Source organism: Juglans microcarpa x Juglans regia, chromosome 7D (assembly GCF_004785595.1).
Source record: "Juglans microcarpa x Juglans regia isolate MS1-56 chromosome 7D, Jm3101_v1.0, whole genome shotgun sequence".
Lineage (NCBI taxonomy): Eukaryota > Viridiplantae > Streptophyta > Magnoliopsida > Fagales > Juglandaceae > Juglans > Juglans microcarpa x Juglans regia.
Window position 1 is genome coordinate 20,363,042 of NC_054606.1, and position 63,788 is coordinate 20,426,829.

The 63,788-nt window shown below is 35.8% G+C and overlaps 3 protein-coding genes across 12 annotated transcripts; 2 read left to right on the top strand and 1 right to left on the bottom strand.

Annotated features, from left to right (window-relative positions):
• The first annotated feature begins 17,833 nt into the window (after positions 1-17,833).
• On the top strand, positions 17,834-36,674 carry LOC121240090 (histidine-containing phosphotransfer protein 1-like). 10 transcript variants are annotated; one of them, XR_005935437.1, is made up of 11 exons: positions 17,834-17,962; positions 18,290-18,423; positions 18,550-18,618; positions 19,214-19,285; positions 22,040-22,112; positions 25,133-25,257; positions 31,607-31,678; positions 31,829-31,897; positions 32,851-32,922; positions 34,030-34,090; positions 35,052-36,423. XR_005935437.1 is itself a non-coding variant. In XM_041137562.1 (7 exons), exons 1-6 carry the CDS (start codon positions 31,159-31,161, stop codon positions 35,082-35,084), a joined length of 426 nt encoding a protein of 141 aa, XP_040993496.1. In that variant the 5' UTR covers positions 28,352-31,158; the 3' UTR covers positions 35,085-35,124; positions 36,445-36,508. The 10 variants fall into 10 exon arrangements, 5 of the variants coding, with proteins under 5 accessions (XP_040993492.1, XP_040993494.1, XP_040993496.1 ...); XR_005935439.1 differs by lacking the exon at positions 19,214-19,285; XR_005935438.1 differs by lacking the exons at positions 17,834-17,962; positions 18,290-18,423; positions 18,550-18,618; positions 19,214-19,285 and adding an exon at positions 20,103-20,398.
• Positions 36,675-37,810: 1,136 nt separating this feature from the next.
• On the top strand, positions 37,811-50,916 carry LOC121239909. The gene is made up of 7 exons (XM_041137284.1): positions 37,811-38,023; positions 38,544-38,626; positions 39,428-39,577; positions 48,290-48,363; positions 48,477-48,595; positions 49,564-49,647; positions 50,537-50,916. Exons 2-7 carry the CDS (start codon positions 38,620-38,622, stop codon positions 50,628-50,630), a joined length of 528 nt encoding a protein of 175 aa, XP_040993218.1. The 5' UTR covers positions 37,811-38,023; positions 38,544-38,619; the 3' UTR covers positions 50,631-50,916.
• A 5,357-nt stretch (positions 50,917-56,273) lies between these two features.
• Positions 56,274-56,801, bottom strand: LOC121238189. Its single transcript, XM_041135029.1, has one exon. It carries the CDS (start codon positions 56,799-56,801, stop codon positions 56,274-56,276), a length of 528 nt encoding a protein of 175 aa, XP_040990963.1.
• Between the last annotated feature and the right edge of the window lie 6,987 nt (positions 56,802-63,788).

Below are 63,788 nucleotides of genomic sequence, written 5' to 3' on the forward strand. Positions count from 1 at the left end.
GGATGGTGGTATAGTCCCGCCGGTCATTCCCGCCTACAGTGCTTTGATAAGTATTCATTGTGTGTGATAAATATTCATTGTGTGGAAAGGAACTGTAGGGATGGTGGTAGAGTCCCGCCTGTGATTCCTGCCTACGGTGCACGCGGTAGGGATGGTGGTTGTGTCCCGCTTGTGATTCCCGCCTACGGTGCACGCGGTAGGGATGATGGTAAGCAGAGACGGTGGTAGAGTCCCGCCTGCGATTCCCGCCTATAGTGTCCGATAAATGGTTTGTTTTGTGTGATTCATTTTCTGGGGAAATGACGGACTATATTTTTGGGCCAAAATGAGATTTTGGAGTGTGTTGGAAATAATCATTTTTCTGGAAAAAATGGTATTTTATAGCTAAGTGTATTTTGTCATATGAATGTATGTCGGTTGCATTAATATATTTTTATCTCGAGAGTTGTTTGGTTTATACTTACCTGTGGTACCATTTTATAGTATCGCAGATTTTGATGTAGATGAGGATGACGAGCCTTAGCTTGGCTCCGTTGGTGAAGTGATCTGGGATTGCTCCTGTTTATCGAGTTTCGTTTTTTATCAATTTATGTATTGGCTTTGTAATATATTTGGGATGACTGTATAACTCTTTAAAGGTAATTTGTTTTGAATATTTGTATTTAAACTTCTGGTACTTAGATAACTTATTTATATTATCCGCTGCGATTTTTATTGTGCACTTTGCATGTTGCACACACTTGAGCACATTTCATTGGGATGCGTGACCCGTATTGTCATCATCCTGACGTCACGATTCTCTTGTTTTTGTACATGGGAGTCTGGGCGTCACAGAGTATATGCAAAGTGGACCAAACCTTAAGTTCTAACTCAAGCTCTCCACAGCCAAACTCATGTTCACATTCAAACCCAAATTATCCAATGCGTGACCATGCATTATTATACAAACCAAAGTCCAAAAGTTAAACCGAAGAGACTGGAGTATTCTCCTTTGGCCAAAATGAGCATCTCGTTTTAAAAAAAATAAAAATAAAACTATCGTTACCAAACCAAAAGCTTGAGGAAGACAATATATCCAAAGGAGACCCAATTTCCAGATAGTGAGACCCATAGACATGAACTAACAAGTTCTAACTTTGAGGTGATTTTCATTTCCCAAAAAAAAAAGTCAAAGCTCCAATAGGAAGTTTAAAATGTTGCAGTACCATTCAAAGTTAAAGAAATCTAGATTCTTTAAACACCAAGCTAAAATTTACAAACCGAGGAACCTTCTCGGCCAACATGATTCCAACCAAAAGAAAGAAAATAGAGCAATAAGAAATTATGTCAAAGGACGAAACTCACTACATAATCTAACATCCAAAAGACTAAGAAAACAAAAGATCCAAAAGAGACCCAAATTTGTGATAGTGAACAAAAGTAATCCCTGTTATATACCAAAAGGGTAAGGGTACATACAAAATTAATCCGTAAAAGAAAACAAAAAGAGATTTGAAACAGGTTCAAGGGCTTCTAACCAAAACCTAGGTTCTAATCCCATATTGATCTATCATGGAAGTTCATAAAGACCCAAAAAAAAAAAAGACTAAAGGGAGAAAAATTTTACATGCGGTTATGAAGAAGAATCGGTTTTATGGCTTCTTGTTTCTGCTTAAAGAGAACTTGGGGCTAGGGTTTGATGAAGAACGACAATAACGAACAGAGGCAATGATGAACGACACTAACTCAGTTTAGATGGGCCCAACATAACTCCTTCCACTACTCAACTCACTACTATTCATAAAGAACTCAATTCAATTGAGCTCAACTCAACATCCAAACGTAGCCTAAAATGAGAGAAGCCAAGGGCAGGGGCTAGGTTTATACATAACCAAAGAGAATTGTGCTTTAACTTAAGAGTCAAGTTGCACTTGATGCCCAACATTCATCGGGTTGGATGATCTTCAGACTGAGATTTGAGGTTAAACCGACTTTATCTAGATAGGCCGAATTGGGTCGCTCGGACGGATCGAGCCTACAGTTTATTTGCATAGGCCTATTAACAACATGAAGGCATTGAACGATGCTAGCAATGCAGAGATTTGTGATCGAGTTAATATTAATGAGAATTTAAGAGAAATTGCTCTTGTTAGACAAACGTTTACCTTGCAAATATGGCACGTGCCTTAAATACATAGTTCAAGTAAACTAACTTCTACAAACTCCCAGCTATTTTGATCAATCTAGACAACGCGGTATTCAATCTATCATGAACATAGATAGTTTATTGTTAAGGATGTAATGTAGCACAATGAAATCAGATTGTCACAAATAAAAAATATTTTACCATAGTCGATGTTGGTATCATAGGTCTCCTTTGCTACTACTGTTATGTTCATCACTCATGTTGTGGAGACCACCATCCTTGCCAGAGCCTTCATCATCAATGAAGTTCCCTTTCAACTTTGCAATGAGACATTTGTTGTAAAATGTTGACATGTTGACTTGGAGGCATTCTTCTGCAGCTCGATGAAATAGATTGACATTATCATCATTTCTAATGGAAGCAATCATCTTTATGCATGCTCGTGAATTGAATCTTTATCTCCCTCCTCAACTATGTGTCTAAGCAAAATTTCATACACATTTATGTTGGCAATCTTCTATACCACTTTCCAATCAACCCCAAACTTGGCACCTTTTAAATAGAAGACTTGCTTGGGCCAGCATGTAAGGGCAGATGAATCTATTGGGAAATATTTTTAAACGCTTTGTAAACTAGAGAATATGTAAAATAACAAAAACAAATTAGAAAGAAAGAACCCGGTATTGAGGCACGTTGTGATGGACGCTTTCCTTAGAGTAGATTCCGCCGCCTCCAATTATAAACATGCACTAGGTTTCTTGACAGTCTACTCTCAAGATACAACAACTTCGGTTCCCAATAATCTACTCATCGGTGCACACTAAAGTAGATCCTCGAACCTGATATAAAATAGCCAAAGCCCAAAGAAAGAAAGACAAAAAGAAGGAGTAAGTGTTTATCTAATTTTTGTAGAGAATTTGGAGATGATGAATTTGTGGGTGGGGTTCCCTATTTATAAAGAATAAAAGGGCACTTGTGAAAAGTCACAACTAGAATGAAATGACACTTATGAAAAGTTACAACTTATTTAAATGAAATGGTACTTGTGAAAAGTCATATCATATAAATGAAACGGTACATATGAAAAATCATATCACATAAATGAAATGGTACTTGTGAAAAGTCACAACTTATATAAATGAAAGGGTGTTTGTGAAAAGCCACAACTAAAATGAAATAGCACTTTTGAGAAGTCACAACTTCTCAAATATTAAAAAATACATTGAAAATGTTTCTAATTCACCAAATGACACAACCCTTTGTTTGGTTAGGAAGCGGTTAAGGCTCATATCTCCAAGAGGCATACATTGGTTCAAGTACCAAGACACATTTTCATTTAAATCTAGACAACCGAACTGATACATTGAATAAAGGTAATGGTTCACATTATTTTTACTTTACATCAAATATTTTAATTATTTCTAAATTTAAATTTCTAAATTTAAAAACCAACAGAATCATCTATAGACATCTTTTTTAAATGTATTCCCATTAGTTAGGTGGTCGCCTAAGTTATACCCATTTTCCATCATCGATTTCCACCATTCACATTGAAAAACATGTGCCAATCTTCATCCAATGTATTGTAATTTCAAAATATCTAGCATTGCACCATAAAAGTCAGTAGTCCCTGACTGATATTCCCCATGTACAACCACACTACTGCTTTAGGTGTGACAATGTTGTTTGCGATTCTTTTTATGGAACCTAATTTTGTTCATTATATACCAAGAAAAGGTGCAACACATAGATATGAGATGCACACTAATGAGTAGTCATTCTCACTGACATCATTCAAGCTTGATCCCCATAGTTCTTAGACCTGTGCGTAGTAGTTAAGGTCATGCCAGATAACATCTTTTCATGTATTATGATATGGAAAAGCAAAAAATATAAATGAAAAAACTTACAAGTGCCTTGAACCATTTAGGAAATCCATTTTTGTTCCTATGCTTAATCTCAGCCAAACATTCTTCTTTTATCTTATTGTAATACTTTCTCTAGGATAAAATATTTTGATTATTAGATTGAGCATGACTTAGTGTCAGAATTCAAAAGTAATCATTGATGAGAAAAATGATATGCTTACTCTATATAATACTCAATCTTTGCACAACTATTAACAATATACTACCAATTCCTTACAAATAGGTCATGATCTAACCGATGGAATGTTTGCAAACATAGTGGACAAATGTTTTATGAGAAGAAAGATATATCTTCTTCTCCCCAATCTTGATTAAGGTTGGTGTTTGATTCTCATCAAGGATGTTTGGTATCAACATCATGTAGATAAACTGAAGAAAAGGAAAAATACTCAATACAAATAGATATCTCGATTATTAAACCCTCTGGCTAGGCTTCATTTTGGACGTAATAGTTAAACATGTCTAGAAATCTCAAAACGGATAAATCTACATGTAATGCATAGGTCCCACATGCATTTATAATGTGATAAATAAATTATAAGATGTACCATTAAATCAAAGAATGCATCTGGGAATATCATTTCAAGGTTATAAAGGATGATACAACTATCAAATCACTATCGATTCAAAACAACTATGGTCAATGTTCTTGCACACAATTCTTAGAAAAATTGACTCAACTCAATCAACTGTATGCATGTATCAGGTTGTAACTACACACCAAGTACTAGGAGTAACAATCTTCGCATGAAAATGTGACAATCATGATTCTTCCTTCTTGAGATTTTTCACTCACTAAAGTTAATGCGCCAGCAACATAGGCAAAGCCTTATGGGAAATCAAATTGTGACTACTCAAAAAGTTTGCCTCTAACTTAACCCATAACATGGAAGACTCAGAGAACGGTCAACATCATGTTGTAGATGTAAATATTTTCTTATGTTGAGGTTGGCCAAATCCATATATGCATTGACTATATCCTTGGTTGTTCCCTCAGTATTCATCAAGATCCCTAAAGTTCTATCACATGTGTTCTTCTCAATGTGCATTATGTCTTGGTTGAGACGATTTGACAAAAATACAGTTGGAAAATATACTTTTTTTTTTTATCTAGTTCAACTCTGTTAATGTGTGTTTCCTCTTTTTAATTCATTTTCAAAAGATTACATCTTTAACATGATCTAATTTTTTGATAATACCTTCTATTGAAAGGTCTAAGGTAGACAGTGATAATCTTCTCGACTACTGAACAAAACATTTTCCCTTCTCCGAGGATGTTTTGGTACCAACTAATGAAGATGATTAATATAACAACACTTTCACCTATACACAACTACATTGAGTTCCTTCGAAAATCTTCTCAACTATTGAACGAAGCCTTTTTCTCTTCTCCGATGATGTTTTGGTACCAGCCAATGAAGATGATTAATATAACAACGCTTTCACCTATACACAACTACATTGAGTTCCTTTGAAAATCTTCTCGACTATTGAACGAAGCCTTTTTCTCTTCTTCGAGGATGTTTTGGTACCAACCAATGAAGATGGTTAATATAACAATGCTTTCACCTATACACAACTACTTTGAGTTCCTTTGAAAATCACATGCAGGACAAGCTAGTTTTCAATTGGTCCTCCAATCAGATTTGGTGGCACATGTGATAAAGTCATTAATAATCCAAAGCAATGCAATATGCAGACAAAACATCTCATGTAGACGCGTATAATATATCCAAACTATTTTTCAAAAAATCTTTTAGTTCAACAATTTAAAGAAACAAATACAAATTGATATTGCTTTCCTGTGTATTGGGAACATAAATTTGCAAGTGTGTCGTGAAACATGAGTATTTAATGCACATCCAAGAGAGCAATTTGTACGTACAAATATAGTTCAAACTATACTGTAGGGTTTAAACATTATGAAATGGATTGAAACCATCCCAACTAGCCCAAATCTAACATTACAAGTATCATTATAAAACCAAGCGTGCCTCCAAACAAAGTCTCTCAATTCCAAAGAATCAACAAGAGACCTCATACAAAATAAATAATTGTGTTGTTCTCTATGTCATCGCTTGTGCTATCATCAATATTGAAATAAACAATCTTTGGTGCCTTTACATTAAATGAAAATAATGTAGCATCTTTTGAGATACACAAGAATGTTTGTACATATTTTATGAGTCTGATTAATCTCTTATAGCATTATAATTTGACATTGTGCAAAACTAAACATACACGTACATGTACTGATTAGACTCAATAGTAGTTATATCATGCAAGTAAAGGTTCACCGCCTATTAGATATTGTAGGTATTAAATGTATATCGTTATATGTCATGCTTGATGTTAAATGGTCTAGAGTGATTGAGTATGTAAATGTACAACAAATGTGGGATATATAACTGCACTCAGTTCAACCAGGTGACATAAATGGCAAATTGTTGTCACAATTACAATCCAGACAATCCTATTTAACAATAATAAGACATGCTAGTTTTATTCAGTGAAGGGAAATATAGAAGACATTGTCTTAATAAAGGTAAACGTGTAGATGCATGACAAATAGATATTGGATGACATAGCAGATTGGATGACATGGTAGAACACATCAAACAACACAACATCATACAATATCATAGCAATCACAAGTTCACAATTTCACAGTTTCACAAATCAACTACACGAGTAATCCCAACCTCCATTTTCGGCATATGGCCCAACTCCAACCACTACTATAGTATCAAGCACAACAATTTATCGGGCCCAACGCCCATCTCAACCCAACCATACTGCAAACAACATTAGTGATAAAAATGTTATTCTAAACTCAAGGGTTGCGTTGGAGGATTACTTACAACGCGAGACAGCAGACTTATGGATGATCAGGTGCATTGCCTAGGGTATCTCGTGCTCACATCGCTATGTGGGCAGACACCAAAACGTTAGCAAAATAATAAGATTGCAAATAGTATTTAAATTAATCAACGGCGGGGTAAAGACGGTATAGGGCGACAACAGCGAATCTGGTTGAACAAAAGGCTTTTGGTGGGTTTCTCTCGAGAGGGATGGTGGATCTAGGGTGATGGTGACTGGAGAAGAAGGTTGCTGCAATGGGCGGAGCAAAGCCGCACCGTGGGTTTCAATGGGTTAGGTCGTGGGCTACGAACTGGAAAAGGGAGAGGGAGGCTCGGCTAGGCTAGGTGGTGGCTAGGTGAGGCTCATGGTGGCCTTGTGGTGGTGGCCAGATGAAGGGCAGTGATGGTAGTGCTAAGTTGCGCGAGAGGGAGAAACCGTGTAGAAATGGGGAGGGAGAAGGGCTGTGTTATGGGTTGAGAAGGTGCTGGAATGGAAGGGTTGCAGTCTTGGAGTGGGAAGATGGTAGTGGGCTAGGTGTTGTGTTGATTAAGGTTGTTCTGTTGTGCTCGAAGACAGAAAGGGAAAGGTGGTTGATGATAGTTATATATGAAGAAGAAGCCTGGAATAATGTCATGTTGTATAGAATTAGTTGGTCATTTCTTTAATGGAACGTTGTCGTTTAATAGCTTTTCTTCTTACTAATTGTAACGAGGTCGTTTTACTTACTGAAGTGTAATAGATGATTGTTAAACACTGTCATTTTGATTAAAACATTCAGTATATATAAAGAAAGTTGGAGGGAAAAGTCCTCAATTGAAGTTCATTCAATTACAGACTTCTCTCTTCTCTCTCGACTTCTATTCTTTCTTCCTTCCATGCTTTCTGGATAGTGACTTTCTCTAACGAGTTTGTTTGGGTCCATTACAGTTGGTATTAGCCATGGCAAAAGGAACACGTTCGTATGCTCAAATAGTTGATTCAATGAATCACTTAAGGCAGCAACAAGATCGGCAACAAAAACAAATTGAAGATGCAATTGGTTTATTGTTGAAGTAGCAGGAGGCTGCGAAATTGGAAAGAGAAGCACAAGATAAGAAGTTCCAAGAGGTTTTACAACAAATCTCAAGAATTTCTTGTCATGATTCTGAGGATCCTGGTCTAATTCATCGAGGTCATCAAGATCAACAAGCGCTGCATAGAAATGAAGATATGGAGGAAGGCATGGGAGAAGTGCGTCATAGGGAACTTATGGACAGAGGTTTTGTCAGGAAAATTAAGCTAGAGTTTCCTAAATTTCGTGGCGGTAATCCATCACCATAGATTTATTGTGCGAATCAATATTTTTTGTATCAGTGCCTCCTAGTTAACATATTTTCATTGCTTCTTTTCATATGGATGATAAAGCCTTGGTCTAGTTCCAGGATGCCAGTGAGGAAGGCGCCTTTTGCTCTTGGGAGGATTTCATCAAAGCTGTTCAGATTCAATTTGGCTTTACTCCATACGATGATCCAATGGAGTTAATTACTCAACTCAAGCAAGTTAGTACAGTTAATGAGTATAAAGCTAAATTTGAGATTCTTTCCAATCGCATTAAGGACTTGTTTGAGAAGAATAAATTGAGTTATTTTTAAGTGACTTGCATGATGAAATTAGGCTGCCTGTGAGGATGATGAATCCTTCATCTTTGAATGATGCATTTGGCTCAGCCAAAATTCAAGAAAAATATGTTGTGAGCATTAGGAAGCCTTGGAGAAATTCACTTATTGATTCGAGTAAGTTTAGTCTAGAGTCAGTCCGTTAAAGTCTAGACAAACTCCTTCAATTTTAGGAACACCAAGAGTTCCACCTTTAGCTAAGCTTCCTGATCATAAGATTTTTTAGTCTCAAATGGTGGAAAGGCGTAAAAAATGCCTTTGTAATTTCTGTGATGACAAATGACAACCAGGTCATAAGTGTGCAAGGCCAAAACTATTTTCGTTGGAATGTATGGAATTTGGTGATTCCAGTTGTGAAGTGGATATTGATGTTACTGGTGAAGTGGATGTTGAGCCTATGGAAGTTGAAGCTGAGATAGCTTCTATCTCATTACAGTCTATGGTAGGTGGTGGAGGACCTAAGACAATGAAACTTAATGCTTATATTGGCAAGAAGAAGTTGGTGATTTTAATTGACACTAGCAGTACACATAATTTTGTGGATACTGCAGTGGATGCTCAATGTAAGTTGCATGTGCAATTTGGACAGGCTATTAGTGTTAAGGTGGCTAATGGTCAGCTCATTGATAGTATTGGAAAATGTATGGTTGTGCCTTTGTTGATTTAGGGTATACCATTCACAATTGATTTTTTTACTCTTCTTTTGGGGGATGTAATGTAGTTCGTGGCCTACAGTGGTTATCTACATTGAGTCCTATCCTCTGGGACTTTGTGAATATGAATATGCAGTTTCAGTGTGCTGGTCAGAAAGTTTCTTTAAAAGGTTTGACAGTATCTCAGTCAAATCTTATTGATGATGATGAGTCTTTTAAGACCTTTGGCTATGGCAGCAAGGGATTTTTCTACAGTTAGTTGCTTGTAGCTCCATTGAGCCTTCATCTTTGCAAGATGAACAAGTGCAATAGCTTTTACAACAGTACAAGGATGTTTTTGATTAACCTACTGGGTTGCCACCCAATAGGTCCCATGATCACAAGATTACTTTGAAGTAGGAAACTTCTCCTATCAGTGTTAAGCCCTATAGACATCCATTTTATTAGAAAACAAAAATTGAAAAAATTGTTAACAAGCTCTTAAGTTATAGGGTTATTAGACCTAGTCAATCACCCTTCTCCTCTCCTGTTTTGCTAGTCAGGAAGTCTGATGGCACATGAAGAATGTGCATTGATTATAGGGCCTTAAATAAAGCCACTATTCAAGACAAATACCCCATTCCTGTTGTGGTTGAGCTCTTGGATGAACTTTCAGGTTCTACAATTTTTCTAAATTGGATCTTAGGGCAGGATATCATCAAATACATATGAGGGATAAGGATGTTCATAAGACTACATTCAGAACTCAGAAGGGCATTATGAGTTTCTTGTAATGTCTTTTGGCCTCACTAATGCCCCTTCAACATTTCAAAGTCTTATGAATGAAGTTTTCAAGCCATTCCTTAGACAGCTTGTCATTTTCTTTTTTGATGACATACTAGTTTACAACAGGGACATGTCATCTCATTTAGCTCATCTCTCTACTGTGTTACAAACATTACAACATCATGAACTTTATGCTAAGCAATCGAAGTGTAAGTTTGCATGCCAAGAAATAGAGTATTTGGGACATTTGATTTCAAGAGAAGGAGTGAGTGCAAATCCTAAAAAGTTGGAGTCTATGGTTACTTAGCCAATACCTAAAAACCTAAAGTCATTAAGGGTTTTTTAGGTTTGACAGGTTACTATAGAAAATTCATTAGGGGCTATGGTCAAATTGCCGCCCCTTTGACATCTTTGTTAAAAAAAGATGCTTTTGTTTGGACAGATTCTACTACTAAGTCTTTTAATGACTCAAAGGTTGCTGTTACAAGCCCTTTTGTTCTTGCTTTACCTGATTTCACCAGCGCATTTGTCATTGAATGCGATACTTGTGCAACTGGTGTATGAGCAGTTTTGATGCAAGACCAAAGGCCCTTAGCCTTTCTAAGTCAGGCTTTGGAAAAGAGTTGCTAGCCTTAGTGCTAGCTGTTAAGAAATGGAGGCCATATCTTTTGGGAAGTGTATTTGTAATCAGAACTGATCACTATAGCCTTAAATATTTGCTTGAGTAGAAGATTGGCACTGTTGCACAACAGAGATGGCTTTCTAAACTCCTTGGATATGAGTTTACAATTGAGTATAAGAAGGGTGTGGAGAACGAGGTGACTGATGCCTTGTTTCACAAAGATCAGGTTGATGAATTTGGGGAATTGGTAGCTTTATCATTTCCTACACCAACATGGCTCTTAGAGTTGAAGATACCTTATGATGCAGATCAAGATGTGCAGAAACTGTTTACTGCATTGCAGCTTGACCCCACTTCTAACTCTTCATTTAAATTAAGGCATGGCATTTTGTTTAAGGACAAAATTTATGTGCCTGAGATTCTCTGCCCTTGAAGCAACAGATTTTGAATTACTTACTCTCTAGTCTTGCTACTGGTCATTCTGGTTTTCATAAGTGTTTGCATAGAGCTAGGGTGGATTTTTATTGGCCTGGTTTCAAGAATGATGTCAAGAAGTTTATTCATGAATATGAAACCTGCCAAAGGAAGAAGATCCAAAATGTCTTTCCAGCTAAGTTTTTACAGTCCTTACCTATTCCTGAGCAAATATGGACTGAACTCTCCATAGATTTTGTTGAGGGTTTGCCCATTTCAAGGGGTATTATGTTATTATGTTTGTAGTGGATAGATTTTCAAAGTATGCCCATTTTATGCCCTTAAAACATTCATTTACAGCTGCTCAGGTGGCTTCACTATTTTTCAATAATGTTTTTAAGTTGTCTGGTTTACCTAAAACCATTGTTTCTAATCGTGGCTCAACATTTACTAGTTCATTTTGGAAAGAACTTTTCAGATTGTAGGGAGTTAATCTTTCCTATTTTTCAGCCTATCACCCTTAAAGTGATGGCCAAACAGAAGCTGTCAATAAGTGTCTTGAACACTTTCTAAGATCTTTTCTGGTGACAAACCAAAGTTATGGGTGGATTGGCTTTCATTGGCTGAATGGTGTTATAACTCCACATTTCATACTTCCCTTAAGCTAACTCCATTTGAAGTTGTTTATAGGATTCCTCCAATTAGGCTTCAAGCTTACATTCTTGGTTTGACTTCAAATCAGTCAGTGGATCAACTATTATAGACTCGAGAACAGATTCTGGTTACACTCAAGTCCAATTTATCTCTTGCTTAAGATAGAATGAAGTATTACTATGACAAATACAAGACCGACAGAGAATTTTCAGTGGGGGATTGGGTTTATCTTAAACTCCAACCCTATAGGCAGCAATCTGTGGCAGTTAGAAGGAATCTTAAACTCTCACCTCAATATTTGGGCCATTTTAGATCACTCATAGAATTGGCAAAGTGTATATCGATTGTGTTTGCCCTCAGATTCACTCTTGCATCCTGTTTTTCATGTTTTTGTGTTGAAGAAAAAAACTGGGAATCAGCTTACACCACTTTCTACCTTACCCCCAGTTGATTTGCAAGGGAAGTTAAGGCCTTAATCTGAGAAAATTTTGGAGTGTAGGAGTGTCAAGAAGGACAATAGGGTTGTGGTGGAAATCTTGATACAGTGGGAAGGTGCTAGAGTGGAAGATTCTACATAGGAATCTTATTGGAAGCTTCGGTAGCAATTTCCTCACCTTGTGGGCAAGGTGCTTTAAAGGAGGGAGGGTGTATTATGGGTTGAGAAGGTGTTGGAGTGGAATGGTTGCAGTATTGAAGTGGGAAGATGGCAGTGGGCAAGGTGCTGTGTTGATTGAGGTTGTTCTATTGTGCTCAAAGACAAAAAGGGAAAGGTGGTTGATGACAGTTATATACGAAGAAGAAGCCTGAAACAATGTCATGTTGTATAGAATTAGTTGGTCATTTCTTTATTGGAACATTGTTGTTTAATACCTTTTCTTCTTACTAATTGTAATGAATAGATGATTGTTAAACACTGTCGTTTTTATTAAAACATTCTGTATAAATAAAGAAAGTTGTAGGGAAAAGTCCTCAATTGAAGTTCATTCAATTACAGACTTCTCTCTTCTCTCTCGACTTCTATTCTTTCTTCCTTCCATGCTTTTCTGGAGAATGACTCTCTCTCGAACGAGTCTATTTGGGTCCATTACAGGCTGCAAGGTTGGGTTCGGTGGGGTGCTCGCCGAAGGACAGGGGAGCTTGATGGTGGCCGGCAGTGAGGATGGGTGGCGGCGCTACAAGGGCTGGGCTAAAGGGAGAAGAAATCACATTGGAGGGGGGGGGGGGGGTTGTGTGGTGCAAAAGAAAGAGGAAGAGAAAGAGATGAAACCCTTAGGGTTTCTTCCCTTCATGGCCCAAAACGGTGTAGTTTTAGGATGGGGATGGGGATGGGGCTGGACCTGGACCTTAGTACACGGGCTGGGCTCTACACACTTACACACACGGCCCAAACTGAAAACACACTTACAAAACCACTACACAAAAGCCCAAACTCAAAATGAAAAAAATAAAAATGAAATAAAATAGAACATAATAACTTAAAATAAGATAAAACAACCATCAATAATACTAATATAAAATAAACACCAATAATAATAATAATAAATTAAAATAAAAGTGTCAATAATAATAGATAAATAACTAATTAAAAGCGCCCTAATTAGGGATCTCAAATTTCATATGAAATCAGATCAAAAATTAAAGAACTAACGATTTTGATAGACTCCCATGAGCAGCACGGTCGATCAAAACTTCCATAGAGACTTTATTAGCTTGTCATATGTTCAGTGAAGTAATGCTACATTTTATTGTTTGCTAGACATAAATAGGATATGCAGTCAAGCAAGTTACATAAGAATATTAGGTAGACTCGTGTGACACATTTCAATTGAGTGGGTTGGGCAAAGTTTGTTTTCAAGTTTAAGAAGTTTTTTTCAACTCTGATTTGAGCCATACCATGCAATATAAGAATTCCTATATATGATTTTCTTAGTATAGAGAGCATATTTTCAGAAGACCCTTATTTGCTTATATAAATCATTACACATTCATTTTTTGGTTATCTTGTTCTTCAAAAAGGTTTAGTGAGTTCGTTACTGTGCTAGGGTTTCAAGTGGTGTTGTATAATAAATTTAGAGTTTTAGATCAGTTGTGGTTAGAGATAAAGTGGCTCACTCACAATGACTCCACAAGAAAAAGCCATAAATTTGCCGCAAATACATTTTTCTGTCATTGCAATAGTTGAGCCAAGAAAATGAATTTCCAACTTTTATTTCGGCATTAACAATTTATTGAGTTTTTTCGGCGATTATGTGTTGGCAGAAAAGACCTTATTGTTCATCAAAAAAATCCTACCAAAAAAGGAGATTTATTGCCATAAATTTTACTATTTTCCTGCCGATTTTATTGCGCCGCGCAAAATAATTTACGACTACATTCCCCAACAAAAATAGATATTTCCAGAGATCTTTTTTTGCCAAAAAATAAATATTTTGCGGTGAGTAAGTCTCGCGAAATAACAATATATGGCAAAAAAAAAAAAAAAAAAATCAGTGAATTTTGCTCGCTTGAAAAGGACTTTTACAAAACCAAAAAAAAGAAAAGAAAAATTAGACTAATAAATTAAAAAATATAGCACACATCGACATTATACTAACTCAGAAAAGTCACAGCTAGAGTGAATATGTTTTCTTTGGAACAAGTCCATAGTTTAAAATGGGAGTACTTGAATTTCGATATAATCCTGCCAAGAAACAAATTTCTCAGACATTCTGAACTTAATAGTGCATATTCAACACGACAATAAAGAAGCCAATAAAATGCCCTCCCAGTGCATATTAAATTGGATTCTTGTTTGATGTTTACCCTACGCAGTGAATAGCTTGAGTGAATTTTCTTTCAAAGAGGTTTTAAAGTCTCATTTCTTGATCAAGGCTTTTGTATTCCTGATTTCTTACTCTTTTTTTAGATTTTAATTTTCAGATATGATATTATTTGAATACATCATTTTGATATTTAGCACAACTCATGCTGTATCTAGAATTACCCATTCTTTAAGAGAAATGATATTTGCAGTTATATACTGCGCAAACACCGCATACTCCTTTTGAAAAAGTAAGTAAATATGAGATTTACATGAAAAAAAATTAAATTTTTAATTGTAGACCTCACTCTTTTTCCAAAGGAGTGCGCAGCGCTTACACAATCTATGACTATATCTAGCATTACTCATTTTTTAATCTCATTTATTTGTCATAAAACACACATTCACCTCTCTAAGTTTTGTATTTGTTTTTTGAGATTGGATTTTGAGAAAATTTGAATAATTTTTCTCAAAAAGAAAAGATTTTGTATTAAAGTTTGTGAAAGTGGATAGAAAGAGTTGATGAAAAGCTTTTTTTAGTACAATTCTTTAAAAACATTTTTTTGGAATCTGTAAAAACTATATATATATATGTATATATTTTTTGAGTAATGATTGGATGAAAAAATGAAATTGATTTTTTTTATAAATTTAAAAATGACTATTTTGATTTTGAAAGAAAAAAACTTAAAACTCTTCTAGAAATTTTATTAAACCAAACATACTCGTACATATTCAAACTCTTATATTGAGTTTTCAATATTATTTTAGAAAAAGTTCTGGACTTTCTTCCTTATCTAATTGAGAATTGAATACCTTTTCTTGTTCCTTTACTTCTTGAAAAGGAGTAAAAGAAATGGAAGAATCTACTTTAGTAAACCTTTTAAATTAATTTGTCTGTATACCATAAATAGACCTGACTCACTACACAAAATGCATGTGTTTGAATCTCATAAAGAGAAGAAACGTTTTTGCGCCACAAATTAAGCATCTCCTTTAAGGGCGAGATAACTAGAAAAATCCTAATTTATTACTATGAACTGCCATTATTGAACAGGAAAAAAAATATGTCAATTATTTCATATATGGATTGAAGTCTTGTAGCTTAGCAATATTTCTTCTCCTATTGGAAAAAAAAAAAAAGAATACATAAATGAGACATTATATATAAATAAATATATATCATGGTGATCATGCTACAACTGAAAGTGGCTTTTGCGGCCAAATATTTTTTCGGCAACAAAATCTAGCCGCAACAAGTGAATTTTTCCTGTAGTGACATCCCGCTTCCGTCGACTCAGCAAACTACCAAGAGAAAAAAAAAAATTCCGGTGGAAAACAATTTGTCGCAACAAATGCTAGAAAAAGATATTTCTAGCATGAATTTTGACTAATTTGGACAAATTTAATCCTGGGAAAAGGACATATTTGTTGTAGTGTCAACAACTAGCTAGGTTTAAATCTATTTCAAATAGATCGATCGAGCTCCTTCAAAAATATGCATGCAAACAAATATTGTTGAGTTGTTATTATGGATGGGGAAAACGGTAGCTAGCATCTCAATCATTTTGTTGGTGATTATGTTATTAGAATGTAATTAACAAGTATCTTTAAAATTTCAATAATCAAAATGTTGTTAATCGGATAACTATTCCGATATAGAAGTTCCTATAAAAATGGAAAATTCCCTACCTTTGAGTCGCATTGAATAATCTATGTCGTTTGCTTTCTATCCATATAATGCATATAACTTTAATTGTTGATTGGGCCGGTTCAACGACTCTATACAAGTTAGCGGTTTTTTATTCCTCTATCCCTATTCTTGATCCAATGTGGAGACAAGATATGTTTGTTATACCTTTCATAGCTTGTATTCCTCAATCAATATTTATGATTCATTATTGTCTTTGATGAATTTTCGGTTAGGAAACGACAAAACATATCATAATTTTTGTCAGCTTAACGAACAACATTATTTCGCTTACGGTTATCATAATTTTAAGAATCTAGTTAACGAACAATTCATGCCCTTGCATTGTCGGAATCTTAATTATTAATTCAATAGTGCAATCAATATTTATTTATGATTCATAAAATTTAGTCTAAGCTCAAGTTTTAAGTTATTCATTTAAGTTATAAGTTTCAAAGTGATTATTTTCGAGATATATGGGAGCATCTAACTAAATGTTTGAAACTTGATGAACTCGAGGAAGCTGCCGTTATAGCAAGACTTATATGGTCCAGAAGGAATGAAGTCATCCATGGCAAGGCATTTACTAAATCCTGATCTGGATTCGGATCTGCCCGGATATCTAAATCCGGATCCGGATGCACAGCCCTAGCATTTAGACATCCAATGACACTGTCTCAAGCTGCTAAAGATGAAGTTCTGGCATACAGAAATGCAAATAGTGATGTCTATACAGCACAAAACAGAATTGTCCAACCTCAAATGCAAAGATCATGGCATAAACCAAATGAGGGAGTTTATAAAGTAAGCTAAGATGCTGCTACAAAATTTTCAGAAGAAATGATTGGCATTGGAGTGATTGCTAGAGATTCCCAAGGGTAGGTGATTGGCACATTACAAGCTTTCGGATCAATAAACTGTGATTCTTTTATTGCATAAGCTTATGGTTTCCTATTAGCTGCAATTTTCTCCAAAGAGATGGGGCTGTCCAAAGTTGTATTTGAGGGGGATGCTATGCAAGTTGTTTCGATGGCAAATAAGGCTAAAACAGATTTCAGTTTAGCTGGTCTACTAATTGCATATGCCAAAGGAGTACTAACAGCTCTCAGTTCATGGTCTGTTATTCATACAAATAGACAAAAAAATATGGCAGCACATATTTTGGCACGGGTTGGGTTAGATTTTGTAGAAGACAAGTATACATTGGAAGAAATTCCATTATGTATTCAATCCACTGTAATTAGTGATTTGATGTAATGTCTTCTATTCTCAATGAAATTTAGTTTCATTTAAAAAAAAAAACAAAAAAACAAAAGCTTTCATCTTATTTTTAACTTGTTACAAAATAACATGAATTAATTAAGTGACTAGGAAAATAATTAATAATAAGATCAGAACGTGTGTGGTCATACAATAAAGAAAATAATTAAAGTTTTAGAGTTTTCTTTATAAGTTTTTTTTTTTTTTTCTTGTATGTGAATTATTATATATAGGGACTTAAAAAGATTGTTGCAATTATACATGGCATATTCGTGGTTTTTTTCAACTTTATGGCTAAATGAGTCCCAAGGTGCTCAAGTCTTTCGACAGTTACTCTTTCTGCTAAGAAACAAAAAGCTGCACATCCGTTTAAACAAAGAACCAGGCGGCCAGCTCTATATATAACAAACACCCACACTCGCAGCTCCCATTCTCCATGCATATCTAGGTCTCTGTCTGTGCGTGCGTGTGAAAATGGCGTTGCATATTCACAAAGGTTTGCTTCAAGGTTTCATTCAGTGCATGTATGACGAGGTAACCTCCTTGTCCGATCCTCTCCGCCTCGATCAGTACTGTCTCGATCTAACTTTCTCCTAATAAAATATCATATGAAATCGTAACATATATACTCTGATCTCTCTTGTTTTGATCGGTCAGTTTCATGGTCGACGTGTTTTTTCTTCTTTTTTTTTTTTGAATCTGAACACCATTTTTGCATTATTTTTTGTATATATGTTCATGAGCATGCACGTACGTGTTTTGAATAATGGTTTATATATGTTTGTTTGGAGATAGAGAAAATGAAATGTTAATGAATTTTTGGAAAATGGGTTTTGGTGTGATTTGTTTGGATGGATGCAGGGATTTGTAAATGACCAGTTCTGGCAACTTCAAATAATGAAGAACAGCCGTAATCAACCGGATTATGTTGTGAGAGTTGTCACTTCCTATTGCTCGTCTGCCCAAACTTTGTTCTCTCAGTTGACCCATCACATGTAATTATTATTATTATTATTATTATTATTATTAATTTAATTTCTAACTTTAATAGACTCATTATATATATATATATATATATATATATATATATATATATATGCTTCTGATCTGCATGCATGCAGCAACCAAGAGAATGTTGATTTTCTACAAGTCAAGGATATTGCTCGTGAATTGTACGACAAATCGAGCAGGTAAGATATATACATGATATGCGTTCATGAGGTCATTCATTTATCTGTTTAATTTGGGTTAGAGAAATAATTAGTGCACGGGAGATTTCATAATTCATGGAAGGATACATGGACTAAGCAAAAAAAAATTAAATTAAAATTAAAAAAAAAATTATTGTTCACTAAATAATAATGAGCAATAACATAAATAGTCTCAAGTCAGTGCATAGAGCATATATAATAAAGTACTTATATATATGACACGTATAATTTGATTTTAAAGATAAATTTTAAGATTTGAGTCTTATAAATCAAATCTTATTATTTAAATAATGTGGATAGTGTATTCTACACATCGGTTTAAGAATAAAGTAACTCTTAATAACAGTAATAACACAATGTTACAGTCTATTAGTGTTTGCGCTATTGTTCATTACTGTTTATGTGAACAATGAGATTTATTTTTGCTTAGCTCGTGCATCCTTCCGTGAAATCTTTGGTGCTTGTAGCATGACTCTTTGGGTTAATAATGCATGTCCATATTAATTAATTGTAAGCTAAGAAGATGATGATTTGCCTTACATATATATATTCCTTAATTTGTTGCTTTGTACAGTGTTGGTGCTGAGCATGTCAAACTTGCATGTGCTGAACTTCTTGTTGCTTGTGAGGGGCATGATAAAGAGTAGTAAGAAAACACATTCATTTATGAATGCATTCGTCTACTAAACATATTTATATCTGCTTGTTTCAGCAACTTTGTATTCATGTCTTACTACCTCTGTATTTTACAATTCATGAACTAATATTGCTCGATACTCCTTCAACTCTTTTATAACTTTTTTGCAACCCTTTTAAATGATTGGAGGGGGTGGTCGTCTTTGTAAAACAGAGTTATAAAATAATTGTCCAAAAAGGTTGTGTTTATTATTATGACTAAATTGTTATTTTGCCCCTGAAATTGTTGCCAAATCAACCTAGCTATGTCCCGTTTGGATGTTGAGGTGAGTTGAATTTTTTATGAATAGTAGTGAATTTTGTGGGGCCCACCTAATATGAGTTTAGATGTGTTTTGATGTTAAGATGAGTTTAAAGATGTTTATAGAAAGTTAAAAAAAAAGTTATGGGTCCTGCATGTAAAAAGGTGTTAAATTGAAAAAGGTTATGGGTCTTACGGGTAAAGAGGTTTTGAGTTGAGATGAATTTAGTTATTTAAGAATTAAGTATTTGAATCTTAGATTAGTTTAAAATTAGACTGAACTCAGTCCAGATTTCAAACGGGCTTAATAAATATATCTGGTAGAATTTGTAAATTCATGTTGCAGGTTTTTTTTTTTTTTTTTAAATTCTAGTTTCTTTAAGATTTTCAAAGTGCATAATATTATATGTGATTAGATGTGAACCGGAATTTAAAGAAATTGGATTTGGCATTGGGCCGGATTAAAATTAGAGGGGAACGTTGTAGAAAACAAGAGTAGACGAGTGTCAAACGGGCTGAAGGAAAACAAATACTTGGACCTAAATTTCCAGACCCAAAACTCAATCGATTTCGTAAACCGGTCCGACTTTTGCTAGAACCCGGCCCAATGCTCATTAGTGGCAAGTGAAACGATGTATCGGGTCGGTTTCATGCGGTTCGTAGCCAGCTACCGTATTGCACCTCCGGTAGGTGTGGCGGCCGATTTCCCGCCGGAGTTTTACTCATATCCGATGGAGGGGAGATTTGGGTTGGGTGACTCCGACAAAAACTCATCGCCAAATGAAAGTGCCAGTGGATCTAATACGAGCTCTATTATGGCAGGTAGTCCCAGTGACTCATCCATCATCTGCTATAGTTACTGTGGTGGGACAAGCGGTGTTAATGGTGACAAAGAAAGCTACTTGAGGGGGTGATTTTGAGGATGGGTGTACTTTCTTGCTAAAAAACGGAAGAAAGTGTCATTGGAACATGGCCTATTGACTTTACACATTAGGAAAGGAAGTGAGGGGTTGTATATCGAGTCCGGGGGAGGAAAAGCAGTGGGGAATGGGGATGAGCCATGAGGTGGGTAGTAGTAGTATAAAGGTATGAGGGAGCATATTTTGTGAAGATGGTAACAGGAAAAGTGAGATGCATATGTCTACTAGCTTGGAGCTGGATGCTTATTCAGGGGAAAAGCCTATTCCATTTAGATCACTTTTTTCAAGAGAACATGGAGTAATTGATGTGTGTAATTCTTCTAATTGGGTTATACAAAAAGCTATAGAAATTCAACATTATAAGAGGCTATCGTGTGAGGGATTTGAAGCTCAGCTTATGGCTTTGCTGACGGCCATCGAAGCTGGCTGTAGAGACAAGGGGAGGTGAAGAATGTTTCCATATAAAGCCTAAATTAGTATCTTGGAGCATTAGGGGTATGATTAAAGCTAACAAGCGTCGTAGAATTAAAAATCTTTTGGTACAATGGAAGGTAGATATTATTTTTACTATAGGAGACTAAATTGGAAGTTTTTTTCGAATGTGTATTCAAAACTTGTGGGGTTTTCAACAAATAAATTGATGTTACAGACGTTAGTGGGCTAAATCTACATGACTTTCTTGTACCGTTAGTTTCTTCTAGGTAGGTGTCTTCTTTGGTATATTTCATGTGTACTTGAGTAGTGCCTTTCTCGCATTTTAATAGAGAAATATTGCTTATTAAATAAAAAAAAAGAGCTTTCTCTGCTATAGTGGAAGGATGAGTTTTTGAGGTTGCTTCACAGTGGATGGTTGAAAATGGTTCTTTTGTTTTCTCTTCTGTTTGAGTTTCTAGATCTTCTGAAATTCAAGAACTAGTTCTGTCATTGTTTTTTCTGTTCTTTTTCTTTATCTTTTCCCTTTTTTTCTGTATTTTCTGTTATGTGCCTCTCCGCCTACTAGGGTTACAACCCTGTTATGATTTCTCTTTGAATTTCCTTTTTCTTATCCAAACAAATCAAAGAAAGAGAAGAATGTAACGATAATTCGTTTCATTTGGAAATATAAAAGTTACATGAGTTAGTGATCAGTCCTTGAGAAATATCTCAATATGATGATCAGAAAAGTACTATTCGGTCAATAGATCAAACGTTGAGAACAATGCTGATAAAGTCGACTAATTGTTTTATGCCGATAATAGTTTTACATTTCAATGTGAAAGTTCAGAAGTCTGAACTCCTCTATCTATTTATTGGATGTTTACCGTTGGTATCATTCCCCAATTGACATTCAATTTCATAACCACATATCCACTATGGAGAATGTACATGAGCTCTTTTTGTTCGACTTTCTTTCCTTTTTATTTGCTAAAATTTACACACCACTTATTAAACTTAAGATATCTTTACAATATGACTATACATGTGTTTATTTTTTCATTATTTTCTTAGTATTTCTACATATATGAATTGTTAAAGTGCATCCATTGTTTGAATGATATTTCAGTTGCTCCAAGGGTTTGTATTGGACTAAGAATGAATTTGCCCACCTGAGAAGAAAATTTGAGACTCTTGTCCAGGTAAATATCTTATGAATTTTCAGGTTCTAGGCTTCTAATGATGATTCTCTTTTTTCATTCTGGGAATATATGAACATTGTACCATCCTTTTCTTGTCTTGATAGGAATAGCATATTATATCTGGCCTCTGTTCTATTTATTTTTCTTTCTTTTTTTAAAGAAAAAGGTCAGTGCAAACTTGATGCAAATATAATCCATCCTGGTATTTGAGCATGGAATTTACATTGATATTTCTTTGGATGATCATAAAAGCTCACCCAAGATATGGATTATAAATTTCATATTAGGTCAAGAAAGCAAATTTCAGCTAAAAGCTTAAAACAATCTGATCCAATGATTAGTGTATTGTGATGATCGCTTTATTGTGCTATTAGACAGTTGCAGGGAGATTCTTACTAGCATGACCTGGAGTAGGTTCTTATTGTAGCATGTTTGTAGATTTGGTTGTACCTGTTCTCCCTGTTGCATTATCTGCATAAGTATTCTTGCATCATTATCTGCAAACTTTTAGTGGACTATTTTTGTGAAGTGGATAAGAGAAGTGCTAGATTTATAAAGAGATCTTATATAAGTATAATATGGTATGCTAGATCTACTTTATAATAAAAATAGCTTTACAATCTAACATATCATATCAAACCACATCTGTTTGTAAACTTACTTGTACAAGATTTCTTTGTAGACCAAGCATTTCTTAGTGGATAAATTCTTGCGTCGTGTACCTCATTTTATAAGGAGAGAGAGAGAGAGAGAGAGAGAGTGCATATATGTAGTGCAGGTTTTATTTTATTTTTGTATATCCACAGAATTTATAGATGTTTCAGGAACATAAAACATGTTGAGGGTTGGGGATAAAAGGGTTTTTGGGGTGCAACAGTTCTTAAAGTGGGATGAGGCTGCAAGGTTGCTGTGAGAAAATAGAAAAATAACAAACTTAGAGAACATGATGTGAAACAAAATAGGAACTCTAGAACCTCAACTAAATCCTTCTAGGAGTCTACTTTAGAAGAAAAAATGGTATCCTACCAATAAAAGAAGTGTAGTATTTTGTGGGTAGTACACATTTGAGTTGGGAAAATTAAGCTTTGCATGCTTCAACAATCAGACATTTCACACTTTGCACCCTAAACTACCAAAACTAACATATTGCACCTTCAAAACTATCAAAACAAAAAATATAGCACCCTCATCCAGCGGGATGGAACAATCTTGACAGTCGGATCTTAACTGAGGTTGCACATGGCAACTTTTTGGCGGTTTGAATTGAGGTGCAATGTATTGGTTTTGTTAGTTTTCGGTGCAAAGTGTGAAATGTTTGGTTATTAGAGGACATAAAGTATATTTTCCCTTCAAGTTCTATTTTTTCCCTTCAATTTATTGGAATGTTCACACAAATACTTGTTCATGAGAAATAAACAAGTCACAAAACGAAACATTTAATGCAAATATGGAAAGGACTTCACAATAATTAAATGAGCTCCATCTTAAAAACAATAATAGAAAAAAGTTAAACCATAAACATAGCTACTAAAAGTGCCCAAATCTATAATATCATTGAACTACAATGAAAAAAGATAATTTTTTTCAGATTTTGTAAGAGAAGATGCTGAAACAAGATAATTGAACTATGCTGTGGTACATCTTCATCATTGATGGACTAGAACTGTGAATGGGAAATTGTTTCTTACAATTTCAATGTTGTTTTGCCTATCTTTGCGTAAGAACATCAAACAATAGACATTCCCCTCATCACCCTTTCCTTCCCTTTAATCCTTGTCAAAGATAAGAAGCTTTCATCAAAGCCTTGAAGCATTGTAAATATTTATTTATAGAAGGCACAGGTTTGAGTAAGACTTTTGAAATCTTTACAAGTACTAGGCATTACGCTACCTCATAGAAAAAAAGCGTGTATAATAAATTTCACAAGTATGCATATTCAGTATATTCTCTCTTTCTATTTGAAAGCATGTGAAACACAAAAATTTTCTGACTTTTGAAGTTTTTTGTATACAAAGTGTTATTAGGAAATCTTTTTATCTCTTATATCACCAACAGAATTATACATTTCTAGATACCATCTTGTGTACTTGGGCTATGCCTATTCATATCAATATAATCGTTTACTTATAAAAAAAAAAAAGCAAGAATAATTCATTTCTAGATATGTGAATGCAGGCATGATTCAATACATTTTTTAGAGACATTCATCCAAAATTAGAAAGAAATTGCAATATTGGAGTGTGTTTCTGTAATGACAAGAGAATTACTGCAAATAGGAAATATCGGGATGCACTGTTTTCATTAAAGTTGAATATTTGTGAATTAAGTGTGAAATTTCTGCTGCCTTCGGTGGACTTATATACATGCAACATGCACGAACAACTTTATGTCATTTAGATAGAACCTTATGGAGCTGCAAAATATTTGGAAGCAAATGAAAGCTCTTTTTTTCCTTAATACATTTAGTTTCCGAAAGAACTAGTAAGCAGAATAAAAAAGAATGGTTGCTTGATATTAACATATTATTTAAAATAGACGTGAGATATACACTAGATAAAACTTACAAAAAATAGGCACGTTTCTGCAAATGGAAGATGATATGTCCACATGCCTGAAAAAACTATTGCCAATGAGCTCTAGTTTAAATTTGATTAGCTTCTCTTTGACGAAGGGGATGGAGGGTAAGATCATGGATTTAATTAGATTGATTGGTTATTTTATTATGCATGTATTGACTTTTAAGTTATAGTTACTTGGAGTTATGGTAATTAGCAGAGATATATTGATAATTATTTGAGTTATTTATGTGCTCGGATAAGAGAAAATCTCAGTATTTATGTTTCCCAATAGAACTTTTCCTCAAAGATCTTACGTACTGTCTCCCAAAACCCTCATATCTTCCTGTTCCTCATTCTACTTTCTTTGGGCTGAAACTATTTAAATGGATTTTTAGGAGCCAGTACTTTTTAAGTGTTTGGATATTCTAACTATGTTCATCTCTGTGCCAATTTCAAGTGCAGATGGAGAGGAAGATCATTGATCTTGAAAGTGCACCTTGAAGGAAACTGAAACCTATCTGAAGGGGTCCCATATGATATTCCCAGCTAAATAATGTCTTGAGTGAAAATCTGAAATGTAGTCTCAGGTTTGGACTAGAGAATTTGATGGATACATCAACTTTGTTATATGTGGTCTATCTGTTTCTATATGTTAACTTGACATCATGTTTGGGAAGTTGGTTAAAATCTAGTTGCACCAACTAATAACTTGCTCATAATAATTGTTTTGTCCTCAAATGTGCTAAGTCCATGGAGATTTTGTTGATATTTGCAATGAGTTACTCTAGAATGCCCTCAAAGTGTTAGAACCAGTAATGTTACTTGATTCCCTGGCCCCAACCATGTATGTAAGGTTAGAAAGCTGTTTAGCTTTCTTGTCTTGATATGGTCGTTGGTCATGTTACTAAGAGCGAGAGAATAGTGGCATTGTCCTCAAATGTGCTCAGCCCGTGGAGATTTCATGGGGAACATTAGAAATCAGTTCTACAATTCCCTTAAATGGTTGAACCAGGAATGTTGGTGGATACCCACGCCTTAGCCTTGTACGTAATATTACCAACCTGCTCAGTTTTTTTGTCTTATATGGTCATCAGTCAGGTCAGTTTGAGCATGACAGTCATGCCTTATAATTATATGTCTATATCATAAAATGCCGTTGGTGATTGTGTCACAAATCATTAAGAAGTAGCCAATCTGATTATCCTATATCTGTTGTTTCATTCGGTTACCTATTCTTGCTTATTGGTTCTTCATTCAGTCAGTTGTGGGTGGGCATGAAAATAATCTAATGCTGGAGAGAAACACGAGAAATTCAATGGACTAGCAAGATGTTTTTGGTATCACCCTGATATTGGAGTCGGGTGTTTCACAATATGTGAACCACATAGGGTATGAAAGATGCAATTCGTTTTCCTTTGTGGACTTATGGATCACTAGTCTTTGAAAACAGAGTTTATGCAACGAATTTGACCCAGCTGTTTTTCTTAATGGGTTCCCTTGATGCTTCTCTGAATTTGGACTGAAGATTAATGGAAAATAGAAGAAGTGTATGCCTAGTAGCAAATAACTATAATTAATTTGACTCTCAGTGATTTGATTGAAAGGACATTTTTTGTGTGTTGGATCTTTGGATGGACAGATGATGTAGGAGGATCTAAGTTCAAATCCAAGTCCGATGAGACTCAGTTGACAGATGCAACGTTAAAAGCACTAGACTACTTCAAGAATGTAGACTAGTGCAAAACTGGCAGAAAGAGATGAGTACTCCTAGGTTTTGGGTGAGGAGTGGCAGATTTGGGTGAGAAGCAGTATTCGTCGGATTTGGGCAAGTAACGACTTATTTCTCGATTGGGCGAGAAGACTGTTGGGTAAGGAGAATTGGCAACATCAGAATCTTAACTATAACTTTGGCTACAGGTGTCAAAATCGCGCATATGAACCTAATCCGCTCTTCGGCACGCACGTTGTAGTCACCATGCTTTGTCTAGGCCCCCTTGTCAACCCTAAAATCAGCCCTTTTTCCTTCTGAATCATCACTTTTAGTTACTTCTTCCATTTTTGGTCAATTTTCTTTTATGGTAATGTTTATCTTTGGTAACAATTTTATTCCGGATTCTTAGGCTAGATTTTAACCATAGTTATCTTATTCAGTATTCTATTGTTTGTCCTTAATTACAATTTTGCCATTTTTGGTTAGCTATTTAAGCTCGGTTTGTGGGCTTCAGAAGATTATCGTTGATTTATTTCATAGCAAAATCCTAATCTCAGAGTTTCTCTCTGTTTGCAATTTTTCTCAATCTCAATCTCTAGCTTCCGTTGTTTAACTAGCCGTCAGAATAATCTGTTATTATGTTCTGGCGTCAAGGGAGAGATGGGGGGGAGATGAATTGAGATTTCCCTTTCTTTTCTGTACCATTTAGAAGTTCTAAGCCTTAGATATGGACCTTTGCCTTTTTCTTCTTCCTTTTTTGTTCGGGGTCTTTGTTGTAACTACTTATGTTGGGGTTTCACTGTCTTCCTTTATTTACTTTCTTTTGGTCAAGGTTTATTTTTTTAAAAGGAATTTCCATGTTTACATAAAACACTCTTTAAGCTCCAATTATTCAAAAACAAAAATAATAGAAAGGTTTTAAAATTGTGTTTCCTGTGATCCTATATTTGTTACTTTTTCCCAATTTTGATGGGGGTGGGGGGAGGTGGCGTGTCTTACTTCAAGTGTTGAAAAAAGGAACTTCGTAACCTTGTGCTCTCGCAGGGATATGTGATTTTAACACTATCGAAAAATTGACAGACGACTACATTTCTCAGAAATGCTGATTTTTTTTTTCACATTCTAATGTTCTTGAATTAACCAATAGAAACCATAGAGTTCAACATAATCAAATTTGTGTCTTGTCACAAACCAATTTTTTAAACTTGATGCCAAAGTGTATATGATCTGAGCTTTTTTGCTTGCAGATGCTGTCCTTGCACAGTGGTAAACCACCTAATGTTAACCTTGTTAGTCAATTCTTTGGATTGTCTCTAGAGGCTCGGATCAAATCCTAATTCTACCTTTACTTTGGAGTAAAACCTCCTCCTGTTACGCAGTTCAATGGGCTGGCCATGGACCCAAAATAAATTACTACAAGAATCTTTTTGGTTTCGTTTGATTCTCATGCTGAAGAAATTATTCTTGATTTCTATTGCTAAACTTTGGTTTGACGAAAAAAATAAAAAACAGCATTTTTCATGATTTTTGTTATTCATTATCTCAGTTGGATACTGCTCTAGGGATAATGTTGCTCCCCTAGTCGCTCTTCCTCCAATAGCAGATTGGATTCTGCCTAAAGTTAACGAGATTCAGCAGTTAATGGGAATTTCACATGGAGGATATGAAGACCAATTTAAAGAACTAATCACTGCGATTGAGGCAAGTCACGAGCTTGAAACCAAATCAAGTTTCAAGAAAAGCAGGGAGTTACAACGTCTTTCTTGGACAATCAACTATTACGCTAAGGGTGGTAGCTCAACTAGAGGGAAGACTAAAGGGAGGGCATTATGAAGACCAGAAACAAGGGGTTGGGGTTTGGGTTTTTGGGTAGAGTTTTAGTTCTACGGGAAACAAGGGGTTGGGGTCGGGTTTGGTGTATTTTGGATTGTTTTTCACGGGCTTTTTGGGTCATTAGGGGCTTCTAATATGGGCAATGTGTTTTCTTGTATACATTCAGTATACTTGGTTATTCCTTTTGATATATATAATATTTTTACTTATAAATAAATTAAAAAAAAAAAAAAAAAAAAAAGCAAAGCTCATAATCTTATTCGTGAAGTATTTTAGTCATGGTTTTATATTAGGTAATCTTCTTCCTTTTAATATTGAGGCTTTATTAAATTGTTTTGTCTTCATTGCATCTTTTGAGGATACCTGTTTGTTCTTTTATCCTATTAATGTTTGCATTGTGAGTAATCTTAGCAGCAATATTTCTAGCCAGCTGTCCATTATCTGTTTCTGCTCCAATTGCCTTTTAGGGTTCAGTTTGTGGCTCTTCAAGAAATGCTCCATGTGTGTGTGAAGGACTCTAGAGAAAAGATTGTTTTATAAGAAATCTTTCGGCGGGATGTGTAACGTGTACTAAGTTATAAGGAAATCTGAAGAAAGGTCAAGGAGAATGCAAATAAGATAGCTAAGAGGAGGGAAAGAGCAAAAGCTCATAAAGATGACAGTTGTCATTTCCTCTGCCCATTCATTATGTACACATTCCTTATTATCTCTCTCTCTCTCAATCATTCACTGTGGAGTCCTGCCTTTTGTCCTATATGGATTTTGTTTTTCTCATTTCTAATAAATTTAGAAATGTACCTACAGAGTATATTTGGGCCATTGTTTTCTTTTCATAAGATATTCTGATTCATATGTTCGGTTTGAGTTAGTTAATATCTAGTCTACTGATGCTCTCTGGGGATTTAGTGGAATTGTGTAATATTTTATAGATTCTAGACATTTTGAATCCTTAAATTCTTTTTCATTTCTTGTTTAGTTTGTCATTAGATCCTCTCATATATGCTGGTGTACTTAGTCAGGTTCTTCTTGACATCTCCACTTCCCTCAAACTGTGTTTTTTTTTCTCATGTGAAAATATGAGGTGATGGAGATCATATAAGCGTGATTCACATTTGATGGACTAGTCATGGTGCAGGACATCTTATCTGTGTACAACACGAATGGTGTTTATAGTTATTAACTACCAATAATGGTACAGAAAGATAATGGAGACATATTTGGAAGTTGGCACCCCTATATCAAAAAACCACCTCTAGCAAGCTCAAAGTCTCCAACTTCAACAAATAATTTTCATTTTTACATTGTTGTCAAAAGTAGGGGATGCTATTTATGTGTTAGAAAGGCAATATAAAAGTTTGCCTTATATGGTGACCCTCTAATGAGGTAAGTAAATAAATGCTCAGCTAAAAAAAGAAGCAAACATTTGAAATTCTGTACCGTTAGATAAAAAGTGAATGAATTTAATTTTAAAGAGATTTCTGACTAATCAATTATTGAAACTAAGGAATTTACGTCTGTTATCAATATTAACATGAATAACTGACAAATATTTTACCTTTTGTGCAACAAAATAGTTGGCACTACATTGGAGTTTATTTTCTCCAAAGACAGGAAATATAATTTCGAATTTTCCTTAAACCTTACCCTTATTAATATAAATAGCCATTTTATCAGAATTGACTTGATAGATTTTGTTATCTGGTCACATCCCAGAATATTTGGCAATGGTGGTTATAGTTATAACAAGTGTACTTTTTTTATTTACTTTTGTTTCTTTAGTTCCTTTTCTATACCTCCTCTCCCTTTCTCGTGGGGTGTTGAGTCCTTTATTGGGTGGTGGTTGTTATGTACACTTACAAACTTAAATGGGATAATATAGAATCCCAACACAACCTCTTTTTTATGGTGCATTAAACCAAAAGCTTAAATTATCAAGAGGTGGGTCAACAATGTATGTCATTCTCAGATATACACTAACAATTTCTTATCATGTTAAGTGGAAAGGGGAGTGCACCTAATTGGAAGCACATATAATTTAAGTGCTTTACATACTAGAATGTTATTTACTGCTATAAAATCTGTTGATGCAATAGTAAATCTGCACTTGCCTTAAATCATTAAATGTATTGATTGAGAGCTGTAAATCCTATCAAGTTTTTTATGGTAATGTTGTTCAAATTAGATTCTCTAGAACCTAAACATGTAAGCATACATTTGTTTGCAACTGAGCAGGGCTTTACATAGGATTCTTCTAAGTTTTGGAATTTGCAGTTGTGAAGCCATCCAATAAAGTTTTGCCACCTAGATATCAATTCCAGAAAAGGCATATATTTTGTCATTTCCTTCAAGAAAAGATAGATATTAGATTTTATGCTTTGCACCAGGGTAGTTTGTTGTCATGACTTGGTACGTTGGCCGATTATTATAAGAATAACACTATTGATTTATGGATTGTGACATTCTAATGGATTACCATTGACAGCGTTGTCGTAAATGCCCGACAGTTTGGAGTTTGAATCATCTGAAGGGCGGTGCCGCTGGGGGAATAAGCTGCTATTGAGCTGCTGCTACAGGAGTTTTTTATCCTTACCACATTATTCTATGATTGCTTTTATGGCGATTTCTCTCTTCATAACTCCCTATATCTAGGTATGTAATATAATGCAAGTCCAGAGTGATGATTTGACAGAAATATTGAGAAGGGTCAATTTGTCATCGACATGGCAAAGATGTTAATTTAAAAGCTGTAGGTGTTATATCTACAAGGCATCATGCTAAACTCATGGCAGTCTGACGCACATTGTTGTCATCTGCAACTCATTTTTCCTTTTAAGCTTCACACTGAAGCAAGTATGTCTCATGCGTAATTGTTTCCTTCTCACCACTGCTTAAAATTTTCTTTTAGCTTCAGTTGTTTAGGGTGTCTGCCACCATTTTATACAGAATGGCCTTGTCTATCCTTAAAGAACTGCTCCAAGGATATGTGCAATCATTGTTTGATGAGGTGATATATTCTTTTTCATTTTGTTTTTGGTTATGCTGTGATGTCTTCTTTGCCAAGGATCCCTTTTGCTCTTACTCCGTTGGGATTTATATATTGTTTGGTGTTGAAATGATATCATCTCCTTGTATAAGATGAATCCAGACTTGGATTCTCTCAGATGTCTAGGCTTTGAATTCTTAGATATCTGTTTTATAATTGGATATGAACACCTTGTAATGCATTAATTCATCTATTTAATAATATTTGTATAGTAATACAAGTTCGATTTTATTTAAAAAATATTTAGATTTAATTTGGAATGAGATGCAACATGTATTCTGCCTCAAAAATTCGTTTGAAAAAGAATGTTCAGGTGCCTGGCAAGGTGGGTTGATGTCATTAATTGCAGGGAATAATAAGCAATCAGTTTTCTCATATTCAGTCTTTGGAAAGTTTGGAGGAGCCTGAGCATGTTGTGCAGGTGATCGATACGTACCTCATTGATGTCGAAACAATTTTATCAGAATTAACAAGCTACATGTACCTCCATACTCGATCAAGTTTATTTAGTTTGATTATCAATGTTACACCTATTTTAGGTTATTTCTTGTTCGTATATCTATATCTGCAGGGATTGTCCTGAAGTCGACTTCTCTACATTGGCTACACTTTCTCACAAAGTAGAGGAGAGAAGCTTAAGGTTGTATGAAAGAATAATTTATTTATACAATATTTAACGATGTTCACTAATGTCTGATAAATGGAGAAAGTCAGTGAAGGTTAAAGATGGTATGTCAACAAGCCAGCTATATTATGAAAGGCAGTTTAGATCTATTAGGTTATATTTAAATCTGATTGTAACATTGTTTAAAATCTGGCCGGTTTTCACAAAATCCTTTGCTTTGCTCTAGTCTAGGTATCTAAGGTTTGGGACTAGACATCCATCACGGGCAAGGCAGTGTAAACACACGATCATTAACTTTAAAGATCCAAATAATGTGATGCTAAGTAACCTGGTACTTTTATGTTTGCTGGTATTGAATAGATTTGCATCTTAGTGGGATTCTGCAGAATAGACTTCCATTACTTGTATTGAATATGAAAAATCCTCATGATTTGTAGTTTGAACTTTTAAGATTCAAATGATGTGATGCCAAGTGACCTGCTACTTTTAATTTAAATGGATCCTGTAAGCTACAAAATTAGTATTCTGAGATTGAATAATATTGCTTTGCTCTTATGATCATCTTATTGACATTATCGGCTATTCAACGTAATACTTATGTGAGTAGTTAAACTTTTATGTCATTTTTTTTTTAGTGTTTATTTAACTTAGAGAAATACTTGGTCCACAAAAAGAATTACAAAAAACTACTTCACAAAGTAATGTGGCTTGATGTGATACGTTCAATTGTAAGGCTTGCTTTGTTGTAAAGGGAATGTGACGTGCCACATCATGCCACTTCAATTTGTGAGGTAGTTTTTTGTGATTCTTTTTGTGGGCGTAGCAACTCTCTTTAACTAATCATGAATTCCTGGCAAACTTCACAATATGATTTTTAGTTGCTCCTAGGGAGATGTGGAAGATTAATCTTGTCCTTCCATCTCTTAGTGATTACAGACAAGATCTTACCTTTTTGTTTGGTGTTACAGCATCGGTGCCGAGCATGTGAGACTTGCATGTGCTGATCTCATTCACGCTTGTGATCAGATGAACAAGGAAAAGTAAGGCTTCCAGTTATTCACACAGCCTAAAGACTGATGATATCTAATCAAGAAGTAATAGATTAATAATGGCTTATTAAGAAGTAATAGATTAATGATGGCCTATTGAGAAGTAATCAAGAGAAATTGCTAATAACTTTTGGAAGTTAAATATAACTGTGTTCGTCTTTTCACATGTCTTAGACCTGGATGTTTGACCATCCAAATATCAAATATGACCCTGATACTTGTGTATGCTCCCAGACTTCATCTGTTGCTAAAGAAGTTCGTTTTCATCAAAATGCTGATAATATAAAGTGGTTTACCAGTGACCTAGATTACTACTTTTTCTAAGCCTTCTAATTGGATATCCAATTGGAAGGCATGTATTGGAAGAAAATCTTTTTGTCCTCCCTCTCTGGGTGGAGTTCAGATAAATGTGATCACTTTGTGAAGCCCTTTAAATTCTTGTAATTTTCATTACCCTTTTTCCTCTCTTTCCAAGTTTCTTCCTTGTACAATTGCTCTGTGCGGTTCTTCTTGTATTCATGTGGTCCCATGGGCTTAGCCCTTTCCATATATTCCCAAATAATAACAATCGTCTAAATTACAAGAGATGTTTTAAGCTTTCATTCACATTTTCCCACTAATTTGTTTTAGTTAATTTCCATCATAAACTGCCAAGTTTAGTTCATTTTCTGGTTCAACCTCAGGTCTGACTTTTATTTATCTATTGTAATTTTGTCCAAAGTTGAATACTAGCTACCACATACTGCACTTTCTTCTTTCCTATGAACTAGGAATCACTACTTCAGAACCTCAGCTACCTTATTACTTGACATATTTGTGCATACTACACTAACTAGCGTACAAGTTACCTAATCCTCAAACATGTAAAGCAACTTTATTTTTTGATTGATATCTGCTTTATTACTTTACATTACTTAACATAGAGTCAGGGGGTGCCTTAACATACATATAGGGTGCATGCACAGACGTACATACATGCATATGTATATTTGTATGTATGCATGTATGTATGTATGTATGTATGTATGTATGTATGATACACAGCGTAGGTAGCTATCCCTCTTCTTTGGGTTGAACCTAAATCCCTCTATTCTTAAGGGAAAGAGATTCCAACTTGGCTGCAAAGGCTGAAAATCTAGTCTGCAATGCATCCAAGAAGGTAACTAATATGTTTTCATTTCAGCTGATAAGTCAATTCTATAACAGATAAATGACAAAGAAACAGATATTCTGCTTCATTAAAATATGCACACTACTACTGGGTATGTACTACTATGTTTTCTTTTTCTTTTTTCCCCCATCAGTTCAACTATCTTAGTGACCTTGACGGATGGAGATCATCTTTGATTCTCTGCCCGAATTGGAGTATCCAAATCAAAGGGAGAGACACAATATTAAATATCTATGTGAGGCCCACACAGCTCGGAAGCCTCTTACAGGCAACATTTAATGTTATGGATCCATATGCTGGTCTGTTTCTCTTCAAACTACACCATAAAATTCAGACAAATAACTAGAGAAGATCTCAATATGATGCTTACCGCTTACGATAAAGCAGCCAACTTGATCAAACAAATCATTTCAATGTAACCTTACAAAGAGAAGACTTAAGGACATGCTAATCCCATATCGGCAATTACCTTCTCCGTTACCATGTTGGCATGTGCATGAATACCCCACTACCTAGCTTTGCTCTTCATGAAAAAAACTTGGTCATGTAGAATCACAGCCATGATTTTCAGCCACAATCAAATTCAACGAATGTTTTCATCCACATTCAACATTTAACATATGTTTTCAGCCACATTCAACCTAGAAGCTCAATGACATCTGAGCAGTTTTAGCATACCGCCTATATGGTAAACCTTACATTTTGAGTCAAGACATAGCTGATTATATTTATTTAAACTAAGTTTATCTTTCCATTGTTCTTTTTGGTCCTTTATTTGAATGGAGATGTCAATATTATTCAGTTCTGTATTAACTAATTATATGTCTGAGTTAAGAATATTTTTCTTCTTTCTATTTCTTGATTAATTCTTTCTGTATCAAAATTTTCTATAGTTGCATAATTTACTTTCTAACCCTGCCCTCTTTCTATTAAAAACCTTACGTTTCAGCTTCTCCAAAGCCTTAATTTGGGTAAAGAATGATTTTGCACAAACCCGAAACAAGCTGGAGGTGTATGCTCAGGTATTAAACAGCATTCATTTTGTCTTATGCACTTCCAAGCTAGGGTTTTGGAAGAACCTACATATTCTGTGTTCTTTTGGAAATATGACTTTATTTTCCTTTACCAATTTAAGTCTTCTTTGGGGAGAAAATTGTGGAGACTTGATATGTAGGACTATAAGAATTTTAGCTAGTGTTGAGTGGAATTGGGAGCTGGCTTTACTCAGGGGCACAGGTTTGCACTAAAACATTTCACGAGTTCAGAAAAAGAATTTCCACGTTCATATAATTTTATGACATCATTGTAAACTGATATACCGATTATGGTAGCCTGGAAAGCTATTTCTTTGAGAATATGTTGGTTTGGCAAGCAGTAAGTGTTACCACAAAGCTAGGTTGGGGGAGGGAGGGGGGGCCCACACACAACAAAAGCAGAAGAAAGAGAAAAATCAAAGATAAATAAAATAGGAAATAATTTAAGAAAACAAAGAGACATTGCTATTTCTGAGAATATGAGGAGTTTTAGTCCTCTCAATGCACTAGTTGGAGCTCCTATCACCCTTGCATTTATACTTCAAAAGTCTTCATCTCATCGTTTCGTAATTTCTATGTTGTCTCCGATAAAGGATTTTTGTTTAGGATTTAACATAGCAAATCGACAAGAAGTTGATCCTATATCAACATATATCCGGGCTTACATCTCATTTCTTATAATAGTTTTCTTAGTGCGCTCTTGCTCTTTTATGACCTCATGAAATTAATTTTTGAGTTGTAAAATCTTTTTGAGTGTTAATAATCAGATGATATAGCTTATTTCTTAGTGATAGGAAGGATTTTAGTGATGATACATAAATATGTTCTTGGTGGAACTTATCAAGACTTCATTTTCCCAGTTATTTTATTTTTTGTTTCAAATATTTGTAACCTAATTCACAAAATCAAATGGCATAAACAAATTGGCTAAAATTACTGGGAAGAGCTAAGATGACATGCCAACTGGGAGGAATTGATAATTTATGATCTTAAACCTAGTCATGATCTCCCATAAGACTCACTGGGCAGATTATTCCCATGTCCCAATAAGCCCAAACTCGACTGTTTCTTTTGTTCAGATGAAAAAAAGACTGTGTGTGTGTGTGTGTGTCTTAAACTCAGACGCTCACAACATAAACCCAAAGGGGGAGCTTCAAATCAAAGTAATCCAGGAGATGAAGGAATCCATATGAGTATGAAACTATTTGAAAGGCATAGGTTACTGCAGCATTTATTTTATATTTGAGTAATACCTCATCTATTTCTTTTTTATGTTCTTAATTTAAATTAACACGTTTATGAGCACAGATGGAGCGGAGGATTATCAGAGTACAGAGCAGACAGAAAAAGTAGAGCTTTTGTGGTATCAAACTCTCATTCAGTTTTATGAGATGAAGCTCCTGAGAATGTAATGTTTTCCTTATGGAAATGAAGGTCTAGAATAATTTGTATTAAAACTTGTGATAGTTACTGCTTCATCTACATGGTTGCATGTATTCTCAAAAGAGATACTATATGAACAGTAGCTTCTTTGTCTACTTTAATCAAGTTCTCCTTCAGATTCCTAAAACAAAGTTCGTTATTTATTTTGTTTTATTTATATTTTTCTGGGTGCTGGGATGAGGTGCTTTATTTTGACTGCTCTGGATAATGTCCCACTTGCAGTTTCTCAAGCTATATGGCTTGATAAAAAAACAGCTTGTAATGCTTCTGATTAATGATATTCTGGTTTCCTATCAAAAAAAGAAGAAGAATAGAGCAATGCTACTCAGCCTACCCTTTGTTTGAAATCTTGTTATCTCCGGTTATACCTATGCCACATAAATTCTAGGAGGAAGAAGAGCATTTTCCCAACAGAATAATAGAGAACATCGTTGAGAATTTAGTAAAACTTTCAGAAGGTGCATTTTTCAAGTGGATTGATCACAAAGAGACATTGAATTTCATTGCCCCAAAAAGAAACTTAAGCAAAAAACACACTAAACTAGAAGAGAAGGTAATATTATATTATGTGGTAGCTCCTACCTTTAATTTAAAAGCATTATTTTCAATTACACAAAATTAGAGATTTAATATATTAAACTGTGTTTAATCTTGTGAAATTCACAGATTGTGACTGTGTTTCTCTTATTGTAGATAGAGAATCTCAACCCTTCACCCTTTCCTTTGAGTAGAGGACAAATGATGTGGGATAATTGTAATCACAACATCATGACCAGTTGGGACATTTGGACAAGCATTTTGTGCAGCCGATGAAGAAAAATGCACATCTATCCTTGAAAACTGAATTTATTTATTTATTTATTTTACAAATGTATAAAATATTTTAATCAACCTACATTTACCATATTTTAAGAAGAGTTGGAAGAAATTATTTATCCCACTATTTGGGTTTCTCGCCATGAGAGACCTAAATAGATTTTATTTTTGGTCAAAATAAGAGTTTTTAAAGTGTGTGAAGAATCATAAAAAAAAAAAAAAAAAAAAAAAAAAAAAAAAAAAAAAAAGATGATTCGGAGTTTTAAAAAGGGGTAAGAATTTTTTAAATTTCTGGATGATATAATAAATAAATTAAAAAATGATTATTATTATTATTATTATGTATGTAGTAATATACGAAAAGTTTTAACTAAAAAATAAAAATCATGGTTTGATTTTAGACTTTAGAGGGGTTTTAACTTGCCAAAAATCACATAAACGTAAACCCACGAGATTTTCATCTCTGTTCACAAAACCTCACTACCGGCAACCACAATCGAGCTCCAATTTTAGTGAATCCAGCCACCAGACTAGAGGCCACACTCTCCAATATTCCAACACATACGGCCCAGCCGGCAACCACCCACCCACCGGTATAGCAACCGCCCTCCACCACCACCACTGCACGGTTAGCAAATTCTCTCTCTCTCTCTCTCTGTGTGCCGCATGGGGTCTTAATTTACGTTATTTTGATACGCAGTCGCGTTGAAAAACTGTGAAAACAGCTTCATTTCCCAGCATATACGATCGAAATTTTGTGGCTTTGTTGTCTTCAATCGTGATGCGCTACTCTAAACTGGGTTTAATATGTGCCGTTTATCCGTTCAATGAATTGCTTCAATAACTCTGTATGTACATATCAAAAGAAAACAATTGGAAATTATTTTTGCAACTTGTTTCGAAAGTACTAACACAGCTGTTCCGATTACTTCATTTGCTGTTTACAAAGAATTCACTACTATCTACGTACAGTTCACTACTATTTACAAACTATTTCACTACTATTCACAGATTATCTAAGATACTCTTTAGCAACGGAGCCTAAAACAGCTTATTAGAGAGCCGGGGGAAAAAAAAATTTGAAATTCACTCTTGCACCTGTATTTTCTTGAGTTCTTATTCTGTGTTGCGTGTATGGTGGTTTCCAGGTTTCAATTTCTCCACTTACAATTTAATTAAATCATTGGATCGTGATAGTGGAAGAAGGGTAACAAGAAAGCAATCATGGATGGTAAGGGAAACTTACCAACTCCCTTATGTAGTTTTCTTTATACTCTATTTTGAATTATATATCAATTTACACTTAACTACTTCCAAATGCTAGCTCTCCGGTTATTTTGCGTGTCAATGGTTTTGGTATTTGAAAGATGGAAACCTATTTTTATCAGAAGGTAGGAGTCCATCCATTATGCGATGAAAGTATCTTTGGCCAAAAAACCAAAAAGAGGAAGAACAAAAATAAAAGAAAATAAAAATAAATTCTAAATTTTAGTGGTGGATTGCCCAAAGCATCCTGTTGCAAATGTTAATTGATATTCACCTGATGTGTAAGATAATCTGCAAGTTTGTTGCAGATCAATGAACATGTTTATCCCATTATTCATTATGGGACGTTTAGAAGTACATACACCAATACACATATAGTATGGTTCCTCGTGTCAGGTTAATTTGTATTTATAAAATGTGCAAGTTTTTGGTTTTAGTGTATTTCTGTAGGGTTATTTTCAAGAATTGCAGTATAAGCTTTAGTAGTGATGTAATTTCAGCATTTACTAAACATTCTAAAGCAGCTGAACTCAGAGCACAGCCATACACTTGAATCTATAATTTTTTCTTATGACAGACCTGTAGTCTGTGTTTAAGGAGAGCCAATGTCTTTTACACCTCAATCGATTGAGATTTAAATATGTCACCTCATTTCTTCTGCACATCTTAAGAACACTTGTGACAATGATACAGCTTCTTTAACCTAAAAAAAAAAAAAAAAAAAAGATTTTGAGCATATATTCATTGCTGTGTTTTTGGGCTTCAGTGGATTCACAGCCTACTATGGAGGAGACTATTCTGGTTGGTGATGATCTGATGCTGGGCCCACCATCACCTCTCATACCACCAGAAATTGCCTCTCACGTGCTCGAAGGAGTTGATTTATGTGATGGGATTCTTAGGAATCTATTCCTCTGTAAGTTTTTCATTCTTAGTTCGTTGGCTGGATTTAATCTTGCTTTCGTAGAAATTAGTTTCTGTCCTTGTTTTATGTGTTTTATCTAGGATAGCCTCATTCTACTAAGTAAAATGTCTGTATAGAATCATTGTGCCTAGAGGTGAAAACCAGCTCGGCCAAGTATTCAATTTTTCAAGCTCAGCTTGGATATGCAAGGGCCTGTTTGAACTCATCTTGAGCTCAACTAATGTATGCCATGTTTGAGCTCAATCAAGGGTATTTAATGAGCATCTTGAGCTACCTGAGTAGTTTTAAATTAGATAAGTTTTAAATTAGGGTGCAAGTATCATGTTGGAAAATGCTAAAAGGTGGACAACTGTTGCTTCGAGTTGATGGTTTTAAAAGTGTGCTTATGAAGTAACTGACTGGGGCAGTTACATTGTCAGAATATAAAATTTCTTTTTGATGAGTAAAAATTTTATTCATCAAAATAGTAATAGGCGAAGCCTATGTACACAGAAAGTATGCAAAAGAAACACCTAGTTACATTCTAAAACTAAAAAAGTGATGAAAAAAACTTATTGACAGCCCCTCCATCAAGTACAATAGCAGAAAACCAAGTGAGTAAAGAACTTATAAAAAATTTCCCATCTACATTGTGTTCCCTATTATTAAAACACCTCTCATTCATTTCCAACCAAATGCACCACATAATACACAAAGGAATCATCTTCCATGCAGCTGCCACTTGGGAGCAAGTATGAAGACTGGTCCAGCTTGCTAGTAAATCGACCACTGCTTTTGGCATAACCCAGATCAGTCCAGCTCTTCTAAACACACCATCCCACAATACCTTAGCCACATCACAATGTAGAAATAAATGATTCACTGATTCCACGTCTTTTCTGCACATAAAGCACCAATCCAAGACAATCATTCCACACTTTCTCAAGTTATCTATTGTCTGAATATTCCCTATTGCAGCTGTCCATACAAAGAAAGCCACCTTTGACGGAACATGAGCCTTCCAAATACTCCTCCAGGGAAAACAAATGCATTGCTGATTGATCAACAACTTATAAAATGATCTAACTGTAAACTTGTTAGAAGCTGTATGTCTCCAGCACAATTGATCCCTGCCATGTCTTCTAGTATCCACTGAGTACAACAATCTGAAAAACTTAGTGACCTCCTCAATTTCCCAATCCTGAACAGGTCTGGAAAAACTAACATCCCAAAGCACGTATACATTAGAATAGCTCATCATCTCTGAAATTGAAGCCTGCTGATTAATAGCCAATCTGAAAACAACCTGATAGGCTCTAAACAATTCAATTTCTCTACATCAAACAACATCAAACCAGAATCTAACTTTTGAACCATCGCCAACCACGAAGTTGACCTGTTTCGATAAATTATCCCATCCTTTCCTAATAAACTTTCATAAACTCACTCCATAAGAACCCCTACACTCCTTGGTGCACCAACCCCCCCAATCACTTCCATATTTCCGAGTGATCACTCCCCTCCACAATGCTTCCTCTTCCCATATCTCCATAACCACTTCCCCAACAACGCCTTATTAAAACTACACAAGCTGTGAACCCCCAATCCTGCATCAACAATCGGGCAGCAAACTTTTTCCAGCTCACTAAGGGAGCCTTAGACTCCTCTCCCAAACCACACCACAAAAAGGCTCTATACAACTTTTAAATATGGTTAGCCACTCCAACTAGTAAAGGGAATAAAGAAAGGAAATAAGTTGGGATATTAGAAAGGGTACTCTTTATAAGGGTGATTCTACCCCCTTTAGATAAATAAACTCTTTTCCACGCTGCCAACCTCTTCTCTATCTTCTCAACCACCCCATCCCAAATATGCTTAGCCTTGAATGACGCCCCCAACGGTAGTCTCAAATATTTCATGGGCAGATTAGCAACTTTACACCCCAGTAATTCTGCCCAAAGTATGAATATTATGAACATCTCCCACCGGGACCAGCTCCGATTTACTTAAATTTACTTTTAGTCCGGAAATGACTTGAAAACATAACAGGACAGCCCTCAATGCTTGAATCTGTTCTCCAACAGCATCACAAAAAATAAGAGTATCATCAGCAAAAAGCAAGTGTGATATGGAAATGAAGCCATTAGAATTAGATCCCCCTGAAAAACCTGAAATAAAACCTCCTCCTACCACTGCTTCCACCATACGGCACAAAGCCTCCATAACAAGAACAGATAAAAAAGGAGATAATAGATCCCCCTGCCTTAAGCCTTTTGAACTCTGAAAATAACCACAAGGCTGCCCATTAACTAAAACAGAAAACCGAACAGTTGAGATACAATGTCTTATCCAGCCACACCACTTATGACCAAAACCGCATCTTCTAAGCATGTATAAGAGAAAATTCTAGTTTACATGATCGTATGTCTTTTCCATGTTCAACTTACAAAGAACCCCCGGAACAACTTCCCACATATGACTATCTAAACACTCATTTGCAATCAGCATAGAATCTAAAATTTGTCGACCTCTAACAAAAGCATTTTGAGGTTTTGAAATGATCTTTTCCATCACTTTGTTCATTCGATTTGCTAAAACCTTCGAAATAATCTTATAAACACTACTCACCAAACTAATAGGACAGAAAGCTTTCAACTCCGAAGCACCCACTCTCTTTGGGATTAAGGCAATAAAACTGGCATTCAACGACTTCTCAAACTTTTGAAACTCATAAAATTCATGAAGTACCTTCATCACCTCCTCCTGCACAATCTCCCAACAATCTTGGAAAAAAGCCATAAAAAACTCATCCAGACCAGGAGCTTTGTCTCTTCTCATCCCACAAACCACCCCATACACCTCAAGCTCTTCAAAAGGCCTCTCAAGCCAGTTTGCTGAAAAGGCATCCATAGCTTTGAAGTTCAAGCCATCAATTTTGGGTCTCCAAGTTTCCGTCTCACTTAGGAGAGAACTATAAAACTGCACAACATGCTCTTGAATCTCATCAGGTGTGGATAGAAAATTATTCTCAGTTTTTAACAATTCAATGGCATTGTTACGCCTGTAAAAATTAGCCATTTTATGGAAAAAACTAGTACACTTATGCCCTCTTTGAGCCATAGAACTCTCGAGTTTTGCCTCCATGCTATTTCTTCCCTCAAAAGAACCCTCTCAATTTCTGCCATCACTTCTTTTTTCCTAGACGAAGTCACCTCACTTTCCCCTTTAGTCTCAAGGATTGAAGCTCATCCCAAAGGGATTTTTTCTGCTGCTCTACATTCCCAAAAACTTCCTTATTCCATTTCTTCAAATCATCTTTCAAAGCTTTAAGTTTACTTGCCAAAGCAAAACTAGGAGTCCCCTCAAAATGATAAGAAAGCCACCAACTTCTTACCTTATCAACAAAACCCTCCACTTCAAGCCACATATTCTCGAACTTAAAATACCATTTACCCTCATGAATACCCCCACTATCAAGTAAAATGGGAAAGTGGTCTGAACATACCCTTGACAATCTTTTTTGGCATAACTTCGGATAGTGAGCCTCCCATGAAGACGAGACTAAGAATCTGCTCAGTCTTGAGCCACCTCTAGAATTAGACCACGTATATTCACCCCCCACCAGTGGCAAATCCAGCAGTTTCAAGTCAAAAACCAGCTGAGAAAAATCCTCCATAGCTGTAGTCATAGAAGATAAACCCTCCCTCACTTGGAAAATGAATTATATTAAAATCCCTATAAATGCACCAAGGCAGATCCCACAAAGAATAAAATACTGACACTTCATCCCACAACAAGTATCCATCCCGATCCCTATTGGGTCCATAAACACTTGCCAATGCCCATGTCCACCCATCTTCCAAATTTTTAAAACATAGGCCACCGAGAAAACACCAATACAATCTTCTACCATCTCGAGAACCCTACTATCCCACATTACTAAAACTCCACCAGAAGCACCCGAAGAAGCTAAATATGTCCAACCAACAAATGAACCTCTCCACAAACTACAAATTATACTCCTATCAACAAAATCCAGTCTAGTTTCTTGGAGGCAAACAAAATCAATCTTCCAACTATGAATGAGAGATCTAATGCGAAGACGTTTATTGATGTAATTGATCCCCCTTACGTTCCAAGACAATATTTTAGGCTCATTAACAAAAGTAAAATCCCTCCATTTTCATCTGTCTCTCCTCAAAGTTCCCTCTTTATTGTCATAATTGATAGGGCATTGCAATCATTTCAACTCTTTCATTTCTAACTACTGACTTCATGGCCATGGAACAACCAACTTCAATGGCTACTATGAGGGCCATAAATTGTTCTTCATAACCATCACAAGATAGTCCCACCCAATCTTGAATCTCCTCCACTTTTCTTAACACCCAGTCTAAAATTTCTTTAGACGCAATTTGTGGGTGAAGCATTTGTAAAGGTGACGGACTACCCATCTCCTCCTCATCACTATCTACTGCAACTACATCCATTTGTAGGTCAGAGTCTAACTTCTCTTTCTCTTCCATGTCAAACAACACATACTCAGATTCGACATGAAGATCTACATCCACCTCCCATTGTCTACTTCCCTCAATATTCAAAAAATGCTTTAACAAACTAGTGCCCTCATCCACTAGACTTGTCTCATTACTCGCGGAAGCTAGAAAATCTTTTTTACCTACGGAAATCTCCACGATTTCCCCTTCCTTGATTGTTGGCACCTAAGACACCACCTCTAACGTTCAGAAGCTTCTGTAGTATCTGTCGGAACTTTCTGTGCCATGGTTGGAGCCGTCAACTCAAGTATCAATGTCGAAACAGTATCATTAGAGTTAGCCGAGACAACCGAAAAATCGAGATTGACTGCAACCTTGCCTTTTCTCACAGACAGCTCCTCTTTTCTCAACGAGGTTGTCGTCAGAAATGTGCCGGCAGCCATCGTCGATTTGGTCTATGCCGGTATCGAGCTGTCGGGGACTAAAGATACAATAGAAATGTTTGAATTCGCGCCTCCAGACTCCAATGGTATTGCAGCCGGTGGCGGGGCTTCCGTCGGTGCTTTTGCGACCTTCAGCGAGGTTGCCTAAGGCTTCGCCCGCGACGGTGGCACGGACCCACTCGCTAATGGGCCAATGACGTTCTGCAGCTTTTTCCTCCAGAATGGGCCATACCGTTGGCCATTCTATTGTATGGACTCAGGCCTCCCCGTGGGCTGAAGCCCATCACCTGGGCTAGACTAAACCGAGGCCTGGGCCTTCCCTTTGAGCCCACAAAATTGACCCAAACCCAATGGCTCCAGCAAGCCCGACCCTCTCTTCATTTGGTTTGAAACCAGACCGCAACCCAAGCCCAAGCCCTAGCCCAAGCCCAAACCCACCTCATCTTTACCCTCAACAAACACCGTATTAAGCTCTTTACTTTATCAGGCATCTCATCCAACGTGCTCTGCATTACAAACAACTCCTTTAGAATTCTTTCCTCTTTCTGCCCAGCAGCCCCCCTGCCATCTCTCGTCTCTGAGCAGCTACCGAAAAGGATGCGCCGCCTGACCTTTGCAGGTTTGCCATAGCTGATTGTCGCACGTCTCGAGGTATCTCCAAGACCTCCCTGTATGACCGAGACGACGAGGTGGCCACCACCATCGTTGGTGGTAAAAATCTCCCTTGACCACCTTCTCTACCAACATCCTTCAATGTCGCCGCAAGTTTCCTCCACCCCATTCCATCCCTATCCCCAGGGATGAAGATGAAACTCCGGCGACCTCCCCCACCATACTCCACCAAAGCCATGTAAATAACCACAGGAGTTGGAGCAACGTTGCGCAATGAAACCTCTATCCCCTTCTCAATGGGCAGTGTAATACCCCTTGCTCCCAATCTTCAGACATTCCTCTAGCACCCTTGAAACCCTCGGGTAGTGGCTAACCCCAACCTCAAGTTTTTCACAACTTTCCAATCTTTCTCAATAATAAGCACATCACGCCCATCTCTTCTCACCTCAAACACTTTCGATTCAATAGCTAGACATCTCGTGGGAGGCATTTTCCTTCCAGGGATACTCCAGAAAACCCACCGTCAAGTGCCCACAACCACCATCGGCAACGTGAGTTTACGAAACAGACAGTAAGTGTACGAAGAGAACCCAGAAAAAGTCTTCAACTCTCTCTAATGGAAACATTTGTCAGAATATAAAATAGACAATAGAAACATAAAGAATTTATTTAACTTCAATTTAGCCTATTAAAACACCTCAAGATCTGTTGCAAATTACTTGCACCCTGTTCATGAACATTACAAGTTAAGCAGGCAATTGATCGAGTTTGGTTCACAAATGTAATGAACTTGAAATTGCATTTTCTATTCTCAGCTCTTCAATCTGGATGATGAGCCACATCGAGCTCAGACTGAGCTAAACTTGAGTTGAACATGGGTAGATTGAGCTCAATTTACAGCCTATTTTTGTCCCATTTCTTTTGTGTCTGAATGTGGTGCTTCTTTCTAAAAGGTTGCTAGTGACAATCTCAGCTGTAACAAATAAGTCTGCGATGTCAACATGCAGGGTGCATTGGTTTTGCCCTTCATGCTACAGAACCACATTATAGAGTCCATGTATTAAACATGGCACCTACTTAATGGCAAGAGTCACAATTTTCATTGAAATTTTCCTTAAATTAGCCTCCCCTACCCCTGCACCCCCAAGAATAAAAGAAAGAAGACACACACCTACACACAGTTCTTCAGTTCATCAATAAAGTAACTCTTAATGTAATTTTGGCCTTTGAAATTAGGCCTTGACTTAACTTATAAAAAAAATTAGGCCTCCAGAAACTATGCAAAATGTGGACAGAGCCTCCCAAGACTGTACATACTAAATTGGATAAGTTTCAGCACGTGTCCTAATCATGTTGGACAAATGTTATTAGAGCTATAATTGAGCCAAGTTCGAGCTAGTAGTATCCAGTCAAACCCGGCTAGATTATTAAGAGATCAGGCTTGAGCTCAACTTGAACTCGAGTCGAGCTTGTTTGGATGTTCGAATTCAACTAGAGTAAGACTTTCTTATGGCCAGACTCGCCTCGAGACTCGACTAAAAATCAAGCCGGGTTCTTAACTCGACTTTTTTTTATCATTTTTTTAAAAAAATTTAATTTTAAAAAAATTAACAGAGTATTCTTACTCACAATGTATAATTAGATACAAGTTTGTTCTTACAATCACAATTATTCATAATTATATACAAATTAAATTAAATGGCTACTTGGCTCTTATCCAACTCTAATGAATTATACTTGTAAAAGATATTGCTACATTTATTAAAATTTATACAATTATACTCATAAAATAGTGAGCTATTTATATAAGAATGTATCACACATACACCTATAAAAAAAGCAAGATATCATACATATATTACATATGTATTCATCATATTGCCATCTATATAGTGAACTATATACATATATAATGTGTTTTTATTATTAATATATAGTTGTGTATTAATATATGACCGAGCTAACAGTTCGAGCTGAGTTTCATATAAGCACGGTCAAGAACGATAATCGAGTTGGGCGAGTTTTATATGAGTTTATATCGTTTAATAATCGAGTCTGATTTTTTCCGCAAACAACTTATTCAATAATCGAAACAAGTCAAATTCGAGTATCTTGCCGAATTTGAGCTGTCTGCTAAGTGGTCTTGTTCATTTATAGCCCTAAATGCTAAAAAGTGGACAACTGTTGTTACCAGTCAATGGTTTTAACTTACAATGGTTTTAAAAGTGTGGTTATGAAATAACTGACCAGTGCAGTACATTGTCAGAATATTTCATAGACATTAAGAATTCATGTAACTTAAATTTAGCCAATTAAAATGGCACAAGGTCTGTTGCAAATCAGTTGTACCCTCTTCATGAACATTACAGGTCAAGCAGGCAATTGACCAAGCTTGGCTCACAAATGTAATGAGCTTGAAATTGTATGTTCAATTCTCAGCTTTTCAATCTGGATGATGAACCCCATCAAGCTCCAACTGAACTAAACTTGAGCTGAATAGGTGTGATTGAGCTCATTTTACGGCCTTTTTTTTGTCCCATTTCTTTTGTGCTCTGAATGTGGTGCTTTTTTAATGACGAAATTTTTCCTAAAATGAGCGCTCTGCACAATCCACACTCCACCTACAGCGCACAAAAGAATGTGTAGATTGAGTTCTTTTGTAGATTGAGCTCATTTTAAGGATGGAAATTTTCCTGAAATGAGCTCAATCTACCATTTACTCAATCCACATTCCTAAATAGTAGATTGAGCTCATTTTCATCCTTTAATTACCCTCCCCCATTCCGGCACCCCCCAAGAATAAAAGAAAGAAGGCACACACACAGAGGTCTTCAGTTCATCAACTAAATAACTCTTAGAAAACATTGGCTTTGTAATTAGGCCTTGAGAAACTATGCAAAATGTGAACAATGCTGGGCCTCACAAGACTGTACTTATTAAAAGTTGAATACAACACCTTTTTCAGTGGCCAGGGTTGGGAGGGGGGCTATTATCCCGGATACTTTCCTGGTGAAAAATAAAGTGGCAGATTAGGTAATGACATCAGTAGCTTTAGTTAGAAACCACATGTTTGCATGAATTGTATGGCTTTGGAAGCTTGGATCATGCATTTTCACTTTGAGGCAGTCATTTGAAGGAGGCTTTATACGAACATTTTTTAACACTCTCTGTAGGCTTGCAAATCAATGATATTGAGCCTTTTTGTCAAGATGAGATTGCTTTATATCGACAGTGCACTGACAAAAGGGTGAGACTTTTTCTTTCTGCTTCTTTTATTTTCCCATTTTGTTGTTTATTTTGTAAATGAGTTGAACTGTTACTCGGTATTTCACTTCACTACTTCATGTTTGTTATTTCCAGGATAAGGAACTAAGACAACGACTTCAAGACAGTGAGCACAAATTGGGGTTATCAATGCCTTTAGATGAAGCAAAGGAGAGAGCTGCTCAACTCGAATCAGAAGTTACATCACTAGAGAGGTATTTTTTTAATTGATTGTGCTAGTGATTAATGTCTCGTGATTTTTTTCTTGATAACATGTTCTGATGCAACTAATAGTTATTCTTGCAATGGGCTATTGAGTCTGTTTTATAATTGTCTTCTCCTCAGATGCATTGAACTAGATTTAATATCTTTCCCATTAACTTTATATGCAGTTCCTTGGCATAGTGTAACCTAAATTAGGAATGAAACTCCTTCATGTCTGCTAATTGTATTGTAGATGCGTGCAAAAGAAGTTTTTTCAACTTGCCAGAATGAAATATGATAAAATGCAAATGGCGTCTTTTCGATTCTTCAGCCTACTTTTGATACTGTTGTTACAAGTGAAGTCTCTATATGCCTCAAACCATAAAGGTTTACCGGGATAAGCTTTTGTGCACATGTTACTAGGGTTTTAAACAGTTATACGGGGTAGTTTAATCATTTGCTGCTTCTACTGCTACTGCTCTCATCATGTTTTGGGGGGTAGACTGAATTATGGGGCGATCAATTTTACTTTGCAAAGGTCTTGTCCGAAGTTTACTTGTCTGGAAACAGAAAAATGCGGGTCAAGACCCAAGTCCTAACTATTACATGTATATTGATTTTAGCACAATGATACCTCTGAGGATAAAAATGATGTTGATTAGAAGTTTTACACTGGAAGATAATTGCCCAAGGCAAGAAATGGAGTACCTTGCCAATCATATTTACATACCTGAGTTTTTGTTCTTCTAATTACTTATCCACCCACAAGGCCTTTTGGTCTCCCAAAGTTATATTACCTGCATTTTATTGGAACCACATTCCTATAAACTTTGCTTTCCGTTTATGGACATATCTTCCTTTTTCTTTTTGCTAACATATGGTTTTATGGCATTGAATCATCTCATTATTAACCATCAGAAAAAAATTGTGTAATTATCTTTGGAAGTCTCTCAAATATGTCATGTTTCTACATTTGTAGGCGCTTGATTCTTGCTACTGGAACTGAAGGCATGGAAGGATTTCGCCAGAGATGGAGCTTGCATGGTCGCCTCACAGATACCAAGTAATGCTGTTTTTCCCCTTTTGACGAGCAGATACCTAGTAATATTTATAATACATCCTTAGGTTTTCATGGAGATGCATGAGAAGCATGTTTTGTTAGCTCTTTATACTTCTGGGTTTCTCATTCCCAACCATTTTGGTGAGCCGTCACTTCTCTGTTTTTTTTTTTTTTTTTCTTTTCTTTTCTTTTTTCCCTAAAAAAGGGTATTAAAGATTAAGGTATGAAGATCTCTGGTTAAAAAGGTGATGGTAACGCCACCAAAAATGAAACAAGGAGAATTGCTTAGAATGGGTTATCCGTGGGAAATAGAGACAAATTGTTGCATCAATGAGAGAGGGTGAAGTGATAAAAGGAAACCTAAAAATAAATTGTTGCATCAATGAGAGAGGGTGAAGAGATAAAAGGAAACCTAAAATAACATGATGGAACTAGATAAATGGGAAGTTGATTAATATGTGACTGTAGATGGAATAGAGAAGACACAAGTAGCCCGCCTAAATTAGTTGGTAAAGGATTCACGATAAAAGCTAAGTTCAATTAGTTAGGCTTAACTGGCTAAGGCTTGTTTGTTTGGAGTTGACTACTATAGGTCAGGAGACAGAATTTTCTTTAGACGTGAGAAATGGTGAACTACAATGAAAAGTAGCTTTACCTTTTTTCAAGTGCTTTTTATAGCATACCAGATAATTAAATGATCTAACGCTGCATTCAATGTTGCTATACATGCATAGCAATGGACGGTTGAAGGATTATTTTATCTGGCATTTGCTGTTGAGTTGCAAAAATAAATGTTGTTGCCTGAAGATTTTCACTATTCTTTTCTGCATGCTGTTCAATTTAATGTAAAGTCATTGCGTGGAATCCTTTAGCTGTATTGTGTTCTGTGCAGGAGAAGGCTGGAGTCCTTGAATCAGGGAATTGGGAATAGAAAAAAGGATGAGCCTGTTGGGGGGTCGACTGCCAAAAGATGGTCTTTTTGGTGAAGGTTCAAGAGGCACATCTTTGGCATGATTATTGCCTTATTGGACCTGCTCTTACAATCTTGATTGGTTGTAATTGGGGATTTATTATGGTTATAATTAGCCATTTTTTCAAAGTCTTTTTGACCACTTTGAAAACATCCGAGTCAGATATGTCGTGGTGCTAAGTAATGCATGCATGAATATCACAAGGAAGTTTTGTTTTATTTCGACGAGAAGCGCTTGCCTTCAAAGAGCAAGATTGATATGTGAACAGAAATTTTTTTTAAGAAAATGTAAGTTAGCAAAATTCTCTCTTTTTTCTCATACAAGCGAGATGCTATGGATGCCACGTCAACATTTTGTTGATGCAGCACTTTGCCGTTAGGGATTCAGATGGATGACTAATGCACGATAAATTTTAAATAAAAGGTGATTTATTATTTTTATCATTCTATCTTAATGTTAAGGATAAATCTATTTATTATTATTTTATTATTATCATCTTCTCAACATTCCTTAATGTGGCATTATAGTCTGACAAGTAAAATGTAATAAATAGTCGACAATCATTTAATATCACATTATGAGATAATGAGAGGATGATGGTAAAATGGATTATAAATAGCGTTACTTATGTTTAAATATGTGTCTTTAAATAGAAGAACAAAAATATATGATAAATCAAATGTTGGTTAGATAGAAGTGTATGGTGTAAGGCTTTTCTTGTAGAGTAACTCTTAACTATGGATAATAATAAAAAATAAAATAAAATAAAAGTAGTGCTAATACAAGCTCCATATTTACAAGCTTTTTGTAAAAATATGAGTTCTATCAAGAAAGAAAGAGTCTTTTACACTTTTTTATTAAGAATTTGTGCAAAACTTATACGATTTGTATATATTATTTATCTAAAAGAAATTGAATTTTTTTGAAAACACGTGGCATGCCAGGTGTCAAGTCACATGTCAGCCAGTTGTTACCGCAACACTTTGTTGTTGGGGTTTTTTGAATGGATACTTAACAAGGGAACCATTTATTTTTAAAACAAAAACCTAAGAAATTAAAAAAGAAAATCGGTTTTGAAATATCAGATCCGCTTCTAAGCGGTCGGGCCAATTTTCCTCAAATAGCAGCCTTCATATTACATGTTGCCACTTCAGAAATTACACTAAATTCAAGTCACACTTGTTCACATGGGAAAGAAAATGCAAACAAATAGGAAATCGATCTCCTCTTCACGGGAACCTCAACTTTGTTGTGCTTCCAGTTTTACCACCGAGCAGAGTTCCACCACCAGCAGTCCACCTCCACTAGTCTGTCGCCCACCACGCCCACATGAAAATTGTCCACAAATTCTGGGGCGAAAGTACCAAATCTGTAGAAAAAAAAAATTAATAAAGAATGAGAGAAATACAACACAGTTTATTAAACTTGCCTTGATATTAATGTTGAAGACGAAAATGAGAGAGAGAGAGAGAGAGGCAATTATCTTCCTGTGTTGCCAATTGGAAAAGAGATGCCCATATCTAAGTATTTATTGATAAAAATAAATAAACAAGATCATGTCTGTCTATTATCATAACATGATTAAACTCATAAACAGAAGGAAACATACATCCTCCATTGTTAAAAGATGAGCTTGCCATTACCTTCGTGTATCCCAAAATAATCTGATGTTTGTGTGTTGAGGAGACTTTTACTCTCTTCCCTCTTGACACAAAAGTGGCTCACATGGAGTCTAATGGGCCAACTCCATTTATATATATATATATGTGTGTGTGTGTGTGTGTGTGTGTGTGTGTGGTGAGAGTAAGGGCTTCCTCAAGTGCTCTTTAAATAGCCCAGCCCATTATGGGCTCACATTATGATTATGCTAGTCACACATAAAAAAATACAACAAACTCCCACTTGGATAGCAAAGTCATCCATGCATAAATTGAATACGAACTAGCATTCAAAGAACACAATCTGGATCAAGTGCATTTGCAAGCAACAAGTTATGAGTACATCGATAGAATGCACAACACAAAGCAAGTACCTACAATCATGATATCCAGACAAATAATATGCAAGTACAACATACATATCAACACAAAAGAAATTGCTAAATTCTCAAATGAAGCCCAACAAGACTATTTTATAGTGTCTCACTTTCAAACACAAAAAAATCTCATAATTAATACAAAATATATGCACAATGAAACGTAGCAACCAAGTCCTCACAATAAATACAAAGATACATCTCCCACTAACTTAATAAAATTGAAGACTCTAACAACCCCATATGAGTCACATGCTTTTGAAACAGTTTTGGAGATAAACCTTTAGTTAGTGGGTCAGCTAACATATGCTCTGTGGAAATATGTTCAACACAAATATTAGACTCGGCTATTTTCTCTCTAACAAAAAAATACTTAATATCAATATGCTTGGAGCGAGGAGAGCTCCTAGTATTTCGAGAGAAAGAGACTGCTGCAGAATTGTCACAAAATATCTTCAATAGCGTCGAAATGGTGTTCACAACACCTAGCCCCAAGATAAAGTTCCACAACCATATAGCCTGACATGTAGCCTCATAACAAGCTACATACTCTGCCTCTATTGTAGAGGAAGCTCTAAGTGTCTGTTTGACACTTTTCCAAGAAATAGCCCCTCCTGCCATCATAAAAATATAACCAGAAGTGGATTTCCTGTCATCTAAACAACCCGCAAAGTCGGCATCAGAATATCCAACTACATCAAGAATATCAGATCGCCGATATGTAAGCACTAGATCCTTAGTGCCTTGCAAATACCTAAGCACTTTCTTTGCAGCTTTCCAATAAGCCAAACCAAGATCGCTTAAGTATCTTCCAAGTACACCAACAACATAAGCAATATCAGGCCGCGTACATACTTGAGCATATATCAAACTACCCACAACCGACGAATAGGGAACCGTTTGCATTTGAGTTCTCTCACTATCATCCTGAGAGAATTGAGACTTAGAAAATTTATTACATTTTACAATAGGTGCTTTTCCATGAGAACAATAATGCATATTAAACTTACTTAGAACTCGATCAATATAGGTTTACTGAGATAATCCAAGAACGCCTCTAGATCTCTCACGAAAAATCTGGATGCCTAAAACATAAGAGGCCTCACCAAGATAGTTTATATCATAATGAGATGACAACATGTGTTTTGTCTCAAACAAAAGCTCAATGTCATTTGCGGCAAGTAATATATCATCAACATAAAGAACAAGAAAGATCTACTTACTCCCATTGACCCTCAAATATATGCATTGATCAACAAGATTCTCCTTCAAACCGCAAGAGGTAACAATTTCATCAAATTTCAGGTACCATTGTCTCGATGCCTGTTTAAGCCCATAAATTGATTCTTTTAGTTTGCACACCATATGTTCTTTATTCTTCACCTGAAAACCATCTGGTTGCTTCATATACATTTCTTCAGACAAATGCCCATTAAGAAAAGTTGTTTTGACATCCATTTGATGTAGTTCCAAGTCAAAATGAGCTACAAGTGCCATGATTATCCGAAATGAGTCTCTGCTAGACACTGGTGAGAACATGTCATTATAGTCAATGCCCTCCCTTTGGCTAAATCCTTTAGCAACGAGTCTAGCCTTGTACTTCTCTACTTGGCCACTAGAATCATGTTTGGTTTTAAAGACCCGTTTGCAACCATTCAGTAACTCAACCAAATCCCATACATCATTCTGACACATGGACCTCATCTCATCATGCATAGCCTCTACCCAATGTGAAGACTGGGGACTATCAACAGCCTCCTGGAAAGAAGCCAGATCAATAGATGTTCCAACACTAAACTCATGCTCTTGCAAATAAATCATATAATCATCAGATATTGAAGGTTTACGTGTCCTTTGTGATCTCCTCAAATGAGCATCATTAGTTGTCCCTTCAACGATAGTAATGGCAACAGGGTGCTCTATAGGCGAAGGTAAAATTATAGATGGGGAGATAATGGGTACCGAGACAATGACACGCTCCTCCTTGAATGCAATCTCTCGTGGTATTGAATGCTCACAACTAATATCATCATCAAAGTAAACAGCTCAATTCGACTCAATGATTCTAGTTGCACGAGAAGGGCAATAGAACCTGGGGCCTCTTGAGCCAATACAATAGCCCACAAAATACCCAGTAATGGTTTTAAGATCAAGTTTCTTTAGGTGTGGATTGTAAGGTCTTACTTCTGCCCTGCGCCCTAAACATGAAAATGATGCAAACTGGGTTTCTTTCCTGACCATAACTCATAAGAAGTTTTAGGGACTGACTTGCTCAGTACTTGATTCAAAATGTATGCAGCGGTTTTTAAAGCCTCTCCCCACAAGAACTCAGGTAAAAGATGAGTGACTAAGCATACATCGCTTCATATCCATTAAAGTACGATTTCTTCTTTCTGCAATCCCATTTTGCTCAAGAGTGCCAGGCATAGTATATTGTGCCTCAATTCCACATGCTTGAAGGAATCTTGCAAATGGTCCTGCATTTTGTCTAGTTTCGTCATATCTTCCATAATACTTTTTACCTCTATCAGATCTAATGGCTTTAATATGTCTGTCTTTCTGAAGCTCAACAGTAGCCTTGAAAACTTTAAAAGCTTCCAATGATTCAGACTTTTCACGAATGAGCTCAATGTGACCATAACGAGAATGATCATCAATAAATGTGATGAAGTACTTATAATTCCCCAAAGCAGAAGGCGTGATGGGACCACATATATCAGTGTGTATCAAATCCAGAACCTTATCTCTTCTGCCAATCTTTTCCCTTCTCACTTTAGCAGTTAGTTTTCCTTTAATACAATCAATGCAAGTGTCAAAATCAGAAAAATCTAAATTAACAAGGACACCATCTTTGACCAACCTTTCCATTCTAGATTTGGAAATGTGACCCAATCGTTTGTGCCATAGCATGAAAGATGCTTCATTCACTCTGCTCCGTTTGGAGCCAATTGCAGCATTCACAACATGTGTATTAAAATAACAATGAGAAAAAATGGGAATCAAGTCGATTTTATATAAACCATCACACAAAACACCAGAACCAATCATAACAGAGTCATAATGTATTGTAACCCTTCTATTTTCAAATACAAAAGTGTAACCACATTGGTCCAAAAAAGAAATAGAAATAAAATTCCTCCTAATGGAAGGTACAAAAGTAGTGTCTTTTAGATCTAAAAACTCCCCAGATGCCAAAAGAAGTCTAATTTTTCTAATGTATTCAACTTTAACCTTCACTCCATTTCCCATATTCACCATCAACTCCCCATCATTCGGCTTTCTGATGCTTCTTAATTCTTGAAAAGAATTTGTAATGTGAATTGTTGCACCAATATCTAACCACCAAGTATAAGAGGGAACATCAATCATATTAGACTCAAAACATATTAGTGTCATATGTGTACCTTTCTTCTCTAACCAAGCTGTAAATCTCCTACAATTTGCCCTTTTGTGTCCAAACATGTCACAAAAATTACATTTTCCTTTAAAAACTTCTATCTTGGGTTTAGAAGAAGTTCCCAAGCTAGCTTGTCGAGTGGGCTTTCCAACATTTTTCACCTTATATGGCTTACTGTTGGTTTTGCTTTTAGAAAATTTTTTCTTGAAATTTCCAGAGTCTTGAGTTATAACAAATGCAGCGTGAGACTTCCCCTTTTTTTTATCACTTCTTCCTCTTGAGAGACTATAGCAGTCATCTCACTCAAGCTCCATTCATCTCTTTGAGCGTTGTATATAGTTTTGAGAGCATCAAACTGAGATGGCAGAGACTCAAGCACTTGCCACACTAGAAAACTATCTGCCAACTCAACTTTCATTTCTCTCAGCTTATTAAAGAAATGAGTAAGCTTTATAATATGCTCACAGACTCCACTGATACCATCGTAAGTCGTGGTAGTAAGCAACTCCATGAGGGTTCCCTTCTCTGCTTTATCAAATTTTGTGAATTTCTTCCCAACAGCCTCGAGAAAATCTTTGGCATTATCAATTTGGTGAATGCTCTGTCTAATAGACTTGTCTATGGTGTGCCTCATTATCATAAGACAAGTCCTATTTGAGTGCTCCCAACGTTCATAGTGAGTTTTCTCCTCAATAGAGCTTTCATTAGTAGGCTTGGCGGGTATCTCAGTCCTTAAGGCCAAATCCAGATTCATAATTGCCAAGCTAGTAGTGAGAGACTCATGTCAATCCTCATAATTAGTCTCGGTTAGTGTTTTGATCGCAGATAATTGAAAAGACAATCTAGGATTCCCAAAAGCTTGAGGATATCACAAAGGAAAGTAATTAAGCATGTGAAAATGCATATCTAAATTATCTTCATTCCTCAAAGTATAAAAATATGTATCTCAAATTTATGCTAGTGTCCTAGTACACAATGGACACCTAAACACGAATCTCATCTCAAAATTTATTTTAGGATCCGTAATACATAATGGACACCTAAACATGAATCTCATCTCAAAATTTATTTTAGGGTCCGTAATACATAATGGACACCTAAACACGAACCCCATCTCAAATTTATTTTAGGGTCCATAATACGCAATGGATCCTTTCGCATGATAAAGTCAAATAATTAAATACAACAACTTAAGATGACTAGCTATCGAAAGGATATAACCAAGTCACCAAGTACAAGGTATTTAAAAATTTCTTTATCGTCCCAAGTGTTCTGCCAAATAAATATTTACTGATAGGGTAAATTAATTATTTGTATTAAAATTAGTAAAATTACCATCTGCAAGCAATGAGTCCCATTTATATTTATGTAAATAAGCTCCTACCATATCCAATAATTTATCATGATTAGTCCTACGATAGGCAGAAACATAACCAACTAAATTATCGGCTTTGTCACAAAAGGATATATATATATATACACACACACATACACACATCGTTATATATGAAGGGCTCAACACAAAATTTTATTTATTAACATTTCGCATGTCAAGTTTGCCGAAGCCCAAAATAAAAAATAAATTCAAAATTGTCTACGTGTCTTTCATGAAAGTCTTACTATAAGACAATTAAAAACTTGCCGGCGTGCCTTTGTCTTTACTCTAAAAGAATTAAAAAAAAATTGTAGCTTTTCAGAATTGTCGGCATGTCTTTCTATGCAGACTTTGTCTTATTACAAGACAATTAAAAAACTTGTCGGCGTGCTCTTTACACTAAAACAATTAAAAAAAAACTTGCAGCTTTTCAGAATTGTGGTAGGCTACTTTGTAGAAGTAATAATTGCTAATAGTAGCCTTTGAAGGTTTTCTAAAGTATAATATATATATATATATATATATATACACCAAAGAAGAAAGGTCAAAGACACTTTTCACATGAACGGCTTGTTAGATTAAAAACAATTCTAGAATGTAAAATAACACTTTAAAAACAAGAATTGATAAGTTTTAATGCCAAGAAAAATACATCCAGCTATTGATACTATTCACTATTTTTGCTGCGTTTCTCTCTGTGTTTGGCACTTCCAAACTCTTCTCCACTCTATTTAGATGGTGTAATACCGAAGAGAATTGAGTGATTGAATCTGGGGATCAAATACTGTATTTATAGCCGAAGCCTCCAACACACTTCGGTGTTTACATGTCCCACGTGATCCTATTTTTATAGGATCAGTTATCAACGTGATGGAAGAGTGGTGGACCACTTCAAAGACTCTTAAGTGATAGACTCGTTCTCACGGACGTCTCCGTGAGAAACAGTCAACACAACTTTTATAAACCGATTTCAAAAAATAATATATATATATATATATAAAACATTTTCTTGCAAAAGATAAGTTCTGACAAAAGTAAAAATAAAGGAATAAAAATAATCAAGAGAAAGAAAAGAGGAGCACACCTGAATCCTACTCCAACCACAACTCAAAACAGGCGTCTTAAACCACCGTACTAGCTTCTACTGAAGTTTCTCTATGAACAAGGTAAAGGAGAACACAGATAATGGCGACATCCATCTCCCCTCATGTTATTTATTTATTTATTTAATGACGACTCATTTCTGAAATTTCACTAAAATAAATTTGTGTACAACTTCTAGACACAAGGATAAAATGAATGCACACAGTCTCATAGTTTCAACAGCTAACAGAGAAAAAAAAACTAATGTAGAGTTCACACAACCATGAAAATGAGACAGGCAACTCTGATACCAATTGATGAAAATAAATAAACAAGATCATGTCTGTCTATTATCATAACATGCTTAAACTCATAAATAGAAGGAAACATACCTCCTCCATGGTTAAAAGATGAGCTTGCCATTACCTTCGTGTATCCCAAAATAATCTGATGCTTGTGTGTTGAGGAGACTTTTACTCTTGTGAATAGGAGAAAAAACACCGGCAAAGTGTAAGAAAAAGATTTCCCTCTAACATCCGTAGAAAAAAAAAAGATAAAGAATAAGAACAAAATCTTTAAAAAAAAATTAACTTAAAAATTTTTAGATTCGGATCTGTAAAAAAAATTCGACTCAGAAAATAAAACACTTTAAAGAAATCTCCATGTAAATCAGAAATCAAAACACTTTTAGAAAATTTATACTCAAATCTGTAGGGAAAAATACCATAACCAACAGCGACAAACAATGAAAATATAAAGCCATACCAAAATCGTGAGGAGGAGGACGAGTCAGTCATGTCGAACCGATAATTTCTATTCTTTCTCTTCTTTGTTCAAACAATGAAAATATAAATCCTTACCAAAATCGTCGTGGTGGGGTTTTAATAAACAGGTTCATGATTGCAATTGACTAGAAACTAAAAAGAGAATCTGAGTTTTTTTTCCCTCGGCAAAAAAATCTTGGATTTTTTTTTTCCCTCGTGGCGGAGAGGGTCGTGGGTGAGAATGGAGAGCCATAATACCCTGGGTTCCGTGGGAGAGAATGCGTGCGTGATTCTATGCGGTGGGGGCACATGATAGTGGGACTAAGTTGGCTACGTGGAAGTCACCCATTGGAGGGCTGTTGGTTGGGAAAAAATACATGGCCCGGTTCTAAGTATTTCTCTTGAAATATTTAACAAATTCTAACTCTATATTTTACGTATTATTTAATTAAGTATTTTGATATTGAACCAACTCGTGAGAGGAATTATAGAATATAAATTATTGGTGTTACGAAAAGGGGTGTATGGGTCAAATCAACAGCCCATAATTTAGCTTCAAGGTAAGGTAAAAAATCAAGCTAAGAGATCAAGCCTGGAAGAGATAAGACAAGTTGACTCAGACTTCTAAAAGGAAAGACACTTAGGGCAGGTTTGGGGAGTGAGATGAGAATTTTGTGTTTTGTTTGAGAGTTTAAAATATTGTGTTTTAATATTATTATTGTATTGGGATTTGAAAAAGGTGAATTGGGATTTGAAAAAAGTTGAATTGTTTATTATATTTTGTATGGAGATTTGAAAAATGTGTAATGATGAGATGAGATGAGATGAGAATTTTGTATCTCATCCCATCCCCCAAACCTGCCCTTAGACTTCTAAAAGGATAGAGATTCAGACAAGGAAAAGGCTTCACAAGACAAGTTAGACTCAATCACTCTAACAAAATAGACCTCTATATAATGAGAAGATCCCCACAAATCTCAATAGAAGCTCCCTACGTATAAAACTCCACTACACATAGTGCATACACCATATCTCTCTCAAGGGAGACATTGTCTTCAATCTCCTGAAACCACATATTTCTCCACTGTATTGAGCTATATGTGAGGCCATTTTACACCAATCATAGTGGATTTTTTTCCCAAACAACCCATGAACATAGTCTTTTATGCCGAACCACGTAAATCTTTGTGTCTCTCTTTATTTATTTTTATTTAGACATTTATTATGATTTTATGGATGAACGTGAAGAGCACCATATCGATGCATGAATCACCATTGTGGGTCGGGGATAATTCTTTCCTTCGCTTTGATCTATTATGCAAATTTAGACATTAACAATTGGTGTCGTCTATGGGATCGACTAATCTTTTACATAGAAATTGGGAGAATGATATTTTCTGACTCACGAGAGACAAGCATGAAACATGTATCGTGCATGGCCTCATGCACCTGCACGTCCCCATGTCATGCATGATGGGCTCGTTTCCCGCCACCTCCGTGTGTGGCGTGGCACAGTCCCGACCATTAGGCCGAGCACCAGGTGTTAAGTATCTGCTTCTCCACCAGCCAAGTAACCAGAATTGTGATCAAGAACAATTAAGAAAACTCAAGAACAAATCAAGAACCTTCTCAAGAACTCAAGATGAAAACCAAGAAACCATTCTCATTTCTTTGAAGAGGTTTTCGAGTAATCTCCCAAACTCCAAACAATTCACACTTAACATCCAAAAGCAAAGCCTCATAGTACACTACAAGTATCATTTATACCTACAGCTAGTTCTCATTACAACGCATCATTTTATTATAAGAATACATTCAGTACGACGCCGTATTTAGTGAAAACTATTATTGCTCTGTCACACTTCCACACACAGTTTCATTAAAGCCCTTCCACGCATCATTTTTTCAAAGGCCTTTTACTTCTTTTAATCCCAAAACACCCCATTCCACTTAATCTCAACACATCATTTTGCCAATAGCAGTTTATTTCGTTACATTCTTCTTCTTGGCTTACAACCCAAAGCCCCTTACATTCTCCCCCTCTTAAAGGACTTGCCCACATGGCCTTAACATACTTCTCCCCCTTCAGAGGACCTTGCCCATAATGTGCGAGTAAAGTTGCCTCAATTTCCATAAGCATTCCCATGAGCTATCCTCCACTAGAGCACCCACTCACCTGATCAAAACTTCTGTCATTGCACGGTTCCCCCTCTTCCTCATTCTTCTGTCTAAAACCTCTTGAGGTTCTGGTTGAAGTTGTCCTTGCAAGTTTGTTGGGGGAAAAGCTGGCAAGGGAGTGAAATTCTAGCCAATATTCTTCTTTAAACAGGATACATGAAAAACTAGGTATATCCTAGAAGAGATGGGCAAGTAAAGCTTATATGCCACTGAACCAATTTTCTGTACAAACTAAAAAGGTCAATAGAACCTAGGAGCCAACTTCATATTATGCCTCATTGCCACAGTCTTCTATCTATGGGGCTGGAGTCTTAGGAAAATCCAATCTCCCACCTGGAAGCTCCTCTCAGTTCTATTTCTATCAGCATAAAATCCCATCATGTGTTGGGCTTTATGCATGTTGCCCTTCAACAAAGACAATAGCTCTTCTCTTGATCTAAATTGACTACCAACTGCATCATAAGTGGAGGTGCCTGGAATGTATGTTAGCAATTTAGGAGGGCCATACCCATAAAGAGCCTCAAAAGGGGTAAGTCTTATAGAAGAATGTGTTGTGGTGTTATAACACCACTCATCCATGGGCAACCATGAACTCCACTCCTTAAGTTTCTAACTACTATAGCTTCTCAAATAACTCTTCAAGCATTTATTTGGTGCTTCTATTTGGCCATCTGAGGGTGGTATGTTGAACTAAAGTCCAAAGAGACTCCCTAGAATTGAAACAATTCAAAAAGAACTAGTAAAAATTGGGTCCCTATCTGATATAATCGACTTAGGCAATCCATAAAGTTTAAAAACTCCAGCAAAGAAAACTTGTGACACTTTACAAGCTGTATAAGGGTGAGAAAGAGGGAAAAATATGCAAACTTGGTCAATCTGTCTACCACAAAATATCCATTAGAAAGTAACAGCCTTTCAACAAAGTCCATGGAGATGTCCAGTCATGGAGACTCAAGAACTAGCAGCGGTTGCAGCAACCTAGGTGGATGGATAGTTTCATACTTGCTGATCTGACATACTTCACATTCACTAACCAATCTCCTAATGTCTTTGCGCATACTTCCCCAATAAAAATCCCTCTTTGCCTTCTATAGAGTTTTATGATAACCCACATGGCCTGCTTGTGGGTTGTGGTGAATGTAATGCAAAATCTTTGCTTGAATTGATGAAGAAGGAATGACCACTAATCTGCCCTTCCTCAACAACAAGCATTACTGCTAGAAAAATGCTTTGGCCCTTCTTATCCCTGTTGCAGTTTAAAAAAAATCTCAGAAACTTTAGGACATAAAGAATAACTGCTCTTCAATTCTTCAATCCACAAGGGGGTTTGAAAGGAAATGAGTGCAAGAGTTGTTGGCTCTTCCTCATTCCTTCTAGAAAGAGCATCAGCCACCAGATTTTTCTTCCATCTCTTGTAACCAACTGTAAAATCATATCCAATCAGTTTGGATATCCACTTGTGTTGAGATTCAGTTCCAATATTTTGTTCCACCAAAAACTTAAAGGCCTATTGATCAGTTTTAATCTTGAAAGGATACCCCAACAAATAAGGTCTCCATCTATGAACTGTATAAACTAGAGCCAACAGTTCTTTCTCATATGTTGATAGAAGTAAAGCCTTCCCTTTCTGAGCTTTGCTGTAAAAGTTTTGAAAATCGTTTCGGTAACCGTTTCGGTTAAGACACTAGAACGAAATATTTCGGTACTGTTACATTTTCGGGATAGTCTATATATAGATAAATTAGTTATATATGTATAAATTATATTTCAAAATAACATCAATGCAAGTCTTAAAAAGTTAAAACACATATTTATAAAATTCAATAATACTTCTAAGTTCTCATTCCAACTATTAAAAAAAATAATTACTCATCTCCATCACGAAAAGGGAAGTAAGGCTTTGATTTTCAGTTCTCGAGAAAATGGGACTAAAAAAAAGTTATGATAATAGTCTTCAGATGTGAAAATTGGAGTGAAAATTATGAAAATACACTAAAAATATAAAAATACAAAATTTCGGCCGATACACAGAAAATGGCCAGTACATCGAAAACTAGTTGGTATTGATCGAAACGCACCGAAATGACCAGTATTTGATCTGGTACGAAACACATATCTTCCTCGTGCCGAACTAGCAGTTACTAGTCTGGCACAATATTCAAAACTTTGTTCAATAGTGAATGCTTTAGTAAAATATGGTAACCTCAAAACAAGAGGATTACTGACAGCCTTCTTCAACATCTCAAAAGTTGTAGCAGCTTCTTCACCCTAATGAAAATAATTCTTCTTCAACAGTTCTGTTATTGGCGCTACTATAGACCCATAGTCCCTTATGAATTTC

Bases quoted from the DNA above. Each gene is read 5' to 3' on its own strand.
- LOC121240090 (XM_041137557.1), top strand. From the start codon at position 31,159: ATGGCCTTGTCTATCCTTAAAGAACTGCTCCAAGGATATGTGCAATCA. The intron at 31,738-31,828 runs GTACCTCCATAC...CTATATCTGCAG, and splicing joins TCAGAATTAACAAGCTACAT to GGATTGTCCTGAAGTCGACT. The intron at 31,898-32,850 runs GTTGTATGAAAG...TTGGTGTTACAG, and splicing joins GTAGAGGAGAGAAGCTTAAG to CATCGGTGCCGAGCATGTGA.
- LOC121239909 (XM_041137284.1), top strand. The intron at 48,364-48,476 runs GTGAGACTTTTT...TGTTATTTCCAG, and splicing joins GACAGTGCACTGACAAAAGG to GATAAGGAACTAAGACAACG. The intron at 48,596-49,563 runs GTATTTTTTTAA...CTACATTTGTAG, and splicing joins GAAGTTACATCACTAGAGAG to GCGCTTGATTCTTGCTACTG.
- LOC121238189 (XM_041135029.1), bottom strand. From the start codon at position 56,801: ATGAATCTGGATTTGGCCTTAAGGACTGAGATACCCGCCAAGCCTACT.